Here is a 72,089-nt window from a genome sequence, read left to right as displayed (position 1 = left end):
CCATTTCACTGAAGTAAAGGTTAGATAGACTGTTAAACTTCACTGTTTGGTTTAGAAATGTTTGACTAATGAATAATTGCCATTTTTTCAGGACACTAAATCTAGGAATGTACAATTTTGCTTTGTTAATTCATATTAATTTAATATGTCCTCTGTAGAAAAAACTTTTGATTTTAATTTTTATATCCTGGTTTAAATTAACAATAAATATGTCCCTCCCCCCACTCTGAAGCATATACAAGGTATTTAAAAAGCTGTTTATTTGTCCTGAAGGCAGATTCAGTGCAACACATGCAACTGCTTTGTTGGGAATGGGCTGAGATTTTAAATGATAAAGGAGGGTCAGAATAAAGGAAAGAGTCTGTCTTAAGTGTTTATACGGTGCCAATCACTATTATATCTGGGCAGCAGATACTGGTGTGAAAAGCCCTGAGCCCCTAGTGTGACCAGTCTGGTATCCTGAGTTACTACTCTGGCATTCAGATATAGCACTCTTATTTATTTGTTTTTATTGCAGAATTGCCTAAAGTCATAGACAGGGACTAGGGCCAAATAGTGCTAGCCACTGTAGTACACATACATAACAAAAAAGATGGTGTGACAGGTTCAAGAGCGCTCCCTTGCTCAGACCCTAAAGGGTTAATGCAGCAGCCGATTAACCCTGACCTGCCAGAGGGAGCACTGGAAATATAAAAGGTTGCCTGGGAGACAGCATAGGGGAAGCAGTGAAGTGTGAGTTGCAGCTTTACCTGTAGGTCTGTATGCCTGGGGAGGCAGTTAGTTGATGCCTTTGTTTTGCTACTGCTGTTTTGGTTTTTGTGTAAGTTCCTGTAAAGGTGTCCTTGGAGAAGGGAGAACACAACTGACTGAGGGCTGTTTGACTGGGAAATCGGTGCAAAAGAGCTCACAGATGGTCTTTGCCCTCCAAAAGAGCTGAAGGAATGCCTTTTTCACTTGCAGAGAGGTTAGGCACCCTACCATGTGATTTTCCTTATGGAGCAGCATAGCGAGGCAGTGTGACCATCAGTGTGATTAAGAGTGGGGGGAGAGAGACTGGATAATTCAGTGAATTGACAATGGAATATTAAACCTTTCAACCATATCCTCAGAATCCAGACCAGCAGCAATTTAAAAGTGCTACTTCCTGAGGGTTAGTGGGCTATGCACAATGAATTTGTGGTGTTGGTCCAGTCTGTAGTAGAGTAGTTGTCCTGATCACAAGAAGCATTAGCTGGCAACCTTGTTGACAGTCTTAGCTGAGACACCAAGGATTGAATGGGGTGTGGACATTGAACTCTCTTGTCTCTGGAGATGGCTCATCTGAAATAGAGCTTGGGTACACTTATCTGGCAAGAAGGGTAATCTTGCCCTGCTCTCACCCTTGGGCCTATGATTTCCCTGCATTGTGTGATCAGGATATACAAACACTGGGCTTCCAGCTTCCCTCTGCATCAACATAAAAGGGGAAAGGAGGGCCTGTGGAGCTCTCACCTCGCCCTGTGGCAAAGAAGCCAGGATTTGGCTCTGAGTTGCCTTTTTTTACATATAATACTAACACATATAAGAACTCCTGATTTTATAGAGCACAAATAATTCACTGCAAAATTCAACTGGTAGTAAAAAATATATATATATATGTATTTTGAAGGTTCCATGCTCCCTAGAAGGCTACATCAGTAAACACCACAGGTTCAGCCACAACCCAGATCAAATTGCCAGAGTCATTGGACTTTGCCAGACTGAAGCAATGATTTATTTCAGTGGCAGCTGAAGCAGATGATAGCTGCAGAGGAGCAGCCTTAAAGTGAGGAAATGAAACCAACAATGCAGTTTAAAAAATAATTGGGAAGAATATTTTGTGGTTTGAGAAATGTTAATTACGGTGGCAATAAAAAAATATTGACTGAGGGTAGTTTTGTACTGCTCTGTGTATAATGATGAAGAGGAGGGGATATGCCAAAAATAAACCTACTGATGTGTGGAAACACTATCTCAATTTTGCCTCCCCCTCCTCTTTAAATTAGAAGAAGAGAAACTTGGGAGTAAGGCATAACTACCTCTCACCTTCCCCCCACATGAAAACCTTCCTGGTATTAAGTTATGGAATTTCCCTGAGGATAGCCATCGAACCAACTTTGCTAGAGGATGTTGCCATAAATATCCTCTAAGGTCTCAGGGTAAAAGTGCAGCTGCTGGGGGGAAGCTATGGCGGTATAAGTCCTAACCCATAGATCTGCTGCAACTGGGAATCAGGGGACTAGGAGCACAAGTACCTGCAGGCCATGTTCTAGTGCCCCTTTTAAACGTAGATAACAAACACACGCAACTGTAGGGGGCTTATGCTCTAAAACAGTGGTTCCCAAACTTGTTCCGCCGCTTGTGCGGAGAAAGCCACTGGCAGGCCGGGCCGGTTTGTTTACATGCCATGTCCACAGGTTCGGCTGATCGCGGCTCCCAGTGACCGTGGTTTGCTACTCCAGGCCAATGGGAGCTGCTGGAAGCGGTGGCCAGTACGTCCCTCGGCCTGCGCCGCTTCCAGCAGCTCCCATTGGCCTGCAGCAGCGAACCGCGGCCACTGGAAGCTGCGATCGGCCAAACTTGCGGACGTGGCAGGTAAACAAACCGGCCCGGCCCGCCAGGGGCTTTCCCTGCACAAGCGGCGGAACAAGTTTGGGAACCACTGGGATAAAGTCACATAAGACCAACTTCTAACTACAGGAGCCAAGATATGTTACTTGACTGAGGGACAAATCCTCCCCTACTCTGAATGCTTTGCACCATTGGAGCTGGAAAACCAACTTAACTTGCTACATGGAATTTTTGAGCTAGCTAGAAAGCCAGGCCCAATGCACAGCAACTATGTTGCACCTAGGACCAAGAGGTCCCCAGAATCAGCGGGGATGTTAATGTAGCATAAAACCCAATGCAGTGGGGAATCTGACTCTCAGTTTGCAACGTAACACCTTAGCCCAGGAAACTGTTTGTGGTGTGTTTTGAAATACTATAAATAACTTGTTTTATATACTTGTTTAGAAATGTGATTGTTATAATTCAGTTACAATATGGTGGCTACAACAATCGATTGAGAGCCTGGCAAAGCCTGGATTCCAGACCTAGTACAGCTACTATGCAACTTTGAACAAGTCCCTTGACCTCCTTGTGCTTAGGTCAATTTATCTGTAAAATTGAGTAGAAACAGACACTGCATTCTTTCCTCTAATATCCTTCAGCTAGTCTCTTCTGAGGTGTAACTCTCATACAAGTAAAAAGAAAAGGAGTACTTGTGGCACCTTAGAGACTAACCAATTTATTTGAGCATGAGCTTTCGTGAGCTACAGCTCACTTCATCGGATGCATACTGTGGAAACGGCAGAAGACATTATATACACAGAGACCATGAAACAATACCTCCTCCCACCCCACTCTCCTGCTGGTAATAGCTTATCTAAAGTGATCATCAAGTTGGGCCATTTCCAGCACAAATCCAGGTTTTCTCACCCTCCACCCCCCCCCCCCCCCCAAACTCACTCTCCTGCTGGTAATAGCCCATCCAAAGTGACCACTCTCTTTAAAATGTGTATGATAATCAAGGTGGGCCATTTCCAGCACAAATCCAGGTTTTCTCACCCCCCCACCCCCCTCCAAAAACCACACACACAAACTTGGGAAATGGCCCAACTTGATGATCACTTTAGATAAGCTATTACCAGCAGGAGAGTGGGGTGGGAGGAGGTATTGTTTCATGGTCTCTGTGTATATAATGTCTTCTGCCGTTTCCACAGTATGCATCCGATGAAGTGAGCTGTAGCTCACGAAAGCTCATGCTCAAATAAATTGGTTAGTCTCTAAGGTGCCACAAGTACTCCTTTTCTTTTTGCGAATACAGACTAACACGGCTGTTACTCTGAAACCTCTCATACAAGTGTGTAGGATTATATTTTCCTGGGATGGTGTCCTTACTGTGCTGTCCTAAAGGCACATCCCTGGCCAAACTGAAATACGTGGATACCATATTCAGGATTTATTTATTTACATTAGTGTCTACAGGTCCCAACTGAGATTGGGGCCCTACTGTGGTAGGTACTCTATGCCTGCGTAGTAAGAGACAATCCCCACCCTCAGGAGCTTACAATGTAAAGAGACAAAACAGACAGAGTGGGAGGGGCAAGAGAGGCATAAAGAAGAGATAACAACTTGCCCAAGTTCTCCTAGCAAATCACTTTTTCAAGCAATAGTAGAATTGAAAGAATTTAAATGAAATCAGACCATCAACAAATTGAATTAATTATTATTTATATTGCAGTTCCTGTATCCAATAAATGATCAGGGTCCCATTGTGCTAGGCACTGTACAAATAGATTAAAAAAAGAGACAGTGCCTACTCCAGAGACCCTCTTGCCTAGAACATTATTCCTCTACCCAATTCTATTACACCAATTCACAAATCCAAAATGGCAGTAGCTAGGTTGCCAGGAGAATTCTCCCATCAATCTAGTGGTGCCTTTGCTGGGGCTGGGGGCCGGGTTAGGTCGGTTTAACTGCATCGGTCTGGGGGTGTGGATTTTTCACACACCTTCTAAGAGGCATAGTTATAGTGACCTAATTTCCTAGTGTAGACCAGGTCTAACTCACGACAAATATTTAAACTCCTTCCATAAAAGGACTGAATTCCTACAAAACTGAACGATATAAAAATACAAAAAACAGCCTGTAGTTGAATCACCCTTGTATTTTGTTTAATATAGGTTTATTCAGCAAATTGGCTACCAGTGGAGTGCAGTGGTTTCCATACTACAATTTGTGGCATATTTAAAACAGATGGAGGTATCTCAGAGCCTGCTGTGTCCAAGGCCAAGAACATTTTTTCGGCAAAGATTCTGAACTTGTTGCCACATAAACAAAATGAGTGATTTAACATAGCGTCTACATATTTTGGATTGACAAAAAGTGCTGAAAAAAAAAAAGACTGAAGCCAGAGGGCAGACCCCATGAAAATAGGAACAGATTAAGACAGAGAGAGAATTGCTGGCAGCAGCTCAGCCTGAGTGTTTGTGTGGTGAGGCTCTGAGCAAGCGCTAGGCTGTACTGGTACATCTGGAAAATCTCACGAACATTTTTATCCCATAAACACAGAACCAACCTATGTACTGTAGATAAGATATTCAGATCACTTCTGCTGATTGACACGGCTGACAAAATTAAGCCTTGTGTTTTGTTGAAGTGTGTTTTGTGTATGGTATTTTTCTTTTCAGATTCAGTGAGCTGCTTGCCAGAAATTCAAACTCCGGCAAATAAGTTCCAGTTGGGGTGAGCTAGAAATAGTGGATGTGAATCTTCTTTGCCTGAAAGGCTTGCAGAGGGCTTGCTGTTATAAACTAGTCCTCTGCGTGCAGTTTGTATTTTTTGATATGTGACGTGGAGCTCTCGAACTGCTACAAGTGGAGAAGTAAATAGATTAGATAATAATCAGGACCACTACAACATAGTGGGGGCAGAGGACACTGGACAATGTAGTCTCACCATGAGAAATTTATTGTGGGACCATGGGATCATGATATCTCTAAAATATGAATGTTTCCAGGACACATGTCACTGTGTTGGCTAACTGCTGATAGAGAATCATGAGAATGAGAATCATGATCATGAGAATGATATTGTTGTATATCTCCCACAGGCCAAGTAAAGTTTGGGGTGTCACACTGATATGGTAAGCCATCTGCTCCTGAATATTATCCAGGTCATTCTGATTATGGAGAGAATCAGTGAGGGTTTACATTGCTACTACTAGAATGCTGTAAACCTATCCTGAAAGCGAAGCATGACCCTAGTGGTCTGAGCACAGGAGTAGAAACCAGAAACTTCTTAATTTTAATGATTCTGGCTCTGCCACTGAATCACTTTAGCCAAGTCCGCACTAGTGAAGTTCACAGCCATAATTCCCCACTGGTGCAGTTCGATTCAGAGTAGCAGCAATGGAACTTATAGTGTAGATAGGACTCAGACAATTTTACCGGCATATCTTCTAACTCTCAGTCTTTCCTTCATCAAAATGTGGACAGACATGGTGAGGGGAACTTTCTGATAACATAGAAATGGGCTGAAATTCCGTCTCCATTGAACTGAATGGGAGTTTCTTGAATATTATTTTATGCCAGATATGAGTTTGATGCTAACTTTGATGCATCCTCAGGTGCACCATCTGAGCCCCCATTCTCACGCTCAACAGAATGCTAGAGAATCCTTCTCTGCTGCTACATGGGTGCACAAGTTCTTTTTCCTTCTTTATACAGCTCTAGATATGAGTCAGGATTTATTCTTCAGAAAAGTAGGACAGGCTAAATTAGATGGGCTATTTGGCTTCTCTTTACTGGATACAACTCTGATATTATAGTCTGACCACTTAGTGAACTAATCAGAGGGGGATTGTGACGGGGTGTATCAGCCCTACACTGGTACAGCAGGGGTTAACCCTTCTCTCTTAGCCAAGGAGGCCTCTCCCCCCTCCCCCACTCTGCTGGGCATGCGCCAGCTGGAAGCAGGATATAAAAGCCAGCAGAGCAGCTCAGTGTGGGCTGACTGCTGGTGGGAAAGGAGGTGTGTTGCAAGCTTCTGAGGAAGAAATGCCTGCACTCCAAGATGTGGAGGCCACCTGTTGGAGATGAAACCCAACAGACCTCAGTAACCCAGGGAAGCTTTGTAGGGAAACGGTTACGGAACCGGAGTAAGGCTTGATGTGTTTTGGTTGGTGCCCTGTCAAGCTCGTGGCGGGCAACCCCACCACTGATAGGGCCCTGGGTTGGGACCCGGTGGACAGGGTGGACCCAGGTCCCCCTAACGTGGCCACCACTCACCCTGAGGTGGTGGCCCTGCTCATCAGTATTATTGACTCTGGCTGCTAGGCCACACTGTTCTGAGAGTGAGGGCCCTATCACTGACTCTGGCCAGTAGGCTGCACTGCCCTGAGAGCAAGGGTCATATTAAGGACTAAGGTCACAAAGCCGGGCAGCCCTTCAGACTCAAGCACAGGGCTGTGATACACCTCTCCCCGGCCCCCATGGGGTTACGGGGTGTATCAGCCCCATGACAGGGATAAATCATTGAAGCTCCAGGGACTTTAATGGAGCTGTACAGATTTCCACCATCTAAGAATCTAGCACATAACTTTCAGACAATAGTTTAGAATATAAGTCTGTAGATTTCACTGAAGCTTACAGATTCTGTAATTGATTTTATGCGGGGTTGTAGAAGATACTGCACTTTGCAGTATATTAGAGATTGTATTCATTGAGAAATAATTTATAACATAAAGAAGGATCATATGTTAAAGCATAAGCACAAAAGGACAGACTTATTGTTGAGCTTTTAACTTCCTTGTTGCATTTATTGATTTGAGTGCTCGATTCCTCACCTTTAAAGCTGCATTAATGCTACTGTGTGCAATGAAAATATTTTTCTGTTCATCTCTAACGCTGTCTACCTTATTAATTTACAAACCGTAGTAGAAAAGTATCCAGCTAACAAAAAGCTTCTTTATTACCTTTTATACACATTTACTAACTTTCCCAGGAGACTGCTTGATGACATCCTCATCCTATTTCAAGCCTTTTCTGTTTTGTCATATTCTCTCACTATTCTTGTCTTAACATAAATTATAAATTCTTTGGGATCAGGGACTGCATCTTTCTGAGTCTGGAAAACATCATGGACATGTATTGTGCTATATAAGCAATAAATAATAGTAATGGAGGAGCAGCAGTATAATCATGCCAGTATAAATAGAATAAAAACAATGGTCCAAGATCATCATGTAGCTCTATTGACTTCAGTAAAGTTGGATTGTCATGGTTAGAAAAATTGTATTTTTGTTTTTAATCCAGCAGATGTATTAAGAGGAAAAATATTGATGGAGAAAAGCCTGCTCAGTAGTGATTCCTACTGTATACGAAATGAAAGGAATGTTTCTTATGAAAAATGACTTCCCTGGTTCCAGCTCTACATGTTTTTTTTTTTTTTTTTTAAAAAAGGGTACTTATGTTGGCATTAACTATATTACCATCCTGTAATTTTTTATCAGTAGAGTTCTATATTATCTGTTCTGTTATCTTGCCTGGGTTTGCTGTCAGACTGACAGGCCTGTAATTACCCAGATCATCCTAATAAAATAAAATATTTAAAATATTCGCACAACTTTAGCTTTCTTCTGGAACTTCAACAATGTTCCAAGACATTGAAAAATCAACATTAATGGTCCAGAAAGCTCCTCAGTCAGCTCTTTTAAAACTCTTGGATCCAGGTTAGCTGGACTTGCTGATTTAAAAATGTTTAACTTCAGTAGCGGCTGTTTAATATCTTCCTGAAATACTAATGGAATAGAAAAAGTGTCATCCTCATCATGATATAACTACATCATCTGTCTCCTCCCCAAAAATAGAGAACAGAAAAGTTTACAGAACACTTCTACTGGACTAGCAGTTTTGCAAATAGCTTATCCATAGAGCAGAGGCAATGCAAGCTTCTCTTCATACTTTCACCAATGCTCCTGAAACCTGATTCCTGTGATGAGACTGTAGTTTAGTTTCCAGGTGTATGCAGTTCCTTGCAACTCTTCTGAGACTGTCATCCTTTTTGGCAATCTGTAGCAGTCATGGTAATGTTTTTTGGAATGGACATATCTCCAACTGGAACAGGCCTAAGACCAACAACTCATTTAACTGAAGTCACTGAAGAGTCATTAGATAATGACATTTGGTTGCTACTGGGGGGGGATTTGAATAGGCTACCTAGAGTTAAAAGCTTTATCTTCCTTTAGCACCCCCAAGCTTATTGAATTCCCCTGAACTATGGGCTTGTTTTCAATTTTGCACCATGATCCTAAAAAAAACGTAGCTCTTCATTATCAATGAGTGTAAACAATATTACAACTTAAGAAATTATTTAAATTTATGAAAGAGGGTAACTCATGTTTTGTGAAAATAAATGTGGTAATGAACACTGACATGCTTACAAATGCATCATGGTTACAGTGAAAAAGTTTACTGTTTACTAAAAGCACTGAAAAACTCTCCGGGCTTGGTTTATTTTTCTTTCTTTCTTTTTTTGTTTTCTAATCCTGTACTGGCTGGAGATGGACTTGATGACCTAATAGGCAGTTTTCAAATTCTATTATATGAATTTCAATGTGGTATTTCATATTCAATTTTGTTGTTTTTGTTGCAGCTCAACCATGGACACATGAAGACACAGCTTTCATTACAGCTGCAGTAAAGAAAATCATATTTTGAAATAAACTCTCCTTTATCTCCTCAGGTATCTTATTTTTCAGTTCAGAGCTGCACATTTAAAATGTATCTGTGTTCATAATCTCTATTTTATATACATTTGGTAAAAATTCACAGCCAGAGGAAAGAGGTACAAGATTGATTTGCTCAGGTTCTAGCCATATTCTTAACTGCAGCCATTTGAAAGTGATAAAACATCTACAAGGAAACTTTATTAGAAAATGTTTGATAAATGAAGGACCAGATTCATTGCAACCCATTTGACTTAATGGGGTTGCACATGGTTTATAGGGAATGAAACCTTTTCTTTCTGGCTTATAAAATACTGTAAATTTAAAAAATATTGGAGAAGATAGAGGTTTTAACTCATGAAATAGACAGCATTGCAAGGCAGTTGTACAAGATTGTTACATACCTCTGCTTTTTCCCACCGTATTCTACTTTTCTCTGAACAACCAAAGGCTGACAACAGAAAATAAAGGTATGGTTTCAATTTCAGATAGCCTGTTGGATAAGAGAATGAGGACTTGCTGGAAAATAGTGTGCTTTTACAGGTGATACTATATTCCTTTGATCACTTCAGTGGTACAACTAGGTTGGTTAAGGGAGGCATAGAATTGGAAGACAAGGATTGGTTAAGAGGCTTTGCAATGCTGAACTTTCTGGGGTTCAGAAGAGGTGAATTAGTCATCAACAGTGGGATATGATTGAGAACGTGTGTGTGTGTGTGTTTAAAGCCATTGGTGTTGATCTGAGTATCAGAAAAATGCTGCTGATTAGTATAACTATTAGCAATTTTATCCCCTTTGAAGTTGGTCAATTTTTCCATAAATAGGATCTTCTAGACTTTTTGTTGCAGCAGTTTTGTATTGTGTAGAAGAAGTGTTCCAATTCTGAAGCCACTTCAAATCTGGCATTGATTAAATGTTCTCCTGGCTTTCTATGTGCCCTGGAAAGATATAGTCAAAGTGAAGCACCAGAGCTAGTGCCAAGAGCTAGGTTATATAGTTAACTTGATTGTTTGCTTCAATCCTGGATATGTCAGTGTGGGGTCCAATGGGCTGAAAAGGGGGCTGTAAAGACATAACACATCTCGGGGTACTCTGCAGCTCTACTGAGTTCCTCTGGTCTTGAAGGCTGTGGCTGTCATAATTATGACATTTTGGGGAGTGTATAGCTTCTAGTAGGCCTGTCTTTCCCTTTTGTCATGCTTCTACAGATGTTTTGATCCTTAAACTGTCCCATCAAGCACTATTTTATTTCTAAAGGGAGACTTATCTGAGCAGTGTAATCTTGCAATTAAGGAGAGCTCTGATTCAGAAGAAGAGACTGACACTGAATCTGTGGGAATATCCTCTGTAGCACTAGATTTAAACATGCTGCCATAATCCCCAAGATTTGCAGACAGGACCACTGTGATTGCTGTTATATCCCTAAGGTTCTGCACCTAAGTTTGTAGCCTCGTTGTTTACTGACTTGACCAGAACATCTTTCCAATGTGAAGGGGGAATTCTGTTGTGGAAGTGGTTGAATGCTCCCTTTCTCCTGCATGGGGAGAGGAAGAGTCATATGTGGAGGTTCCTTTGCACATGAGGATCCAAAGGTCCATTAAATCTAGCCAGAACAGTTCTGCAGTTCTCTCATTATTCTGGTCTCTACTTGCTGGTAGGGGAAGTAGTCCACTTGTCTGGGATGGTATCGGACAGAAGAAAATTTCAGGCTTTTGGGAGGGGCTTGAGTAAGTGTGTTCTTCCTCCAGATGTACAAATCCATGCTGGATATAGCTTCTTTAAAATAAGTGGAGGTGTATTCAGGATGATGAATTTGTCCCACTGTGCACTTTTTGAAATGTGCCAAACCAACAACAACTTTGAATACTATGGAATGAAAAAGCTAATGGAGCTCACAGACACGTCTAGCCACTCTCATTCTGTTTACCACAATACATCCAAACCCGATATTGTACGTAGAAAGCACCGGATTCCCTGTATAACAGTTTTTCTTTAAAGTTTGCAACATAATGAAATACAACATAATAGATCATGAAGTAAAAAGTCAATTTAAATGAGACCCTCAGGATTCAGAAAAATGTTGTGTTCAAAACAAATAGCTAAATGTAATGAGCATCAACTTTAAACTTGTTTTTAAAAATCACCATGGAAGATGCTATTTTTCTACCTGTAGGAGGGGAGTGGTCAATTTCAACAAGTACATGGAATGTGGCAAGCCAATAATTTCATTTTTAGAACAGTTCCTTTCATAGTGATCCATTATTTCATTGAAGCCAATAGCTTCAAACATGGTACAATTTGCTGCTCATTTAAGTGGAAACATTATAAGAAATTATTGTGTCCAAATCTGTATCTGTGATAACAGTTGTTGTGGGCCGTAACATTGAGGAATGATGAGTGTCTATTGTGAAATAGCTTCTGTTCTTCTCTGTAACCTACAGTATGTCTCCACTGACCAGCTAGATTCTCTGACAATGCCTCTTCTTCCATGGTTTCAGAATACCAGAAGAATCTAACGATAGATGAATCATCTACCCTTGCTACTGGGAACTTCCAACAGGTAGGTGGCACAGCAACTGACAATAGCAGATAAAGTGTGCAGTACATTAGACATGGGATTTGAGGTCTCCAATTTACATCAGATGCCTTGTCGCTGATTTGCCAGATCCGCTCTTTCACATTGCTTTACTGTTAATACTGAATTTTAAGTCAATGTAACAAAATCCTCTTGAGGATTCAGTTGCTTTTTGTTGGATTTTTGTGGCTAGAGAAGTTGCATTTTTGTTTTAAATCCAGCAGCTGTATTAAGAGGAAAAATAATGATGGAGGAACGCTTGCTCAGTAGTGATTCCTACTGTATAGGAAATGAAAGGAATGTTTCTTGTGAAAAATGACTTCCCTGGTCCCAGCTCTACATGTTTGTGGGTTGTTGTTTTTTCCTAATGGTTAGAATCTGTAATCTGGAAAAACTGAAATGCATGAAGAATGAGGATATTTACATTGCATCATAGCATATGTACAGAGCTAGTCAGAGTTAACTGCATGTGGGTGGCCAAGGATAATTAAAATGCTCAGAGATTGTTTTAATCTTGAATTCAACCTCAAAGATGTATCACATCCAGTAAACTGCAGTAAAGCCCAAATAACAAACTAAAAGGTAAGACTGTAGCCAACTCAATGAAACACGGAGGCAGGCCCATGCAACTAAGCAGGGCAGCAGAGTAGGAGATTATTTTATTAGCTGGATTAAGAACTGAGCCTTAGCACTGGGTGACTTTCATCATATCGGTGCTAGTTCACCTTTAGGATTAGAAATCTGAGCAGTATAATATGTGCTCTGATTTTTAACCAGCTCTACAAGGTTGCTGTTGATCACTAGAAAAGTGGACATAGCACTCTACAAAACTAAGCAGTCCAGTGCGTACAAGCTGATGTTACCCACTGGCTCTTCAACTGCTCAGTTAGTATTACCTGTTGTCTACTCATTAGCTCAGTTGGTATTGCCCAGTGGCTTCTTTGTTTACACTGTTTAGAGTCAGAACTAGTCTTCTGAGCATATTCTTGTGTCAGACTTTTCTGTTTTGCAGATATGACCAGCACCCTCAGCCAGTACGTTCAGGCCAGGGATTTTTAAACACCAAAAGACTTTCCAACTGGTGGCTTTTACCTTTCATACTTACTCAACTGTGAGTTTGTTTCCATGAAACTTTCAATATTGCCATAAATCAATTTGTAAAAAAAACCAAAACACATGTATGCACATTGCTCTGGGAGCAATATCTCTACTGTAATAAATTACACCACCTGTAATATATTGTAATACCTCCACTGTGTGCATTATGGATACATGTGCACAAAGAGGAGTAATCCAGTGGTCTGATCACAAAGCTGGGATCCAGGAACTTAGGATTTCTAATTTTGATTTTGACACTCTGTCTCTGTCTGGCCCTGGGTAAGTCACTTAGTTTCTGTCTCCATTTCCCATCTTCAGAATGGAGACCATATCTCACAGTGGAGTCCGGTGGCACCTTAAAAATTTAAAGACTTTTTTACCCACGAAAGCTTATGTCCAAATAAATCTGTTAGTCTTTAAGGTGCCACCTGACTCCACGTTGTTTTTGTGGATACAGACTAACACGGCTACCCTCTGATACTTGACACCATATCTCACAGTGGTGCTATGAGGATTAGTAAAATGCCACCCACCTACATTTAAGGGGTGGGGTAACTTGATGGGGCTAGTGATGAAAGGAGGATAGTCCTAGCAGAAAGGGAGGGAGACTCTTGCCAAGGGTCAGTAGGTAGCTTTTCCCTCTGGGAGTTTCTGGCACCCACTGGCCAGCTGGGGGAGAGGGGCCAGCATTCCCCAGCTCCCAGGATTTAACTCAGAATAGCAGCCATGTGGAGCCTCTTCCAGCTCCACTTCAGCAGCCCACCCTACCCACCCAAACTAGGAACAGGAACACAGCCTGATAGATGCTGCAAGTCTGGCTGATCACCTATTTAGGGAGTCAGGAAGGAATATTTTTTCCCATGGGCCAATTGGCAGAGGACCAGGAAGATTTTTGCCTTCCTGGCAGCACCTTCACGCCACAGTGGGTTGAGTACGAACACACTTAGTACCTGACTGAGGTACTGGGGTGGAGTTGTTTGTTTGTTGCAACTTGTGGCCAGTTTCCAGTGTGGTTAAGAGAATAAAGTGAAGGGTTCCCAGAGATAAAAGACCTGGTATTTTGGTGATGGTCCTTGGGCTCATGGGATAGGATGAGATCTTGTGGCCTTCACGCACTGAGGTCAGACCTTTTGGCCCTTGTAGTCTGAAGTCCCCACCCTTCTGCACCCTCTGTCTCCTTCACAAGGAGGAAGGTGCTAGGACACCGAGAGAGCTGAATTCTGGAGGGTAGGCTGAGGATAGGGTTATATGGTAAGGAGCCCTGTAACCCTTGTGCTAGTTATGGGTTATATGGTAAGGAGCTCTGTAACCCCCGCAGTGGAACCAATTCAGTGCCTGGTATAGGACAATATGGATGATGGGTGGATAGAGCCCCTCCCCTGTGTTTAAAGTTTAGTAAAAGTTGCAGCCTGCCACTTAATTCCATGCATGTCTGTCCTCATTTCACCACTGTGTCCATCAATGGCTGTAAAATGTTTTAAAGATAAAAAGTTACATAATTGCTAAGTGTCAAGACAACGTAGCATAATTTGGATACTGTTTTCCAAATGTACCTGTTAGGCATTTTATTTTTAATTTTACCCCTGGATAAAATTGTTTATGATCACTGGTTTATATATGGTATGTCATTTTGCTGCTTTATATGAAGTAGAACTCTAGCCCCCTAACAAATAATACCTTTTGCTAGATTGTTCACTGAAGGGCAACTCCTGGGAGCTACTTAAAGTGCAGGACATTAGGGGAAATTTGGTGTTTCCACTGCATGGGATGGCGTCAAACAATGAAAAGTTCATGCCGAAGGATTTCACACTACTGTGTGAGTCTCACAGCTTTGTATTTCACACTGCATACTGGGTGTAAGCTAAGAGAGGGGGTAGCAAATGACTTCACACACAAAGTAGATTCTCAAGGCAAAATCCCTCTGTATAGTGCGGACCAGCGGTTCATGTGCACTATTCCTTCACCATATCCTGCAGTATGTGATTGCATCTACACTGGCAATGTTAGAATCTGTAATACCAAACGGGTTCAGCTTCACAGGTGGAAAGTGATTTATTACTATTACTAGTCATAGCGCCTAGGATCCCCCATCATGGACCAGGACCCCATTGTGCTCTGTGCTTTACAAATACAGAACAAAAAGATAGTCCCTGCCTCAAAGAGCTTACAGTAATACTAGTGAAGACCTGAAGCTTTGACACTCAGATTTATGGTAAATATGACTGAGGGTGTGCTGGGAGACTTTGTTTTGTGAAGGTTGTGAATGAAGGGTATATGCTGTAGTGAGGGGCTCTGTGTGCTTCTGGTTATTGTGAGTGGTGGTTGTATTGTGTGGGTGGTTTTGAATTTGACCTGGGAATTGGGCAAAATAATCCACTACCTGTGCAGTCTCCCTTGTACAAGCAACGGAATTGTTGCATGCAGATTAGCTGTCCTGTAAGGGTGGTGGTGATTGAGTTACCTCTGATATCACAGTGGTCCTAGGACTCTTGGCATAGCATAGATACATACCTTACTGTAACTGTTCACTGTATGGGTGTAATTCGTAAATCAGTCACATGGCTGAACTTAAAAATCAGATGTTGAGAGATAGCAAATCCTGGTGATAATTGAACCTGATATTCTGAACAAAAAGAGCTATCAGCCATGCTTGTAGGTGTTTCCGTCACCTCCAACTGACTCAACAGACATTCTAGGCTTCAGAATGACATTCCTGGAATCTTATTATATAGACAGACACTAGACCGGACTTGACATTTCTATCTCCATGTTATTTAACCCTATTCTGAGCAGGGTTGTATAAAACATGGTAGTAATAATGCCTGAGCCTTTTCTACCTAGAGTTTGCACTGATGCCATTGGGAAATGTGTTCTGAAATTGTCTGTATAGGCAACTGCGTGCTGTTTCCAGTATGGAAAATATTCCATTAAATATAATTCAAATAACTATATTCAATACTGGAAAAGAGAATAACAGCTTGTGATGGTGGGCTTCCCATTCGTGAATGTGTATGCTTTTTAAAAAATCATAAAACATGTCTGACTTGTCTAGGCAGCCTTCCAAAATTACATTTTCTCAGCATTTTTTTTGGTCCAGTGCTGATCTGAAAAATCAAGATGTTCTGTAGTACAGATCTTGGAAAAGGGTTCACAGCTTGAGTAAGCAGCTGGTGTGACCAAAGTACAGTCATATGCTGAGTCTGTACAGGCAATTTCAGAACACATTCGCAATGGTACCAGTGGAAACTCTAAGTGAACCTTTATGCCCATTCAGTCCTTGATCTCTCTGCATTGGCTGACAAGTAGTTTGTCTCTCTGCAATACTCAGTGTCAATGAGGATGCTGCAGTTTGCAAAAACCAGAAGAAATTCTACACAGGGTATTTTCATTTAAGGACTCTCAATTATGGAGGTCAGATCAAACTAATCTGCTCCGTTCCATACATATTCATTTGGAAAGGCCTTTCTCCAGTCAAGAATACAAGGAGCACAGGCACTCTTTCTAGACTTCACCCAACTCATGATCCCTAGAAACATGTTTTTTTAAAGGAGGAGCAGAGAAGATTCCACATACTAGGACTGATGTGGCGCATTTTTTAATCCTGTATTAGGCACTGTATGCCCCAGTGATGGGTTCTAAAGCATGATGTATATCTGGATTTTGTATTGTTTGTTACGGCCATCTAGCCGCTAGAGACAGGAATGAAGCTGTCACCTCATTGAACAATAGTCTTTTGGAATGTCTCTCTAAGTCTTGTAGTTCTGACCTTGAATAGATTCCCACCAACAACTTAGAGTTGTCTATACATTGCATATAGCTAACTGTGCAATGTGAAAAATCCACATGTTAATGTATCTTTATATATATATATTTTTACAATTCACTATCAGTGTAGTAATTTATAGTCTGGAACCAAGGAAGCCACTCTGCACAAAATAAACCCCTTTAAAATCTGAACATTAAATTACCTGTTTTTTCTGCATATATTTTGCAAATGAGACTGCCTGTGTATTGTGGGTAGATTCCCCCCCCCCCCAACCAATAAAAACATTTTTTTTTTAAAAGTGCAGCATAAATTTAGGGACAAGTTCTTCTAAAAGATTAACCAGAAAGACCCCAAATTTACAACTTTTGCAGTATCGAGACTTGTTTACAGAGAGGCCAGCAGGTGTTAAAAATATCCCGTACTTGATGAGAGCTTCTCTTTAGCATGGAGGGACTCAAGAGGGAGACATTTTAAAATATAATTTAAGGCAAACTTTTCTAAAAAACACTGGTAAAATTAAAGTTTCTTCTAAAGAAGGAGCCATAATTTACCCAAGATAAATTCCCCAAAATACAGAAGGATCAGAAACCCCAATTAGGGATTTGGTATGGTAGAGCTTTATCATCTTGAGATCCAAAAGTTTAATAAAGAGACTTCAGGGGAGTCCCATGTAGATGTGCAATATCTTTATTTTTTTACTTAACTGTAATATGTGCTTATTTGGAAACTGTCCTTTTAGCTGAAGGTAGCTAGTAGGATCAAGAAACATCTTTATAAAACTACAGAATATTGCCTTCACTTTTCACTTCTATCTGGAATAATACCAGCTCTGAATAACTATTGTTTTAATTTAAGATCTTTTGGGACTAGAAAACTAGATCTCCTATTGCAAATTAATTGCAGGCTTGCAAATTCTTGACTGTAAACCTTTCCCTACATTGTAAGCAGTATCTTCAAATAGCAAAGTAAAACGATATTAGCAAAGGGATGGCTGTATAGGTTCTTTCAACTCTAGCAATTGGGTTTGGCTGACAGCCGTGGCATCTGTAACCAGATGTCATAGATTCATAGACTCCAAGGCCAGAAAGGATTACTATGATTCTCTAGTCACTTCCTGTATAACACAGGCTAAAGGACATCCCCAAAATAATTCCCTAAAAATTGCCAGTGATGGAGAATGTGCCACAACCCTTGGTAAATTGCTTCAGTGGTTAATTACCCTCACTGGTGTGTGTGTGTGTGTGTGGTTTTTTTAAAAGCTTTATTCCAGTCTAAGTTTGTCTAGCTTCCACTTCCAGCCATTGAATCTTTTTATACCTTTCTCTGGTAGAGTGAAGAGCCTGTGATCAAATATTTGTTCCTCATGTAGTACTTAATGGACTGTGATCAAATCACCCCTTAACCTTCTCTTTGTTAGACTCAAGCAGTTTAATATATTTAGCTTATCACTATAAACTTAAAGCATGTTTTCCAATCTTTTAATTGTTCTTGTGGCTCTTCTGTTGGGACATCATATGCTATGGGGCATAGTGGGGTGGCTCTTCTGTTGGGACATCATATGCTATGGGGCATAGTGGGGAGAGTTGCCCAAAATCTGGGAAAACTAACCACCACCCTGTGGCACACCTGAGAGGCAAAACTTTGTCACGCCTGAGCATTGAGTCAGTGTATAACTGTGTATAACAGTATATAACAGTGTATTTATAACAAAATAAAACTTTTATTAAGAGGAGATGGGACACAACATTAAGTTTGGAGAACATTGCAACAATGACTCAAGTATTCAAACAATAAGTAAAACACCTGCTCCACAGTATCTTGGGCAGGGGCCAGGCCAATTCGGGGTCCCTTGAAAAATCTCCCCCCACCACAGCCCTGGGGCTGGAGGAGCTCTTGCTCCCCACCACAGCTGGAGCAGGGGTACAGAGCTTTTCCGGTCGTGGGGCTGCAGCTGAGGAGGAGAAAGGAGTGAGTGGGGGGAAGGGTATGGGGGGAGTGGGGGCAGGGCCATGGGGAAGGAGTGGGGCTGTGGGGGAAGGAGAGGAATGGGTGAGGGGCTCTGGACTTGGAGCTTCTGCCAAGGTCGAGAGCTCTGCCACGGTCCCCGTGGGGGCTGAGAGCTCAACCCCAGCTGGGGCCAAGCTCTCTTCCCCCCCTCTGTTGCCCTGACCAAGCTCTGATCCTGGGCCACAGGCTGGCTGAGACCAGAGACTGTGGGTGTGGTCTCGGCCAGAAGAGGTGAGGCAGGAGGCTAGCCTCCCCAAGATTCACCCACCGCCCATGGAGCCAGGGGACTAGATTCTGGGTCTTCCATCTCCCAGGTGAGAGCTCTGACTACCAAGTTATGGATTTATTCTTGTGCTTGCTGTCTTTCTTTCTGGCCCAATGTTGAAGCTGTTCTGCTGTGGATAAATAATGAAAGAATCATCAGGCGAGAGGGAAGGATGAGCTTCTTGCTAAAAATGGCATAGGTACCTAACACCAAGAGAGGGTTTGCAGCTGAAAATTCCAAGAGGAGAGAGGTGCTTGCCTGGACTTAGGTACCCATCTCCAAGAGAAGGGTAGGACCACGAACATAACTCACATTGGCTAGTTTAGGTGAGGTGCCACCTAGTGTCCTGGCTTTTGTGAATCCCATTCTGAGGCACCTCTCTCTCCCCATTCATAATATTCGGCACCTAGGCAGTGAACTCAGGCTTTGCGAATCCCAGTAATTTTCTAAGTGCCTAAAAGCCATTCTGAATCTAGACCAGTGTTTCTTATATTGTTTAATTAAGAAACTAAGGTTTGTAATGGGGTCTCCAAAACCCACACAGGGCTAGGACTCAAAGAGGTTAATGGCCAAGCTTAGAAAGATGGGATGCATTTGGCTCCTGTTAGAAATGTCATGCATTCACCTGGATGGAATAATCAGGAGGGGAAATACTGATAAAGGGGAAGAAGCAGCCTTTAGAAAGTTGAAGGCCTTGATAAAGGAAAGGCTCTTTTTTTGGCGGGGGGAGGAGTAATCCTGGAGAAAATTGGATTCTACAGGCCTGAGAGCTATAACCTGATCAGAAGAGAGGAGGAGCAGTGGGGCTTCCCTAGGTGATGTTCAGGCCACAGGCTGCTCATCCACTTAGCGAGTGGAAAGACTGGCCAGATTTCCCCAAGATGAAGCATATCCTGGGGACTCATCGTACAGTGTGTCTCCCACCCCGAGCTGTGTTCACAAACTGAAAGTCTGGTGAATGGGAGAAATTCTTCAGACCTCCATAAGGAAAACCTGGGGAAGAACTCAAGTCGGATGGGGTTTATTGTCTTTCTGGAACTGACAATGGTCTGTACCTGGCATGGGGTTCGGCCCTTGACCTGAATCTTTGGATTACTGGTTTGATAAAAGAGGGTTTTCCTCGAGCCCTACCCTGGGTCTGTTTTTCCTTCTGTTTCCTGTTATTTCCAGTCATCCCTTTCTCAGTGTGACTACTGTGTGAGGCCTAAAGAAATATAAAATGGCCAGAATAAGTGCTAGAGGCATTTAGTTAATTTAAAATAAAGAATAAAAATTAATGTTTAATATACAGAGTTAAAAAGAGTGAGATAATATGAAACAATTGAGAACTTTTTTGAAATTATTGATGTTCATGAAAAAAATACTCAGAATATCATAAAAACCTTTTATAACTAAACAAATTTCAGCTTGTGGTATATAGACATAATGGAAAAATGTCTCAGCATTTAAAACTTGCATTGTGGATGAAGCCCCCAAGATTGGACAACATGACAATGAATCCACAAGGGCAGGAAATGAATAGTTAGCACATGAAATGGAGGTGTCATGATCCAGATCTGTCCATCCATCTCACCACTAATGGAATATTTCTTGGTGTGTTTTAGTGCTCCCACTCTTGGGCACAGCTAAATTAGGAAACGCAAAAGCACAAGAAAATGAAAGAATAAGAGTTTGTTAAATATTCTGAAGCTTCAGTTCAAGAATGTGTGGTGGTTTGGGTTGGTTCTTATTTTATCCAAACTATTTGACCCTTCCCTGGACACAAATGGCTACTTTCTCCAGGAAAGAGTATTCATATCTTATAACTTTCCATTGTCTTTTTTTATATATAAAAAACGTTGGGGCAGGAGGGAAGAAAGAGTGGAAAGGAGGGAAATTAAATACAATTCCTCTAAGTTTAAATAGTGTTAAGGTTTTATCACAAACCAGCAAGAGCTGAGAAATTTTGGTTTTACAATTGACTGTCCTTAATTCATGTTTTCTGAAGCTTTCCAGTCTCTCTCCTGTTGGTAGTGCTAAAGTCTGTATATGAAATTATCTTTCTAACTAGCAAGAAGGAATGTGAATTAAGTTTCTCTACTTTAACCTAAGAGGTTCTCTTCCAAATAAACCCTACAAAACAAGTCTAACCAAAACCCCATTCTTTCTGGATCTTGTTAATGCATTCTGGTGGCCTTGGATTGATTTCTAATTCTTCTCTCATTCTCTCCTTACCAAAATCCCACAAAATTTAGTAAATTTGGCAGTCCTAGAGCATTCTTAACTGAAATGAAGATGAATGAGCATAAAAAACAAACTTTTTCTCACTTCCACAGTGGGGAGGAGAAAGGGTGAATCCTTTTTGAAACACATTTTTAAAAAGTTAGTTCTCCAGCAGCAGAAGGGAAATTGACTGCAATGTAACAATCTGTGAACATCATTAGACTTCGTACAGTTACCTTCATAAAAGGACTTTTTCAGTCCTTTATAAAAACAAAGGGGCTGATTTCTCTCCTCATTTACCTCTGAATAAATCAAGAGCAATATTATTAAGATCAACAGAATACAGCAGTGTTACTGAGAGCAGAATCTGGCCCATGAAACTTAAGACTGCTGCTGTACTCGGGATGGACAAACTGAAGAATAAATTTTCTGAATAGCACAGATATCCCCTGTGTTTGGCAAGGTAAATATTTCTAAATACGTTCATGCAGATACATATTCTGCTGTCTACTTCTTCTATCCAAGAGGGCCTCAGGAATTGCCTGTTACCACTGGCCCTTTAAATGGTACTCTGGTCATTATGCTCTGAATGCACTGGGGAATTGAGAAGCTTGCTAAAGTTCTGGTTTTGTAGATTGTACCTGAAGCTCTATTCTTATTCTTCATCAAAATCTTCATCCCTCACCCGTGTGCACCAATTTTTCCTCCACCATAGGCTGCCAATGGCATTGTTGCCAACCCCATGCTACATTCTTCTGGTGCTGTAGAACCCTTGCAGTTTCTGTTACTGTCCAACATCTGGAGGTGGTGTTTTCAGAAGTCATATCATGGTTCATAGTTATCTGTGGTGGATGCACTGCAGATAGGGAGTATTTATATCATGTTTCACATGCAACCAGTATTTCAGAGACATGTTAGCCAAGGGCTAAGTCATTCCTTCTGCAGCAGCAGGGATAAAAACACAGTGGATCCCTGTCTGAAGGTAGGAGTGCTGCTTCAGCTGCTTTCCCCCTAGAACCCTGCTCTTGCTTCCCCCCTAGGACCCTGGTAGCTTCATTGTGGGCAGGAGCAGGCTGTGACCCTGGAACTGGGGCTGGAGAGGGGAAACGGGTACTCTCTGCATGTTCTCCCCAGAAAAGCATGTGGTGTCCACTTTTCCATGATGTGGAGTCCCTACTAAGGAGGGAGTCCATGGAAAGCAGCCAATTTAGAAGTTGTGCTGGATCCATGCTGCCAGGGAGTTGGGAAGGGACATGGAGAGCTGTGAGAGTGTGGCAGTATGTGGTCTTTGCTGGTGTTGCACAACCTTAGAGCTGAGTGGAAATCCAAGGTCAGTGGCTTTGAGAACTAAATATCCGTTTATGTGGGGTATGTGGGATACCCCCTAAGGGAATGATACTGAGGAAAAACTGCAACGGAAACTTTATGGAACTTCTTATTCCCTACATAGATTCCCCCCCCCCCACCCGAGTAAGGGGATCTGAGCACAACTAGATGTTATTTTGTACCACTAAGAGTTAGTGCTTGCTGGAGCTGGTTCAGTAGCTTTCATCTGTACTTTATATTGACTTCTATTTTTCTAACTACTGAATGTACATGTAAGAAAAACAACTAGCATGTCTAGTTTCTCTGAATGTACACAAACAGAACATACACACAGATACTGTTTACATGTTTATATATGGGCTCACTCTGCAGAATTTAATCTCATAAAGTTTAGGGCCAACTGGAAAATTACAAATCCAGGTTCAGATTTTAACACTCACAAAACTTGAGTGCTTGAAACCAGGGTTCTGGTTTTTCCCTTCGCTAATTTCCACTCGCTATTGATCAGAATTGATTTTGCAGAAAAATATGAATTTCTTTGTTTGTACAACTCTTTGAATATAAAACACTATGTAATTGATAGTATTACTATTATATTCTGTTTCCATAGCATGTAATCATTTGCAAAAGGGTTTACTCACAAGACTTGCCTTTAAATGTTGCATAATTAATTGTTAGGGGTGAGAGAACATCCTGGTGTTTTGGCTTTGCAAAACCTCTAGTGTTTTTTTTATTTTTTTAGTTTTGAGTTTCAAATTCTGTTAAACTTTTGAGTTTTGCCAGACACTTTTTCTCTTAAATTAAACCAGAGTTTTTAAAGGAAAATGTAATTGCTTCCTCACCCCATGTATTTGTAGCTAAACGGAATCTTGTGTTATGCAAACAATAGCGATTCTTGCCTGAAAGTAATTTGTGCCTTGCTTGTAGAACTAACCAGGGACATGAAATAAAGACCTGTGGCAGCTCAGGATTTGCACTTGAAATCCTGAATAGACTGAGCTGAGTGGAACTGAAACCTCAAATGATTATTTTTCTGTCATAACTTCAAGTTCTAAATATAGAACGCTCTATTATTAAGAGGGTCCTAAACTTGACAAAACAAGTTCTCCACTCCCCACTTTATATTTTGACTGTTATACAGAAACAGTGATGATAGATTTGATTGTCCATGGTAATGTTTGTAGTCCTCCACCCATAAGCTGATATCAGCTAACGTAATTTCAGGACTGATGAATAAATGTGACGACTGATGCTTGTTACCTGCTTCTACACTGGTAAACTACAACAGTACTGAAAAATTTGATGCATTCTGTCTTACTCTGCCTTTGGACATGGTATGGAATGTTCCAGGTTGGCAAATTAGCTTCACATTCACCATAGTACCAGTAGAGGTACACAACAGGGAAAGCACTGAGATGCCATGTGGCTATAAAAAATGATCGGCCCTCCTAATAAGTCATTAGATAATCCTATTTGTGGAGTCATGAAGTGAGAGGCCGTGATCGCCCTAAAACCCAACTAGCTGCTTGAAAAGACTGTGGTTCCTAAATGACTTCTTTAGCTATTTGCAGTGTAATATTTCTTCAGACACATGTTGTAGTACTGTACAAAGACCTTGGTTATGTAGAGTTCTCTATCTTCCTTGAATATTTTCCCTCTTCCTTTCTAGGTCCAGAACTATCTCTAAAGAATCATTGCTGCAGTAAAGGAAATGATTAAAATTCCTCAGAGAAAGGTAAATATTGGTTTTAAATGTAGGATCAGAATGAATTTAGATTTTACAACCTACAGGACTCATCATCCAACACTCTCCATAGTAGCATTTCAGTTCCCCAGAAAGAATATTTGTCAGTAGAAATATATTATTTTGCCAGGAAATAACTGATTTTGAGTTATTAGATTCCAGCTGTAGCTGAGGCAGGGAGGACAGGAAGCATTCACAGTTCACTGTAAATTTACCACAAGATTTTCCTAATCCTCCATTTCCAAAGGTAATGTAAATGATGGATTGCAGAAACTGAACTACAGGTGCAAAGATGTGGGGCCCTCCATTAAACAGTGTTTTGGTTTTTTTTTTCTCTCCTGCTGGTCAGCTGAGCTCACTGTGAGCACAGGAATTTCATTCTAACCTCCCACAGCTCAGTTGGAAAGAATCATTTGCACAGTTATATTTTGAAATAGTTTTGTCTAGTTTCATATTAACCCTACTAAATAAGATGCATGTTAGATATTAATTCAAGCTGGGGGGTATGTTCTCTTCTTGTTGAGTGCACATAACTTCACTCATTACTAAACAAAGTCTGGCCTAGACCAAAATCATAGATCAAAACGCCTCTGAGCTCAGGGAAGTTCAGATCCAAACTTTGTGTTCATATACTCATTGAGAGAACACTAGACTTCAAATATATATATATATATATATATATATATATATATATATATATATAATAGAAAATTCAAACTGGAAAAAATTAGTCTTCAGCAGGGGTGGGCAAACTTTTTTTTTGGCCCGAGGGCCACGTTGGGATTGCAAAATTTTATGGAGGGCCAGGTAGGGAAGGCTATGCCTCTCCAGACAGCCTGGACCCCGCCCCCTCCCACTTCCCACCCCCAACTGACCCCCGCAGAAATCCCGACCCATCCAACCCCCCTCCTTGTCCCCTGACCGCCCCCTCCCGGGACCCCTGCCCCTAATCGCCCCCCGGGACCCCAGCCCCTATCCAACCCTCCCCGGTCCTCATCTCCTGACTGCCCCCCCCGAACCTCCGCCCCATCCAACCACCCCCTGCTCCCTGTCCCCTGACTTCCCCCTGGGACCCCCTACCCGTTACTCAGAGCAGCAGGAACTCGCGGCCACGCCGGCGTCAGTTCGGCCAGAGCGCTGGTGGCATAGTGCGCTGAGGCTGTGGGGGAGGGGGGAACAGAAGGGGAAGGGCCGGGGGCTAGCCTCCCGGGCCGGGGGCTAGCTTCCCTGGCCGGGAGCTCAAGGGCTGGGTCGGACGGTCCTGCGGGTCGGATGTGGCCCGTGGGCCATAGTTTGCCCACCTCTGGTCTACAGTGTATTAATTCCTGGAGCTGGCTGAAAATTTTTCATCAAAAATTTTTTTTTTCAACAGAATAGTAGGTTTTTGACTAAACAAAACTTTCCAAGTGTCTGCTTTCAGCCCAAAGAGGGGAAAAACCCCATTTTGAAATGCTGCTGCAATGACTCATGGGAGTTGTAGTTCAGGTGCCTCAGACCTCTATTCTTCTCTGTTGGTTGGGTTTCTCAGGCAGTCTTTATCTCCAATTTTTGTTTTTCTGTGGGGAAAAAAACACATTCCCTGACCAGCGGCCATTCATGTCTAATTTACCAGTTCAAATTCCACCCTGGTCAGCAGTAACTGAAAGATGTTAATATCTAATAGTTGTCAGGTGACTTTTGTGCAATGAGTTTGTTGATCCAGTTAGAACTGGACAATTGCTATCCTGAACACCCTTCTCTACACAATTAATACTTGATAGCAGTTTTAGCAGAGAAGCCTGGGACTGAATGGACCATGGAGACTGAACTAACTTCTCATCTAACTTCTCATCTTCTCATCCTCAGCCCGCTAGGTCAGGGATGAGGTATATTAGTGGAACAATGTGAAGGGGTGTTCACTGCTGCTGCCCGTGCTGTGTATGATCTATGGAGAAATAGACACCTTCATTCTTCAGGTTCTGACAAATCAGCACTTTTAAAATGAGTTATTACACTCACAGAAAAAGTTTTAAATAAATAGTGATGACTGTTGGCAAACATCCTGCTGCTCAGGTCTGTCGAAAACTTTGACAAAATGAGCTGGAGCCTTCTGAGTTAAAGAAGTAAGCCCTAGCTGTGAGAAAATAACAGGCTGCAGAGTGGCTGCGACAAATACTGAAGACAGTCGTGCTGACCACACAAACTAGATCTTTGTATTACTCAAGGCAATGGAAAGTCCAGCCCATTGTTCTTTTCATGGTATAGTAATGAAGTTACATCACTTGCAAAACCTGATGAGAAAGTGAGAAACAATGGGATGCACCCATTTTTGGAAGGCTGTGCTCGTCTTTGCTAAAGGGAAATAGATTATGTGAGGGCAAACTTTCCTTTAGTCACTTTATTTCCATATTAGATGGTCTTTCAGAGCCAGTGTTGTCCTCATGATTTTTTGAACACTTGGAAGGTGTCAGTTTTTATCTTCCATATTATCTTATGTCTTAGAATCATAGAACTGGAAGGGACCTCATGAGGTCATCTAGTCCAGTCCCCTGCACTCAAGGCAGGACTAAGTATTATCTAGACCATCTCTGACAGGTTTGTCCAACCTGCTCTTAAAAATCCCCAAAGATGGAGATTCCACCACCTCCCTAAGCAATTTATTCTGGTGCTTAACCACTTTGACAGGAAGTTTTTCCTAATGGCCAACCTAAACTGACCTTGTTGCAATTTAAGCCCATTGCTTCTTGTCTGATTCTCAGAGGTTAAGAACAATTTTTCTCCCTCTTCCTTGTAACAGCATGTTATGTACTTGAAAACTGTTATCGTATCCCCTCTCAGTCTTCTGTTCTCCAGACTAAACAAACCCAATTTTTTCAATCTTCTCTCATAGGTCATGTTTTCTAGACCTTTAATCATTTTTGTTGCTCTTCTCTGGACTTTCTGCAATTTGTCCATATCTTTCCTGAAATGTGGCGGCGCCCAGAACTGGACCCAATACTCCAGCTGAGGCCTAATCAGTGTGGAGTGGAGCAGAAGAATTACTTCTTGTGTCTTGCTTACAATATTCCTGCTAATACATCCCAGAAGGATGTTTGCTTTTTTTGCGACAGCGTTACACTGTTGACTCATATTTAGCTTGTGATCCACTATGACCCCCAAATCCCTTTCTGCAGTACTCCTTCCTGGCACTCATTTCCCATTTTCTATGTGTGCAACTGATTGTTCCTTCCTAAGTGGAGTACTTTGCATTTGTTCTTATTGAATGTCATCCTATTTACTTCAGACCATTTCTCCAGTTTGTCCAGATCATTTTGAATTTTAATCCTGTCTTCCAAAGCACTTGCAACTCCTCCCAGCTTGGTATTATCTGCAAACTTTATAAGTGTACTCTCTATGCCATTATCTAAATCATTGATGAAGATATTGAACAGAACCGGGCCCAGAACAGATCCCTGTGGGACCCCACTCATTATGTCCTTCCAGCATGACTGTGAACCACTGATAATTACTCTTTGAGAACGATTTTCCAACCAGTTATGCATCCAACTTGTAGTAGCTCCATCTAGGTTGTATTTTCGTAGTTTATGAGAAGATCATGCGAGAGAGTATCAAAAACCTTACTAAAGTCAAGATATACCACATCTACCGCTTCCCCCCATCTCAAGGCTTGTTACCCTGTCAAAGAAAGCTGTCAGGCTGGTTTGACACGATTTGTTCTTGACAAGTCCATAATAAGGTTATTTATCACCTTATTATCTTCTAGGTGTTTGCAAATTGATTGCTTAATTATTTGCTCCATTATCTTTCCGGGTACAGAAGTTAAGCTGACTAGTCTGTAATTCCCTAGGTTGTCCTTATTTCCCTTTTTATAGATGGGCACAAAATTTGCCCTTTTCCAGTTTTCTGGAATGTCTCCCGTCTTCCATGACTTTTCAAAGATAATTGCTGATATCTCAGATAGGATGCATTTCATCAGGCCCTGGTGATTTGAAGACATCTTAGTGAAGTGACTTGTGTAGTGTTTGTCTTAGCTGTAATTAGTACATGGATTTACTCCTTTTTGAATGAGAAGAACAGCTGGATCTTTTTTTCTTAAGGAAATAACATGCTATTAGAGGTAAGAGATGCATCTCCAATATAATCTTCATGAAATAATATTTTCTTCCTGGGCAGCAAAATTCATGCTAAAATATTTGCACTTGAAAAGCAAGAGGAAAATAAAGTAAGGAACCTAAGGCTCTCCAGCTTTTCTTGGAGCTTGTGGAGGGGTGTGATTTTTTTTTTTTTTAATTGCAGTTCAACTACCTCATTTATCCAATTCAGTTCTGCAATATTTTCCACTTCCTTTAGCTGAAAATCATTAATATTAATCCTCAGCTCAATTTACTGTATACCCAAAAATTCAATGTGAATGAAAGAATCTGGATCTCCATAACTCACACATCCTTCCCAGTCTGCATATGAGATGGGTGGGGTTTTTTTATGCCACCTTTCAGTTTATTTTTGTTAGAGGCACTAATTCCTAAAAAAAAAAAAAAAGTGACTTTAGGGCTAATAAATGGTACCAGATCAAAAGCACTACAGGCTGGCATTCTGTGTTTATCCACATATAGGTATGCACATCGGCGATGCAAGCTTCTATCTTCTCCTCAACCCTTATTGAGATGGACAGTTTCTAGGGGTGAGTTCATTTCCCATGCTCAGTCAGTCTTCTTGGTCTCTTTGTCGAGACTGCCAACAAAGATGCTAATTGTGATAAGAATACCTGTGTACTAGAAGTTACGTTAAGTTACTCATTTCTCATAACTCTTTTCTCCAAGGATCTCAAAGCACTTAATCATGTTTTTATCAATGGCATGATTTTATAGATGAGGGAGCAGAGGCAAACATCTTGTGAGTTGCCTAAAGTGGAAATGCAAAATTGGGAATGGACTTCCAATCCCTGTTGTGCTCCCTAGGCAACTTCATCGCTTAAACAACCCTTACATAGTAACAATTTCAGTTACTTCTAACCTGGACTGGATTGACCTAGAAATGATAGACTCTGTACCCTGTTACCCTTCTGCTGAGTTACTTATATCAAGGAAACATAAAGTTGAGACCTCTGAGTTGCCATTATTTGTGCTGCTTAAATTCCTTGGCCTAGCAGGTGCGGTATAACAACATGGCTGTTAATTTCCTCCATGATACTGTTTTTGTGACTGAGGCATTAGACTAGGAGACCCAAGATTGATTTCCCAGCTCTTACTGAGTTTGCGTGATTTGAGCCAGATTCCTTAATCTCCCTGTGCCTCAGATCCTCATCTCTAAAACAGGAAAAATAACTTATTTTCTCTGGGTAAATTCTTATATCTGTGACTATCAGATGGTCTCATAAAGCTGTTGCAAAGAAGTAGTCCCATATTACTATCTGTATTATATAAAGTCAGTGCTACTTATCAGATGTCAGAATGATAGTGATACCACTTAATGGTATTAATCGTTAAAAAAATGTTTTTAAGTCAAAGTGTAGTTTGGAGTTCTGCCAATTTTGCTTATTTTTGGAGCAGAGCAATAGACTTCTGTAATTATTTTAATATTCTGAAACTTTCCCTACTTTTCTTTACTTATATTCGCATCCCTAAGAAGCAACCACTGGAAGGACAGGAGGAGGCTAGGAGGGGACATATAGTATTCCCTTGAAGTTTTTGACTATCCCACTGATATCCACTTCAGACTGGTTTCAGGAATCTTGTATTTTCACTTCTGGTCTCCCCACATCACCTCCTTCAAATAATTTTGAAGCTGCACCTCTGCCAGGAAAGGGTCCCTTTCTGATTCTTCAAATAGCCAACAATATTGAGACATGTGTAGCTGGGAATGTATGCCAACGTTCATACCAACATTATCCGGTAGGTGGCACCAACACACAGTTAAAATTAAAGGAAAACATTCCCTGAACTTTACTATGTAAGATAGGTCATTTTAGAAGCAGTATTTTCATAAGGGGCTCTTCAGTACACAGAGTCCAGTGTGCAGACTGTTTTGTTTAGGACTCCAGTTGGCAGTGCCAGTGAAAGTCCAAAGATTCTAACTTTGGAGCTGCTGCCTGAAGATTGTCTGTACTGAGATCAATAACTCCCCACCCCCCTTTCCCATTGTCTGTCCTGGGTAATAGTATTTAAGGTTGACTGGTGTTGGCAAACTCTGGAAAAACAATTTGGGTTGTACATTCAGAATGCACAAGAACCTGAATTAATTTGAAAATATTTCTTCTTTCAAAATTTCCAATGAAAATCCACCAAATGTAATTTAAAATGATGATCTAAATATTAATTGAATAAAAATAAACATAAAATACTCTCCCTTTCATCCAGCCCCCCAAATAACCAACAAGAAACAAATGTAACTAATCAGCTCATCAATCCACTCACTACAGGAGCATGTCTCCTGCCTCCAAAGCATTTCTACTTTCCCATGGGTTCACAGATGTCTTCCCTTTATACCATATCTACTCCTGCCCATTATGGGCTTTTGTCATTTTTTGTTGTATTCTTTCTCTGACTTATGGCTTGATCCTGGCAGGTGCCAAGCACATCAGCTTATGAGAGGCCATCAGCCCTTAGCTCCTACTGATGTTAATGGAAGTTGAGGGAGTTCAGGATCAAACCAGTTCATTTTAAGTTCCAAGGAGCATGAGTAGGGATTTCTTTTTCTTGTGGAGTTCCATGTGCAGCTATGGTTTTACATCAATATGTATTAATAAAAGTAATGGTATTCATCTAAAGCTAAATATGGCTGGTATTTCTATTAGTGTTTACTGTTTTTCTTTGCCTTTTAATTCCCCAGGCCTTGAAATGCTATTTGATTCAGGGATTTTGTTTTTAAAATTAGAACTGGTCGCCTGTGGTATTTCCACCATCTTGGATTTGAAATACCATGGGAACACTAGATCTGTGTTTCTGCTGTGTAAATGAATCCCTAAGGCAATAGAAAATCTTCTGAAAAATGTAAATGCAAATATTTGAAATACAATTATTAGACCCTGCCTCCCCCTAAAAGCAACATGCAACTTTTTATTGAAATGATTTTTTTCTTTTTAAATGCAATTTTTCTTTAGCAATATACCAGAAAATAGAGTGTGGTCATTGGAGGTTTTTGGGGCAAGAAAACCTGCGATTTAAGTTTTAAAAATGTTTCCTAAGCACACCCAGAAGTTACAAGAGCCAGACTGAATTTGCAAATGGATGAAGTTCCATTATAATTGCAGTACTTCAATAACAAATTTTATGCTGATTATGTGGCTCAGGATTTGAGATGCTGGGATGCCCCCATGGAAATATTGATACCTCCAAACTTGGATGTACTTGACTGACCCTGGGGAGAAGCCCACTTAGAAAACAAATATTCAGATCCTATGATGAGGTCCATTGAAATGCCTACAAATAAAAGAAAATGGAGATATTTGGCAATAGCCCTTTCACTTTACAGTATCAACAATGGTGTATCTCTTGCTATCATTCCGAGAGAGAGAGATGTGACTGCACATATTACATTGGACGTTCTAAGGGCCAATCCTGCTCTTATTGAAGATCATGCCAGTTTTTTCAAATGCTTCTAGAGAGAGTGGGCTTAGACCCTAGCACTTCTGGGAATTGCACCACAGTAGGACAGTGAATGGGCATTGCACATAGATAAATACTGGATACTGAAATACCTGCACATCCTTAGCTCAGGATTAGAAGAAACAATCACTTGTGACATGTCTGTATACACCCCACAAGAAGTCTGTGCCAGACAGAGCTAGGAATACAACAGATCTCAGACCTAGTCCTGTTCCTTACATCTAAGACCATCTTTGTTTTCCCTGATGAAATCCGTTTTGGTAGACTCAGCAGCTAGGTCAATGCGTTCCACTTTCCCAGCATCATTATGTGTTAGTTTATAAGCTCGTCTGAGCCGGGGCAGTACCTTTAATGTGTAAAGCTTACATGCTGCAAACATTAAAGTGTTTGTAAAGGTTCTAGTGCAATTGGGCCATGATCATGAGTAAGGCCTCTTGGGGACTAGTGCAATACAAATACCCATCACCATTGTATTGGTCACTGAATTGGCCAGGAGACTGAACTATCCTCTTGGTTATAGTGATGGTTCTTCCAGAGCAAAGTTGAAGCACATTATTAGATATGGGGAAATCTCTCACTACCACTACAGGACAGAGGCTTTCTCCAGGGCTGTTGAGCCAGCATATTTTCCCAGCTCTAAATGAAATTCATTTTAAACATTACTTGTCATACCAAAGCTGACAGTTTAAAGACACCATCATGAAGAGAGCTGCCTCTCACGGTTCCATTAAATAACCCAAACCTTGTATTTATTTTATGGATTTATTCCTATTGAGCCATGTAATCTTCTGCACAATAGTGTTATTGTAATAGCATCCAAAATGTGCTATGTGCTGTGCAGACATGAGTAAATATGGTACCTGCCCCGAGGAGTTTATAAGCTAGCAATTGTTAGACTGCATATGAAATTTTGTCTTCCAAGGGGAGTTGCTAAAATCCTCAGTCAATCAAATGATCTGATTGTTTTGGACAGACGTTGCTGGATGAATTGTAATCAATGAGATAAAGTCACAGCTTTCCATGGGGGGAAAATGTGGTGTTGAAAAGGAGGCAAGTGTGAGACATAGAGCATATAGCATGTAACACTCACAGCACCTGGGCATTGATAGGGATAGTCTATTTTTTTCCCCTCTTGGCATTGTACATTTGTTTTGAAAAATATGCCAGAAGGTGGGAATAAATTTTGCCCCTTCTCCACAAGTGCTGTAGGCCCTCTTGCGTGAGACCCAGTATGATTCTGCTGTGTGTACACGTAGGGACAAAGATCTGGGTGACCTGCAGAAGCCACAGGGGAGGCATACTACTGAAGTGTTGGAGAGGGAACAAGATCTAGTTATTTGATATAGGGAGTTGGAGTCAAGAACACTTGGGTTCTTGATGCTCTATTATGTACATTGGGCAAGTCATTTGGTCTTGCTTCTGATTTTACACCTACTTTACAGCATTGTAACTCTACTACTGACTTCAGTGAGTTACTCCTGGTATACACTAGAGAAATTGGAATCATAATCAAGTGCTCTGTATCTCTTTCTCCATGTGCAAAATTGGAATGTTAATACTAGAAGTAGGCTTGGAGTCATGTCTGAATACGCCAAACTCAAGGAATGAATCTAAACTTTGTAGCACAGATGTAACTCTAATTAGGACTCACTTCCTTTTATCACGTGGGTGTTGTGGTTGGTATTAATTAATCTTTCCCAGACTTTTTGAGGCTGTAAATTTCTATATACCAGAAGTATTGTACTAGCTAAAATGAACTGTTACCCCAAGGCACCTCCAATCAACATCATTCCTTTTTGAACTGGTTTTATGGAACTGCTGTGAAAACAAGTTGTTTTCTGTGAGTGTCTCAGATGCAAAAAGCAGCAGGATTGGCATCCATACATGCCATGCCAGGGATTGTGGCCTTTTCAATAACTAGGTTACATTGTGTTTGTAGTTTTAGAAGTTAATATATAGAATAAATGATAGACCCTGAAGTACAAAGACCTATAAATACTATACATTGAGAGTTCTAATGACATCAAAATTAGCTACAAGAGCAAAGTTCAAGGTCTTTTTGTTGTCACCAGAACCTCATGATTATAGTCTTGTTCACAGTCTCTTCCTGTTTCATATGTTTAATTTTTTTTTATATAATACATGGATCTGGTTAGCAATTTTAGTGAAAAACAGTTTTCTAACAGAGAAATATTGTGTTACAACTAAAATTCTAACTATATTGTCTGTTTTTATAGAGAGGCTTAACTAATGGTAATTGGAATCAAGTGTACTTGACTGAATATGACAGTTCTGTCTACAAGGAATTAGTGTCTCAGCACAGTCCCTTTACGTTTAATACTCTCAGAAACAAAAAAATTAGAGAAGGAAAGACCTGCTAAATCCTGTATTCTAGCCCACTTCCAGTGTAGAATGTTTCTTATAGCACATTTTCTAGTGCCCTTTCCTATCTTACTGTCAATGTAAAGAGAGAGCATTTTTATGGGATACATCCCAAGTAGTTGACCAAATTTCAATACAACTGAGTCCAAACCCTTATTCCTGACTTGGCCTAGAACCTGAACCCCAAATTATAGTCTGTGTCTAATCTGGTGCCATCTATGAACACTATCTCTTTGGCCAATTTCTACTGCATTTATGGACATGAGGAGAGTAATTGTTGGTCAGCTATAATGGTCTGAGTTTCAGATCAGTAGCTGAATGACAGGCACATGCCAACACTGCAAACAAACCAAAATTTAGGCATGAAAGCAAATGATCAAGCCTAGCTTCTGCATTGCATATTTGAGATAATGTGGACACACTTAAAAGTTCATCCTGGCTTTAAAGATAGTACTGGTTCTAGTGGTGTATTCTCCATTGAAGTACATGAAACATGGTTGGAATCAGTAATACTTCTAATACTGGAATGAACTTTTTAAATGTGCCCACTGTAAAATCTGTTTTACCCTAACAAATGTAAGAACCACACCCCATATTTTCCAATCTTGTAAACATCAATTCCATGTTTATTTTAACTTTACACTCTCCTTGTAATACCTGCTGCTTTGTGCCCTGAGTGACTCATGATTTTGAAAGACAGAGGAACCTGCCTAATGCTATATGCACATTTAAAAGAAACAAACCCACATGATTTTAGCAGTCAGATTTATAAAAAACAGCAGCTTGAGTGTAATTATCGCCTCTTGTCCTTTGCCTTCTGTGTTTCAACTTATGTGAGATGGGAGACTCGAAAGAAGAATTGTACTGAGGACCAAAGCTGTGAGTGCCCCTGTCAAAACAGGTTAAGAATTTGAGATGTGAAATGGAACATAAGAGCTACAGTTCAGAGTCTGCCAAAGAATTGCTGTTTTGTCTCTTTCATTAGGCTCAAAACTGCCATTGTGAGTCCTGCAGGTATCCATTCTCTTCCATGATATTGGGAACTGAGACTAGTGGCGATCATGCCTAATGAGACTGGGTGGATTTAGAAGGGAGAGGTGATATCATTTTAACAGAGAAGTGGAAAACCACCAGTTGCATGGGAGCTAGAAGTGTTCCAGTATTTTAAATCTTTCTTCTTCTTATTTATCTTACCGTGGCACCTCGAGGCCCCAACCCAAATCAAGGCCCCATTGTTCAAACATGTAGACCTTGCTCTGAAGAGCTTACAATCAACGGTTTATGCAGTAGGTAAACAGGGATGGGCAGGGAATGTTAATGCTAAATAAAGGATGGCTGGACAGGCTCAGTTGAGTTCTGATATTTAACTATTCATGCTGTATAAACAGGCCTAGTTCAAATGACTTTTTATGGGACAGATCTGTCCCTTCCCTCTATAGGTGTATATGGCCTAAAAGGCATCAGAATTGGTCAGGCTCTACTGGGAAGGAGAGGCAGAATATGTGGGGACTGTGGAGTGAGTCTGGATTATGCTTTGTAGGAGTCTATCCATGGCACCGCACAAGGGATGTATTTGTGGCATAGCTGCAGTGATATTGGGGTAACATCCATTGATTTCAACAAGTTATGCTGAATTTACACTGGTGTGAGAGGAGATTCAGGTCCAGCATAATTAAAAGCCTGCCTTAGATATGGCACATTTGCTGCTATTTATTACAGTTCAGAAAAGTTGGGAATTATGTTGGTTAATTACAAAAAAAGATAGACAATAGCCCTTTTCACTGGGTGCTAAGGAGGGCTAATATTCAGTCTGTATTACTTAGTGACAACTTAATGGAGCTAAAAAGATTATGCAGCAAGTCCAGCTGTGGATAACTTTTGAGTGCTGCACACAGTTATAGGTTTGTGTCTTGCTATCTTATCCATAACTATAATATTTACTAAACACATAGGTGAGATCACTTATCTGTATATGTAAAAGGCAGTTTATAATAGCTATAAGAAATGCACTTCATGGTGATAACTTATTGAGTGAATAGACCACAAGGCCTTCGGCCTTTTGCCTGTATCATGCTACCCAAGGTTTGCTTTAAAGATGGGCCCATACAAGAATCATTCAGCTGATTCCCTTGTGTGAAGAACTGGGAAAGGTGTGTGTGGGGGGGTGGCTTTATTTAGGGCCATTGTTTTATCTTTCCTGCCTGATTTCTTGTAACTACTTGTTCGATCTAGTTATCCACTCAGGGAGGGTAATATCCCAGAGGTACACTGAGGGGTACATCTCTGTGATATTACCCTTCCTGAATGGTTAGCTGGATCAAATGGGTAGTTAAAATAAATCAGGCAGGAAAGGTTAAACAATGGCCTGGATAAGGAACGTTCCTTCAAACAATAGGATCTGCCCTTCTCTGGCTCTGTGGACCCTTTGGAAAAATAATTCATACTTTGGTTTGGGTAAGCTGCTTCTGTGGTCACTGCACACTGTTCCTGTCCACAAGCTCCTGAATGAGAACTCTTGTGGGTGCCGAGGCCACTGGGCCTGCTAAGCAAAGAGGTTGGCAACCAGGAGCAGTGTAACCAGAGACCCAGACGGAGAGTGGTTGGATTGCTAGATCCCACCCCAAAGTGAGGTGGAGTCAGGGGCCTGACAGGGTCTACTTGTGAGCCTCAGAAAGGGCAGCCCACCCAAGCATTGTGATATCCTGTCTGAAACAATCACTTGTTTGAGATAAAATGGAACCTAGATGTGTAATAATCCCTGGTTTTTCAAAACGAAATCCACACTGAGGTTTGGTAAACCAAAGCCACCCTCCGTTTTGCCCATCTTTATTTGGAATGGCCAATAAAATGCAATAAGCCAAAATCAGAACCATTTTCGAGCAACTGCTTCACCTTTCCCTAGGCCACAGTGATTTGAATGAAATGAAACCTGAATCCACAACCACCCCAGCTTTGGGTTTGGTTTTGTAAAACCCAAACCCAACCCAAATCACTATTAAAATCACTGCCAAGAAGGCACTGCTTTTGTGTTTTTCTTGCATAAGTACTGCTGCACTACACAGTACCAATTTCAGCAATTTGTCTTACAACAGTATATTTAGAATGTGTGCTGTTACTCTGATGGGGAGAAAAAGTTCATCCTACTGTTGGCAAGTGTCATCATAGCCAAAGATTTAGCTCAAGAGTACAAGCTGAAGTGTAACATACTTGTATTTCAAATCATGGTACTGAAATTAAATGCATCCATGATTTATGATAAACATTCCCTGAGGAAATAGTAACTACAAGTACACATGTCACAAAGCGATACTGTAACAGGATATCTTCCTCCGCTAGGTAGAAGAGCATTGTTAACCACTAGACCACATGGCTGTGAATTAATCTTTGTAAAGATTCTAATACCTTACCCATGATATGGTACCGTATCTATTCTATCTGAATGAGAAAAGAGGTGGACACCACTTTTCTCACCTTTCTTAGAAGAGCTCTCTTCTTGAAACTGTGTTGCAAGCATAGTTTTATCTCATTTTTGGAGGGATTACAGAGGATGAGTTTCTTTAATCTTGGGTTGAGTTGTAGTTTTGTTAAAATGAACTGCTTTGATCCATTAGCCCAGGTACTTAACTGGTACAAGTCACAATGGAAGTCTTTCTGTGGAATCGGAATGAATTGTAACTCATTTCTTAGAGACGGGTTTCAGAGTAGCAGCCGTGTTAGTCTGTATTCGCAAAAAGAACAGGAGTACTTGTGGCACCTTAGAGACTGACAAATTTATTTGAGCATAAGCTTTCGTGAGCTACAGCTCACTTCATCGGATGCATTCAGAATTCTCTCCAAATGAAAGCATATATCCATTCTATCTTGCAAAACTCATCTAGGATTATTAGAAAGATTCCTAATAGTAGAAATTTCTTCCAAGGTTAACAGAGCTTGTCTTGTTTCCTGTCCGTTAGCCCCTCACTTCTAGGAGGCCCCCTCCACCGTTTCTGAATTAAGCCTTTGCACATTAGACAGTAATCTCTGATGTGGAATTTTGTCAAGTATTTTCTGAAAATCCAAGTATACAATGTTCACAGCATTCCCTATGTTTGTACTGGCAGCAGCATGCTCAAACAATTCCAACAAGTAAATGAGGCGTGACCTTCCCTTCCTGAAACCACGTTGGCTATCCTTAATTCAAGTTGTGGTTTTCCGACCATTCCTCCATTTGATCTTTTAAAACCATTTCCAAGACTTTCCCCACAACCAATGCGAAACTGCAATAATTAGTCTATAATTTCCTGGTGTGCTGTATCTATACATTCTAAAAATGGCCTTGTGTTGGCTACATGCCATGCTTCCATGAGTTCTTTTCAGTTGTCTGTTAAAAACCTTCAGTTCCTACCAGGGTTTCTGCAGCACTAACTTTTATTAGGCAGTGAGCTACTTGTGTCTTATCAGTCATACAAGTCTGAGAACTGTGCAGTGAAATGTTAAGGAGAAAGCAAAGACAAAATGCTTAGATAATAAATGCATTTTCATTGCAGAATACAAGAATTAATATCAAACAGGTGCTGAAAAATCCTGAATATTGTGATGAAAATTTACATCCATTCAGAGCTGGATGAAACATCCAAAGTTTTGCTTCCTAGATTATTGAGGTTCAACCAATTCTTGGTCCTGGTGAAATCTATGGGAGTCTTACTGTAACAGGTACAGAATTTGCCCAGTTGAAACTACAGATTTCAACAAAAAATTCACAAATTAAGCCCTAGAAGAAAGTGTCCTTTTGATTCCTACTTCTTTCCCCCTTTATTCAGTAGAAATATTGCACAAGCGTGGCAGAGCTCATAGGTCCAAGCCTATAGCAAATTCAAGAAACAATGCGCATTTTGGAGGAAGATCCACTTAGCTGGTAGAAAAGGAGGCATGTGGAAGTAAACAAATAATCATTTTTGGCATAGCAGTCATTCAGCGATGGACAGGAGTGTGGGGACACATCTTTGTCTCTTCATTAATCCAGCCATTATGTTTCCTTTTACCAGTTCTCTCTGCAAAAGAGTGACTAAGCACAGAATATGAGTGACACACTTTTAGGTTTCATCTTTGTATACTGAAGACACAGAAGTGCTTTCCTTCAAAACTGGCCTCTAAGTCATTACTTCAGTAATACTAAATACCATCATTTTTCCTTTGCTGTCATTCTTATTAGCCTGTTGCAGTAAATTTCAAGGACAGAGTAAAAGTCATTCATCCTGAAGAGGTGTATCCTCCTCAGATTGCTGTGTAGTTACCAGTTCTGGCCAAGGGATGGTCATTGATATAATATCAGATATATATGTAAGAAGAGGACATGGCAAACGGAAAAGCATATAGGTGAATAGTGGTTAAAAGTTTTGACTTGTCTTCATCTGTAGACAAGGTGTCTAGCAGCAGCTTTGCTGCCTAATAATTCAGGAAGACAGCACTTTCTTTGTTTTATACTCTGCTACAGGTTTTATTTGCAACCATCAGAGCTAATATATATAGTACTTTGTATATATGAAATTGTTGTGATCAAAGATTGCTTTTGTTTCAGTATACAATGTCTACGGACATTATACACTATAGAGTGCTGATTTCTTCACCTTTTCAGCTCAGTGAGCAATAGTAATTTCCATTGTCCAATGGCCTTTTTCTTTTTCTAGCACTGGCATTGTAGTATACTGATATTTTTTAAATCAGTGGGCCAGCTGATCTGACTCTGGCTGCTTTAGAGACTGAATAATGGCTATTAGATTTGAACAATTTTCTGATTTGTAGAAATAGGCTTTGGTATAGACACAAAGGGCCTGTCAAGTTAAAGAAAGAGAGTCACTTATAAAAACAGGTGAAATGAAGGTTGCTCACAGCAGTGCTAACCCTTCTGGAAAGTGAGACTTGAAAATCAGGGAATGCTCAGTTATGGTGCCGCCACATATTCTATAAAAAATACTTTAGCTTTAAGAGAAACTACAAGACAGAAATTTAAGAAAACCAGGAAATGCACAGTTAAGGTAAAGCTTCCCGCAAAACATACCAAGACAACCTTAATTCTGCCCCTTCATTGTGTCATGAGCAGAGCTGGGAAAAAAATTTAGTTCAAAACTTTTTTTTGGCAAAAATACATATTTGGTGACAATGAAACGTTTTACGTCTCATGTGAATTTCACTAAATTGTTCGTGTGGAAAGCCATACAGCAAAAACAAACCAGAAAGTTGAAATGAAACATTTTGACTTTTCTGTTTGAAAGGACTTCTTGTTTAGAAACTACCTCCAATTCTATCTGTTAGGATATAGATATTCAGGCCTGTCTGTAAAGGCCTACACTCAAAGAATGTAGGTGTATTCTTATCACTTGGCTAGTGATAGAGGTATAAAAGAAAGAATCAAAATCACTGTCTGCTGGTGTAAGGGCCTTCTCTTACTGTGACAGTCTGAGGCCCTGTTCTTAGGCTAAGGCCTTTGGCTAAGCAGCAGAGGCAGCCATAAGCTGAGAAGCAAACAGTCACATCCTCACATTCCAAACTAGACACACTGAAATAAGGTGCTATTCAGCTGTTAGGAATACAATCCTGTCCTGATAGTTCCTATCACCTCCAGAGAAAGGGAAGTGCCTAGAAAATGTAAAAGGAAACTTAGTTTGATAGCATCCTGTCTGGCAAGAACTCACTTATCAATAGCTGGGATGTGAAATCCTCACTTCTGTATTGTCTTGTCATTATAGTTCCCACTTTGCTATTGTTTGTCTGTATAATCTCTGTCTGGTTCTGTGATTGTTCCTGTCTGCTATATAATTAATTTTGCTGGGTGTAAACTAATTAAGATGGTGGGATATAATTGGTTACATAATCATGTTACAATATGTTAGGATTGGTTAGTTAAATTTCAGGAAAATGATTGGTTAAGGTATAGCTAAGCAGAACTCAAGTTTTACTATATAATCTGTAGTCAATGAGGAAGTGACTGGGTGTGGGTGGGGGTGGGCATGTGGGTGCGTGAGATGGGAACAGGGAATGGGGGTAAGAAAATTGGAATCATGTTTTGCTAAAGGGGGAAATGGGAACAGGGAATGGGAGTAAGGAAGTTGGAATCATGTTTGGCTAAGGGTAGGAATGGGAACAGGGACACAGGTGTAAGGCTCTGTGGTGTCAGAGCTGGGAAAGAGGATACTAAGGAAGGAAACTGGAATCATGCTTGCTGGAAGTTCACCCCAATAAACATCGAATTGTTTGCACCTTTGGACTTCGGGTATTGTTGCTGTCTGTTCATGCGAGAAGGACCAGGGAAGTAAGTGGGTGAAGGAATAAGCCCCCTAACATTATCTTTAAAAAATTCCACCTTCTTTAAAATCAAAGTAAAATATTTAATTTTGGGGACTTCTTGGTTTGCCAATAATTTAGTTTTAGATTTGACCTGAAACAACTTTTTTTTTTAACTGAAAATTTATTTGCACAGCTCTAGTCATGATGGACTCCTCTTCAGAGTACCTTATCCCTCCATAACAAACATAGCCATAATAGCAATGTCTCTTACAATAGGGTCCAGTATATTACAAAGTACAAACAGTATGAAGCAAGTGCTTCAAGTAGCCACTTTCTATATGTTTGGGCACATCATGCTCAGGAACAGTATTCAAAAAATAAGATCCCGTGTACTCACAGTTACTGCTCCATAATCTTACGTTTTTGGCTTCAGAAGGGTATCTTTGGAAATATGTATAATGACTTTACTTTCTGGAAGAATACCAGTAGTGGACAATCTCTGAAATTCAGCTTTCACAGGGAAATAGGTCTCCAGATCTGGTTGTCAGTCTGCCTAGAACAAATGTGTTTTTGCAAGTCTTGATCAAGAGGAGGGGACACATGACCTAAGGTGACTGATAAACAGCATGAGAATTTGGCTGAACTCTATCTACATGACACAGTTGCTGCAGTTGAAAACAACAGATGAGAGAGAGTCCTTGGGCCAAATCATGAAATTGTAGGGCAGACCTAGTACAGGCTGAACTCCAACAGAAGTCAGGAAGAGATTTGTCTGAGCAAGAACTGCAGGATTTAATCTCTTAAGAGAGATCTTGGGTTCAGAGGAGTTTTATACCTGAGGACTCTCCCATTATTGTGCTACTAACTGCATGTTGGTAGTATGATGTTTTACAATAGAAAAATAATTAGAACAGAGCTTTGTATATCACATTCTGTGATCAACTGTTGTTTTTTACTTGCAATGAAACAGGAACTGAAGAAAAGCAAAACGCATAGGGAAAATAGCTAATATTTTGGAAAAGTAGAAAATCTTTCTTCTTATTTTTGTGATGGATTAAATTAAAACTCATAGTTGTGCATATGATATGTGCTGGCCTTTCGCTATTGCAAGTTTTCATGTTGCTTGACCCTGTATGAGCTAGCTGGTTGTTTTTTGTTTTGTTTTTGAGCATCAAATTACAATCACTATTCTGAGAGTAGTAGTATAAAGTTTTTTCTAAGTTATTTTTTGAAGGGCTGAATTTGTCTCCTTTTGGCCTATGGATATAGGTGCTAGGCTGTTCCTTTCTATGACTTCTTTTTTTCATTTTACAGTAATAGTAACTTAGTTCTTTTTTAACTGATGCAGAGAGCCCTCTCCTCAGTAACCACACTGGGAATTTTGCCAGAGCAAGGATGTTACAATGAGGACTAGATTTTGTAAAGTCAGAATATGAAAGGGTTTATGTTATGCACTATATATCCTAATGCTGAGTACTTCTTCCCACCCTCTTTTATTCATTTCTCTCTTCTCCTCTCCTGATGCAGTGCTGTAATAGCCCAGTACACAACCTAATAAAATATTGGAATGTAGAATAACAAGCGGCAGATTTGCTATTAAAAAGACATTTGGCATTTTTAAAATGTGTTCAGTATTTTGGATGTCTGGACAGAGTTGATGGCACATTACTATATAGTCCTCTAAAAGTATGTAAAAAGCTTCCTGGCATGTAATATGGTCATGAAATGTGGTCTAGCTTTTAAATTAAGAGATGTGTTTAGCAAAAGAGTTAACTCATCCTAATACTGAGAGAAAAAATATGTGATCCAGATTAGAAATGTGCTGAAACTAGACACTAGCTGAAAACATCTCTGTCCTAATGATGTTTCATACACACTGGGTACGAGAGGTGACCAGACTGAATCCTGCACAATCCCACATTAAAACCACCTGGGAGGAAGAGCACAAATGTTTGTTACTGATCTTTAATCTCTTAGAGAACGAAATAATTCTACTGAAACTGATTTTTCCATCAAGTTTTGAATGACTTTTTTGGTGAATATACTATTTGTTCTGAGGATGTACCTTCTATGACTCTATCTGTCTTGAGCAAAAGATAACAACCCTGTAGTCTTATTATGGGTACATTGGGCAGATCAGAACTGTAGGGCCAAATTCATGGCACTGCACTAGGGTGGCTTAGGGTAGGATTTGACTTGTACTATCCAAGTACAGTTTACTTCATAACTTTTTATCTTAACTTGAAATTTCTAGGTCTCAAAAGAAAGCTATTATGATGCCAGGACTACTGCTCATATGGAATTTACGTGGTTGTCATTGGCTCCTGCTCCTTCTGTAAAAGGTGGTAAAATAAACAGGGAAGTGTAACGGAGGGTGGACTTCATTATTCCATAAACTTCCAGGATTTAAGGCATGATTATGTACGTGTTAACCTGAGCATCACAACAACATAAACAACAGTACAGGCAACTAACAGTAAACCATTGTCAAGATTATTTTTGCCAATTACACTATTAACTGTGGAATTTCAGGCACATGTTTGGATTACCTACCCATTTCAATACTTTCCTGTTGCTGATCTTTTCTAGCAGCAGTTTTTCCAGTTACAAGAATTGCTGGTACTATGCCTGGAGACACTCAGCCTTTAGTTCAGGTAGGAAAAGATTCTGTAAGATAGTTTACATAGCCATATCCTCAGAGGGGCCTGCTGCATAGCGTACCGTTTTAAGGTTTAGCAGGGCACATACCACAGATATCGGATGTAGACCATCTCAAGGGTCTCTCCAGCTGTTTAACTCTTGACATAAACTGTTCCTTCCAGCTCGAGCAGAAAAAATACACATTTGCTTGCCAAAGCTGTGCAAACACATTCAGCTAAATAAAGCTAATCAATTATGTAAAAGACGAGACATTTTAGAAGCAAGAGGTAGAGGAAGGGAAAGGGGCCAGGTTTATTTTTTTCTGTGATCATTTTTGATTAACTGTACATGTGCAATGGAAAAGCAGCTGTTGAGACTGGTATTGTAGTGATGCAAAAACAGGGAATGGCTTTTCCTTTCTTGTTTTGAGAAGTACTGAGATTGTTTGAGATTGTACTCTCAGTGCTGAAATACAAGTAAAATATTTCCAGGAGCACATGCTTTCTCTGTCTGAAGATGGAAGTAGAATTATGGTAGCTTTTTAGTAAGTGGAAATAGTGCTTAGCATTTACATAGCACTTTGAATGGACAAAGTGCTGTTGAAACATTAGATAATGATATTACACTTATAATGAAAATATTAGTGGAAGCATTCTGCTTGTGGGTATACCAATTGTAGTTACACCACTAGACCTACGAGTTGTCACAGTATTCTGGACAGGATCAGGCAGCTCCTTGCTGGGGCTCCCCAGAAGTAATTAACTTGTTTTACATAAATTAAAAATGGGATTATTGGATCCACCAGCAGCCTTCTCTGCTATAGAAGTGAGCCCATCTGCTTACATTGCCAACATTTAAACAACTCTGTCAAGGGGAAGGTCTTCAGATGATGTGGGAGCTCCTCTGCTGGAGGACTTTTTGTGCATACTGTGAATTTAAAGGTTTCAGAGTAGCAACTGTGTTAGTCTGTATTCGCAAAAAGAAAAGGAGTACTAGTGGCTAGTCTCCAAGGTGCCACTAGTACTCCTTTTCTTTTTGTGAATTTAAAATTATTTTTTAGTCTTTTTTGTCCAGTTATCTAACTACTGTATAGAATCCAGTGTAATATAACACAAGTTCTCAAAATACCTACACTTTCTCACCCACTTAACAGAATTGTGCTGGGGAAGTACTATAAAATAAAAGAACATAAGTAGATTTAAATCACTTAACTTATAAATAGTGTCTCTCTTCTTGTTTAATTCCTTTATTCACATTTTCTGTTCTTCCATATCTGACATAGTCTGTTAATCTCTATTTTTATTATTTTTACTGTTTTCTTATATTCACTCCTTTTTTCTTTGAAGAACAATGTCGTCTTCCTCCTCATTCTTTCTCTTTCATATTCACTCCATCCTATTATTGCCTTCTATCTCTTCTATGTTGTGTTGTCTTTTACCTGTTGCTTCTCTTCTCTTCTTTCTGCCCACTTTGCTGATAGTACTGTCATCTTTATCTCATCACTTATTACTGCCTATATTTCATTGCCTCTCCAAAGTTCTCCCTATCTTTTTTCCATCACACTTAACACTTTATCAGCACTAATTAATTACCACAAAGAAACGCTGAGTATTATTAATCCCACTAGATAGGAAAATTAAGCCAGCAAGGCTTGACTAAGAACACAGGGTAGATGTTGGGCAGGGAGAGAATACAGGAGCCCTAACTCTTAGTCCATTAGACCATGCTGCCTCTCTCACCATCCAGAAATTACATGAATAGCTCAGCAGAGGAGTTGGCATATTGGAAGGCTGCCACCTGTTGGCAGGAGGGAGCTTGCAGAGGGCCTTGTGTCATCGGAAGATGCTTGAATAGCAATCTTCTCCCCTCTTCTCTCAAACTACTGATTTTTTTCTGCGATTACACCCAAAAATGGAGTAATCCTTAGGTGTGGATTGTGTGGGCCTCAAAGGCCAGCAGTGGGTATCATGTAGGGGCACCTTGACTAACCTGGACAAATCACCATGTCAGATGTTATGTTTGAAACAAACAGGGATCGTTTTGTTTTTTAAGTGAAAGGTGAGATTAACCTTGACATTTGAAGAGAGGCAGAAGGCAATATACATGTGTGTGCATATGGGGGCTGCTATTTTTGCAGCCCCCAAAGGCTACTCTGGCAACAGTATAGTTCATTATATTTAAGTTGGTTTAATGTTAAGAACGTGCAGAACAAAGTATCAGGAAGTTAACTTTTTTTCTTTTGTTGGTTTTCCCCTTTTCATTATATTTGTTTCCTTGACTAGTCATGGCTCAGCTCAAAGTGTATGCATGAAGACCCACAAGTGTTGTTCATGTGGTAATTTCTCTGCCTGTATGAGTAAGTGGAAAATGGAATGGCCCCTGTTTCAAGTCAAGTTTATTAAAAAACAACAGAGTAATAATAGGTGGGAAATGCTTTCTCTACTATGGATTCCACTATTTATTGAGATTTAAAGTCCTCATACAGTGCTATGCATGCACAGATAAATTAAACGCACGGCACCAAATACCGGTATATTGGCTATTCTAGTGTTGGAAACCCAAAGTAGGACATTAATGTTATTTTGGTTTCCTTCCACTAGGTATCATAGTCTCTGATTTTTTGGTCCTGTAGCCTGAACAGAATCTATTACAAAGGTTGAACCACTGATTTCACAGTCTGGTTTATCTTTGGTTGATGTACTACACAAAACTTCGGAAATGAAATCAGATTCTTTGCAGCTTGGGGGTGAGGGGAAGGAATACGGTACACTCACTTCCATACCTGAAAGACAATAGGGTGGCAACATTGTAGTGTGTGTGTTTTCTCATATCCTCGGCATGTGGCTATAGCTCGCTGAAGTGGAATATCTACTAACAAATTATAGTATGTCTTTGTGTTTAGTAGACACACCTGGGACCCTATGTCCATGAGAATGGAGAACACTGATGCTGCTTAGTATATGAACACAAGACATTGGTGTGGCTGGTTCTTTACATTCTAGACTGTGCTTCGAGAGTTCCTGAAGAAAACCTTTAACTGCCCACAGATTTGGTGGGACAAAGTCTATCAAACCATCTGCTCCTCATTTGTGGAATCCCCTTAAAATGGAATTATGGGGGTTCAGACTGTTATTCCTCTCTCCCCTCTTTTAAAACAAAAATCGAGGTTGAAAAATTCTTATTTTTTTTAACTTAGCTCTGCATTTAATGGTTTTGGTGCTAGAGCCATGCACTCCAGTGTTATTTTTATCTGCTGGTTTGTTTTCCTTGTGATGCTTTAAATGAAAAGTGCTATAGAAGCAGACTGTGGTAGGTGGTAATAAATTAGAGTCTCACAAAGTAGGACATTGTTTAACTGGAGTGAACGGATCTAAACTCCAAGGTTGTCTGCTGTAATAAGGGATAGTTAGGAGATATGTTTAGGGTTATGACATTATACACAATTTTCACTTGGCTCAGTCCTGTTTCCATGGCACTGAGTATATTTCATTAATTACTAGTTTGTTACCGTGGATACTGTATTTCTGGTATTTTTTACATTATTAATGTCCTGAAGTATAAAGAAGCGTTGAATGACTTGATTTTTCAAGCAACCTTCATTGGCTATTAGAAAATATGGTAACACAAATCGTACTTTTGATCAGCTCACAGTTGATTTTAAACAAGATCTATTAATTTAACTGAGTTTAAAATAAATAAATATTTCAATACACTGAGATCTTGACTCCAGATCCTGGTCAGGGGCTTTGCCGAGTAAAGACGGTGTAGCAATTGTAATACCACATAGCTCTTAGAACTTCTTTATTTTGCCTTTGGATAAATTTAAGCGTAGAGCCAGGTAGACAATTTGAGTGGAATGGAAATCCAGACCTGCTCAAGTCAGCAGCAGTTGTGTCTACAGAGCACAGCACTAACAGTGTGAGTCTGGTTTGGCTTATTGCATCAGGGTCAATGAGATGGACGGGATGCTTCCCTGTGTGCTAGCCTCAGAAAAGCCCATGACTCAGGACTTCATCATGCAGTCTTAGGGACACATTTCCAGAGCCTGGGGAGGAGTTTGGATATACTGAACTTTGTTGTTCACACCTGAGATTCCTTAGGTTTGCTTGTGCCTATTTTAGTGTTATGCAGTGGATTTGGTAGGGGGTATTCTCCAATCACCGAGTGAATTCTCAAAATTATTTGTCTCCATTTTCTGTCCCACCCCTTATTAATATTATCGTTAGACCTGATCCTGTAAAGTGCTAAGTGCCTCCTCAGAGGTGTTGTGTGCTCTGAACTTCTGCTGCAACCAATAGGTATGAGAGCACTTGTACCTCCCAGGAGATGTGCTTAGTCATTTACAGAATCAGGCAATTTATGACTTGCTTGGTTCCTATTAGTTTCTGGACTGGGCTATTCTCGTATCTCTTCTGATAGCTTAATCTTCCATTTATGCTGCTTTTTATTTCAGTACCAGTACTGTAGTATAGATACATTCAAATAGCCTGACCACAAAAGGTAAGTACCCTCAACTGCTACAGAAAGCAGAACCTTAGTCAGGTCATGTCTATAGTACAATGCTGTAGAGTTCTCCCGTCAGCATAATAAAATCACCTCTCTGGGAGGCAGAAGCTATGTTGGCTGGAGAAGCTCTCCCACCGACATAGCGCTGTGCACACAAGTGCTTATATTGGTGTAATTTATATTGCTCAAGGGGGTGGAATATTCACACCCCGAGTGACATAAGTTTTGCTGACATAGACCGTAGTGTAGACATAACCGCAGTGACTATAGTGGGAGTTGCAGGATCTCAGTTCCTCTGACGATCAAGAGGGACAACTAGCAGGAGATCAAACTGAATTTTAATATATACTTCAGTGTACGAAGGTTATAATTTGAGAGCAGTCTTGATTTGCTCAATATCTTGCTGTGTATACAAGGAAAATCCTACATGTCAGTCTCTACCTGGAATATATTCTATTGTTAAACAAGCAAATAGCGCAATCAACTTCAAGAGAAGGCTTGATTTGGTTTGGCCAAAGATCGAGAGAATGAGTGAGTGGGGTTTCTAGTTTTATCCAAATCCATACACCCATCCTCATTTCTAGGCCCTACAGTGATGCACTCTCTCTAGATCAGCGTTTATGTCATTGGCAGTTACCCACCTTTTCCTGGACTTAAATTTCCACTTCTGTCAGTTCCTTAACCTTTATGAGCTGAAATATTCCTCCACCCCACATGAAACCCTCACATATATATTCCTGAAATGACAAAATAACACTTCTCACCTCCATATTCTTTATAGTTTGAAATAGATCATTTAGGTGATAAAACTGAGTGTTCAAAGCACACCTGGAATTAGAAGAAAGTGATAAAAGTGGTACAAAACTATGCCAATACTAATCTGTTAATGACATTAATCTAATTAATTTAAAATTTCATCAGAGAAAACAAAAAGCATTGCGGTCCCTGCAAGAAACTGAAGAAAAGGAAATTGTAGAGTTTAAGATTAAGACCTTCTACCTTGCCACTGGCTCTGCACAGATGAAGGGATGTATCCATGCAGACCCAGCTGCCTAACTCTGTTGCTGAAATAAAAAAACAACCACCACCATCCTCTCTCTCTTCCCAAAGCAAGCGCAATTTTCTCTGTGTTCTGCTTTTTTTTTTCTGTTGGATGGGAAGTGTCCTACTATAATGTATTTGAATTACCTTTAAGGGTATGTCTACACTGCAGTTAAAAACCTGGCGCTGGTCCATGCCATCTGATTCAGGCTTGAGCTGTGGGGTTCATAGAATCATAGATTATCAGGGTTGGAAGGGACCTCAGGAAGTCATCTAGTCCAACCGCCTGCTCAAAGCAGGACCAATCCCCAACTAAATCATCCCAGCCAGGGCTTTGTCAAGCCTGACCTTAAAAACTTCTAAGGAAGGAAATTCCACCACCTCCCTAGGTAACGCATTCCAGTGTTTCACCACCCTCCTAGTGAAAAAGTTTTTCCTAATATCCAACCTAAACCTCCCCCACTGCAACTTGAGACCATTACTCCTTGTTCTGTCGTCTGCTACCACTGAGAACAGTCTAGATCCATCCTCTTTGGAACCCCCTTTCAGGTAATTGAAAGCCGCTATCAAATCCCCCCTCATTCTTCTCTTCCGCAGACTAAACAATCCCAGTTCCCTCAGCCTCTCCTCATAATCATGTGTACCAGTCCCCTAATCATTTTTGTTGCCCTCTGCTGGACTCTTTCCAATTTTTCCACATCCTTCTTGTAGTGTGGGGCCCAAAACTGGACACAGTACTCCAGATGAGGCCTCACCAATGTCGAATAGAGGGGAACGATCACGTCCCTCAATCTGCTGGCAATGCCCCTACTTATACATCCCAAAATGCCATTGGCCTTCTTGGCAACAAGGACACACTGTTGACTCATATCCAGCTTCTCATCCACCGTAACCCCTAGGTCCTTTTTTGCAGAACTGCTGCCTCGCCACTCGGTCCCTAGTTTGTAGTAGTGCATGGAATTCTTCCGTCCTAAGTGCAGGACTCTGCACTTGTCCTTGTTGAACCTCATCAGATTTCTTTTGGCCCAATCCTCCAATTTGTCTAGGTCCCTCTGTATCCTATCCCTACCCTCCAGCGTACCTACCTCTCCTCCTAGTTTAGTGTCATCTGCAAACTTGCTGAGGGTGTAATCCACGCCATCCTCCAGATCATTAATGAAGATATTGAACAAAACCGGCCTCAGGACCAACCCTTGGGGCACTCCGCTTGATACTGGCTGCCAAGTAGACATGGAGCCATTGATCACTACCTATTGAGTCCGACGATCTAGCCAGCTCTCTATCCACCTTATCCATTGATCCAGCCCATACTTCTTTAACTTGCTGGCAAGAATACTGTGGGAGACCGTGTCAAAAGCTTTGCTAAAGTCAAGGAATAACATGTCCACTGCTTTCCCCTCATCCACAGAGCCAGTTATCTCATCATAGAAGGCAATTAGATTAGTCAGGCATTACTTGCTCTTGGTGAATCCATGCTGACTGTTCCTGATCATTTTCCTCTCCTCTAAGTGCTTCAGAATTGATTCCTTGAGGACCTGCTCCATGATTTTTCCAGGGACTGAGGTGAGGGTTGTTTAATCGCAGTGTAGACTTCCAGGCTTGGGTTGCACGCCAAGCTCTGGGACCCTCCCACCATGTAGAGTCCTAGAGCCCAGGCTCCACCCCAAGCCTGGAAGTCTACACTGCAGTTAAACAGCTCTGCAGCCTGAGCCCCGTGAGGCCGAGTCAGCTGGCACAGTCAGCCGTGCATGTCTAATTGCACTGTAGACATACGCTAAGGTTCCTCTTATTTCAGCCGCACCTGTCTTGAGTGCTTCTTCTAACTACAAATTGTTTCAGTCAAGAAGGAGTGGATGCTTTGGAGGTTGGCTCTTTTGACTACTTTGGAACCTATCAATATTGCTCCTAAGATGGCTGGAGGTATGGCCAAACTTTTTGAAAGTTTAATGTGAGATAATTAGTTGCTACAAAGAGTTTTATAAAGTACTAAGGGCTGACCAGACTTCCATAAAATTCAGTGTTTTAGATGGGTGCTTAGTGACTCAGCTGATTGTTGACAGCCCTAGTAAAACTTCTGTTAAAGGAACAGTTTAATTTTATTTTCACAAAAATGATCTAAAATTCAAAACAGACAGTTATAAAAGTAAACCATACTATTTGAGTCTGATGAAAATAAGACTGAGTACTCTGTCATCTGCATGCTGCTGATGCCTCAGTCTGGAGCATCTCACTCTCTCTGGCCTTGTGTACATTGGAAAATTAAACAGTTAAATAGGTGTAGTTATACAGGTATAATTTCCCATGTGGATACTCTTACTCCAGAATAAGAATGGCTTTTTTGATTTAGCTTAAACCCCTTCCCAGGTGACCCAGCCCCTTTAAAATTTAGTTTAAAACACTTGTTCTGGTATATCCACATGGGATAAACAACTATATCAGTTTACGTTCACACCGTGTAGACAAGGCCTAACTCTGAAGCCTCATATATGTGTTGAGCAGGAGGGAGTGATGGGAGAGAGCATTCTGGTATCCCAAATGAGTGGTTAGCATTGATGGATTCCAAAGAAATCACCATCCACTTTTCCTTGGCTGAAGAAAGTCATTCCAAAGTGGGCATTTGAAGAACAGAAAGAACAAAGGGGAGTTGACGTGTGAAATGGTGCTGTTGTCCTTGGAAAAACCCCTATAATTGTATCATACATACACACATGTATACGTATGTAGATGTTAATATATATTCTTTGCAAAAAAAAAAAAAGCATAAACAGATAATAAAGTTGAGAAATACAGCACTATAAAGTTGAGAAATTAGGGTGACCAGATGTCCCGATTTTATAGGGACAGTCCTAATATTCTATAGGCTCCTATTACCCCCGACGCTCTGTTCTGATTTTTCACACTTGCTGTCTGGTGGCCCTATGAGAAATGCAGAATTAGGGTTGAAACCTCAATAATAACTCTATTTCCTTGTGATTATGCCTCAGCATGAAGTCAATCTATCAATATTTGTTTTAATTATCTGCCAATTAATACAATGGAAACTGTAATGTCTTACACAGCTTTATACACAACAAGTTGATGTAACAGACTCCCATTGTCAGCTGCCCTGGGGCTGCTTTGTACCACACTGGTACATGATCCTAAAGTTGGCCCAGGCAGCCATAGAATGATCACCCCCACCCCACCACCATCAGAGGAACCTCTGGTAACACAGAGCCAGAATAACAGCTTCTATGCCATCTCCTTTCTGAGTGGCAGTGTGGGGGCAGCATAGAGAATTCCCTAAACCTTGGTGATTTCTGGTTGCCAAAGAAGCCCTTTTGGAGCATTGGCAGCTGACGTAAATTACAGCAGCCCTCAAACTGTTATAATTTACACTGAGGGACTGGCCCAGTGCACCACTGGCCCAGAATCAAAGAAGCACAGAGATGACTTCATGGCTCCCTTTTGGTTCAATGGTGCAACCCAACAACAGGGCCACAGTCTTTAGGGTTGACTAAACTTGTACATCTCAGTGAGATCTATAAAACAAGCCGTGTTTGTGGAAAATCCTTTTGGTAGTTTTAAAGTTATAAATGTTCAAATCAGCAACTTTTATTTGATTTTTTTTAAAGAGGGCTTTTTCTAAGGCAACTGCATTTCATTTTAACTGCATAGCAGTTCATATTTCTCCCACTATTAAATAATGAAAGCTACTACAACTGAATGGCATTGGACAGAACGTGAATGTTAATAAGCTTTTTACAGTTTGGGATCTCTCTCTCTCTCTTTTTTTTTTTTTTTTTTAAAATGGAAAGATACATTTTTTTCATTCCACTGTTTTGGCTAGTGTCTTGGCAGCTTCCACCACACACTTCAGGCACACCAGGTGACTGAATTTAACTGTGACATACATGGCAATAGTGATGATCACAGGGTCCCACAAGAGAGACAGCTGCAGCACATTTCATGCAGTTTAAATTTCTGAGCAGCAGACTGGAAAGAGTTGTGAGCTACTCCATATCCCTGGTGTGTGGGCCTATGTATTCTTAAGATATTATCTAGCTATTACACAGTATTTTGTGTTAGTTCCAGTGGTTTTTGGTCTGAAGACATCCAGCTTGGAGAGAGAAGGGAAGTTATCCTTTCAGATGGGGTAACATAGGTCATACAGTACAATAGCGATGTGTATTATATATAATATAAGAGGCCTGGAATCTCAATTTCCTACAATGGTGTGGGATAGAACATCTCTCAACTCTGTTTACTAGGTTTATACAGTTTGTCTCATAGCTTTAGTGTTAGTTCAATGTAATCTTTCTTTAGCAGGGCAAGTCGGAGCTTGCTTCACTCATTGCATATGTTACTGTGAGTGGACTAGGTTTCAACAGTAATCACTTTTGAATAGTCATGTGGTCCATGGAAGATTTTTAAATGAGCACAGTCTGTTGCTGAGACAGAACCCTCATTATTTAGAAAAAGATGTCTAATCCTTCCCTTCTCTGCTGCCCATTGAGTGTTCCTTCTTGACAGGTGCTTCCACTTCACAATGGTTCCTGTCTCAGAATGGCATTAATCTTAGTGCCTTTGGTTATTCCACCAAAGATTCCAGCAAATCACAGCTGACCAATTCAGCCACACAATTCTATTCAAGTGCCCAAACAGCGACTCCAGAACAGTTAAAACTTGGAATTTTGTGGTCCTTTCTTTTTCTCAATTGTTCTCTCCCCTTCCCCCTCGGCTTTGAGGCTGATGAGCTGGCAACATGAGGGCAAATGAGTGACTCCAGTTGGGTGCAATGGGGCTTTATTAGAAAGACTGACCCCAGCTGTTAGGAGTACTGGAACAAATTTTATTGTGGGGGTGCTAATGATGGAAACCAGGTGTTTGGTGTTTGTTATTACTACTTCAAATCAGGGGCTGTGGCAGCACTAATTCCAGCTATGGTTGTGAAGCAGGGAGAGCCCTTCTTAAACAGAGCTTGTAATGGACTAGATGAAGGAAGATGAGAGAGTGAGAAACAAGGGGGGGTTCCCCTCTGGGAAGTGTCTGCCAAGATCCGGGTGAGGTATTCATAGGGAGTAGAATAGGCTTCTGAGTGGGGAGCATTAAGATAGGGCCTACAAAGAGCAAGGAGATCCTCAGAGGTAAACTGCTTCAGTCCCTGGCAATAGGAAGCAGTGGGGGAATCCTGCTGGGGAAGAAGCTGTTTAAGAGAATCTTTGAAGGGGCCAGAAAGCAGAGGATTTTAGTCAAGCCTGAGAGGGCAGAAGAACTATAAATATGGACATTTGTTGTGAATTTCACATGGGACCTTCACTTACCCCCAAAGGGGAGTGAACTGTTACTTGACTTGGCTGGAGGGCTGAGCTGTAGAAGACCCAAACAGAGAGTCAGGAGAAGATGCTGGCTGGGACTGGCCATTTGGGGCCAAGGAAATGGCCACCAGGCGAGAGCAAGAGGCAAAGTCCCCTGCAACGCTGTGCCCAAGCCCGAGGTGGTGCCCTATTAGTAAGGATATCCATGCTTGGAAATATCCAGTCATATAAAGTAGCTGACACAGCCATGCTTCTCTGGATATGCCAGCAGCTGTGGGATCTTTTCTATTCAAGATGGTTTCAGACTGCAAAAGATTATTTAGATTTGGCTGAGAATATGAAAAATCACGTGTCCCACTGTGTTTATGATGGTTGATTCTTCAGTGCCAGTATCAAATCAGTACGCTAGGATTATCTCAAGTCAGCCCTGCTGTAGGGAGAGGTTTTGTTTTATTTCTTCTGTGGCCGTTTTTGTACAGGAAAAACATAAGTACTAAAGCACTTTTTCTGAAACTTAAAAGTAGGTTGGCTTTCAAACTTGTGTTTTTCATACAAGTAGTTGACTGCAAAGTGACCTATGGACTCACTTTGTAAAGTACCTTGGACTCTGAGAACTGGATAAGCTCGTTCTACCAAAATGGAAATATTTTCAGGGCTACAGTAAGGACAGAAGAACCAAATTTGAGGATACAAGCTGTGCCCTCAGTGGTTTCTGCTTTCAGTGGAAGAAATTCTGTACTGTAGAGTATTTAATTTTGCTTATCCTGTATGTATATGATTTACCTTATATGAGAACTACAGTGTGTGTGTGTGCATATTAAAATTTTTAAATTCAGGGTTCTTTTGCCTTTTCCCTACTCTGAGTCACCCTCACCAGAAGTAGTCAGCTGTCATACGTTGAAGGGAAAGATTACCTCTGGAAGGACAAACTAGCAGAGTGCAACCTGATTTTACAAACAATAGTTGTAATAATATCCACAATCTTGGAAGGAGAGGAAAATCAAAGGGAGGCTGGAAAGGAGAGATCACTGCACATATGAGGGTGAAAAGGTTAAGAAAATGGAAGGGGGGAATAACAGAAGAAAAGGGAACACTAGGAAGAAGTGGAAGAAAGGAAGCTGAGAGGAAAAAGTAAACAAATTATTCAAGAAAAGTATATTGGACAGGTTAAGGCAAAGAGAATGAGAAGATTAGGGAAGAGAGGACAAAAGACTGGGAAAGGAAAGGCAGTAACAAGGGGAGGTAGGTGCATTCAATTTAGTTCCCATTTTGGCTGCTCTCACATGACAGAATAGTATATCACCCCTCTGAATGTGGACTTACTGGTTAAGCGTAGTCCAGGTGTATTACATGATATGGTTGAGCTGAAGGACATTTCATCAAAGCACATGGATTCAGATGGGATTAATGGTGGTAAAAGATGCAACCTATTCCACCCACATAAAACTTAAGAAATAGAGGGGTAGAGTGTAGAGGAGTAATATCTACCATTTACCTGCTGGGACATTTGTGTGGTGCATTTGATTGATCCACTGGATGTGTGTAAATGTGGATCCTACAGCCGTTCTGGCCCACCGCTTCTTAGCTTTCCATCTCAGGCTATCTGGGGCCTGGGCAGAAACACTTCCAATGGTGTGTAGGGGGTGGCCAGGGCCCCCTGCAAGATGCTCCAATGCTGGTTCCCCACCCATCCCTACAAAGTGGTGGAAAGGGCCTTGTGCTGTTTTTTTTTTTTTTTTTTGGTCACAGATTTGTATCGCTTCAAGGTACTGGCATAGGTGTAGTTTGGGAGGGTTGGGGGCATTGCCCCCCCCCCCCAACTGCAAGTCTCAGGCAGGTGTGGAATTTGTCATCTCTCTCCCCAACCCCCACACACAGTCCCATTGGTCTGACTGGAGCTGTCCCATCCCCAAATACAGCGATCAAACTACACCTATACCACACTGGAAAGACCCCAGCATAGGCAGAATGCAAGGCTATGTTATTTAGGCCTTTGCCAGTGAGACTACTGATGTACATAAAGTTAAGCGCGTACTTAATTGCTTTGCTGGATCAGGGCCTCAGATTACATCTCTTGAGAGCAATTTATCCTACAGGAAAGAAGACATTTGAAAACACATGGAAATCATTTCTGGTTTGTATTAATGGATCTGCTATTAATATATGAAAATGTAATACTACGATAGTTGTTGGAAAGCCAACTAGTGAAGGTTCACCTTGGAGTCAGGCTTCCACCATCAGATCAAATATTCTAACTGGTGTTTTGTTGGCTCTGTTTGTGCATGTTTAGTTCTATTGTATCTCCTACAGAAAAGTCCTATATAATTTAATAGAAACCTATAGAGAAACTATAGTCATTCTGAATTCTCTTACAGCATTTAAAAAATTCCTTCTATAATATTTTAGTGATCTAAAAAATCTTCTTAAAGGATATCATTCTATAGTTTTTAGTGTAGTTATTGTAGAATCATATTGCTGTAATCATTGTTAAATTCTCTAAGATTTTTTTTTTCTTCCATAAGGAATTTTTTGAGTGGGCTTAAGAGCTAGCTAATAGTTGTGTTCTCTGGGTCATACTGGGCTCTGGCCATGCTTTTAGAAGTTGGGGGTGGTGATTACACAGAGCTATCTGAGTTCTGTGCTCTGTTTAAAAATCTACTAGACAATATTTAAAAAAAAAAATCTGTGACCTACATTCACCTGTGAAATACAACTCAGCTTTGCATATTGAGGCACACAGGATGCTGTTGCAGCAATTAGCCACAGCCCTGTTCTGGGGCAGTACAAGAGTGCTCCTTTCCTGTGAGGCAGGCACAATATCTCCTGGAACTGTGGCAGGCACATGGGAGTGCAGCCACTGTTGCACTCTTGGAGAAGGTGCAGTGTTCAATCCCATCTGTGCCTGTGCTGAACAATGCATGGTCAAGAACCTCTCCATCCTTCTGGGAGAGGTTGACATCCGCGGAGGTGTTTTCCCTCTGGTGTCCTAATGCTGTGTATTTGGGAGTACAAAGAGTATGGGGCAAGAATGTGGAAACCGACTCCTTGCGTCCTCTGTTCTGAGCACCAATGCACAATCTGTCTGATCTGTTTAGTTTGCAATTCTAATCAGGCCTCCAAAGCTCTGCAGCATCCAGGCATTGTTATTGACATAGAATTGTTTCTCTTTTGACCTGTTTACCCAAGTTACTCCAGAGTGTTACAATGTTTCCCAGTGAAATTGTTGATTTTAAGTGTGCAGGGTTACATGCAGTGTATGAATGCCAAGTAGCGTGTGCCAAGGGTAATGCCCAGTTCTTCTGGTAATTGTTGGATGTTGATCTTCTGCCCTACACTCACCTGTTTGGAATTTAGTTTAAAATAATCCTTTTCAAAATTCCTCTTGCAATGTAGTCTTAAATTCTCAGCGCTTGTTTTGTGAAATGGCAGGAAAGAAAACCTTTCAGCTGAGCTGGCAGCCCCACATGTGTCCTGAGAAAAAGAGAACACCACTGGTAATAACAGACTTGGTATGATCACCGTTTTTAAAGGGAAAAGGAGGAACCATTTTTCAGCTGAAAGGAACCATATATATGTAATTACCATTCCAGCTGTAAATAAATATATCCCAGCAGTGGTTAGAAGAGGGTGTCTCATTTTACAAACCATATGTTTTTGCATCAACTGTCTCCTCTCTAGAGGATCATATAAACATATAGTTGGCCTTTGAGTTCAATAATCACCTGTAAATTTGACAGCATGGAGTCCATATTTCCTCTGTTTCAATAACTTCCAGATCATTTACAGTTTACAGGTCAAAAACTGACTTTTCTGATTGACTGCCCTACAAACTCAGGGAGGGACTGAAACTATGTTCTTTCTGTGTGTCATCATGTCATTAAATTATAAATATTGTGCATAGGCTGATAGTTCTGTTGATGATGTGTGAGTCAGAACTATCCAGCTCGCTATCCCATAGCTGCATTGGCTTTGCATGGCTAACAGGTGTAAAACTTTTGACTCAAGATGCAAAGGGAGCAGATAGTTGCATAAAATCCAGTAAGTGCCATTTTCACTAGAGATGGAGACCAAATCAAATCAAAGCGCTCAAACTTTGGAATGTTCCAAATAATGATCTGTAGCTGAATTGTTCAGCTTGTGCTCAACTCTAATTTTAGACATAGGAAGTACTCCAATATCTGTCTGAATAGTCACATTTTAAAAATTCATTTACTTTGCCCATTTGCATACTTGTTGTATTTCCTTTACATGAGTATTCTAACAAATAAGATTATTGCCATGCATATTGGTGAATATTAGTTGCAAACTCAAAATTCACTTTCAATCACAAGTATGTGAAGCTTATTCTAAGGGTTACACTCATCCAAGAAGAGCTCTGTGGAGCTCAAAAGCTTCTCTCTTTCACCAACAGGAGTTGGTCTAATAAAAGATATTCCCTCATCAACCTCATGTCTCTGCTCATCCAATCAGGCAGTCATGTGACCTACACATCTAATCAAACCTAACCAACAACATTTGTCTAATATTGAATGTTCATAACAGATTGAGAATTGCCAGAAATTTTGTCAGCGAATAATTTCAAACAATAAATACAGTCAAGAAAATCCTGGTTTATGGCTTTTTGTTTGTGAATTGTTAACGCACAAAATATTTGTTAAAAATTCTTCATTCAACTCCATCTAGTTTGTACACAGTTACCTTTTCTATGTGACAAAGTTTGTGCCCTGAAATCCGCAGCTAGGGAATCCCTGCGGAGTTATGTGAATAATGTGACACTGGCAGAGAAGAGATTTCTGCCCCCCTTTTCAGCAGTTGCAGTGGCATCTTAAGGCCCTGTGAGCCGAGCTCCTAAGGAGGAAGAAGAAGAAAAAAAAAGTGGATCCCCGCTTGGCCATTTAAGAGGTTGTATGGATTCAAAGTTTCTTTGTATTGGTTCTGTGAAAAAAGAGGGTTTTGTGCTCAGTCCTCCATTATTACCAGTAAACACAAGATGCAGTTAGAGGCCATGCTGTTGATTTTACAGCATTCCTGTCTCTGACATAGTTTAGAGCCGCTTTGGATTTCCAGATGCAAGGGTCCACCTATAATCATTGCATGATCGGGGATTTATTTCATTGGCATTGTGCAATGTGGGGGTTACCTGAGGAATGGACTATCATCCTACTGTAGAAAACCCTGTCAGGGCTTGTTCATACTATAGCTAAACCATGATTTAAACTAAACCACTTTTGTGGGTAGCACTTTTTCTGTGCTCCAGATTGGGCCTATCATAAAGGGTTTGTTTCCTTCAATTATTTCAGTGTGGACACAAATCACGTTAATCACTTTGAAACTGTGCTTCTTTTCTTAATGTGGATTAAAAATTGTAGTGATAGCAGACAAAGTCTGACTGTTCTGAAATTCATTTCAGGAAGCAGTCTAAGCAAATGCCTGCCCCATAACTTATGTACCCTTCCTAGACCAGCTACAGCATCTATTACCCAAGCCTAATTCCACTTGAAATCAGTGGTCTTTCCACTGATAGGTTTCTTGAGAACAGGAATCTCAGCAAACCGAGTCTTGTCAATGCTTATGAGATAATGCACCAGCATGACCATTTAATATCCAGATTCATACATAGTGGTGAAATACTGTCAAATCTATTAAATAAGCACAGCTGCCAAAAAAATCTTAAGTAGTTACGTTACTACTTTGAGTTTAACCAACTGCCCATTGGCTGTCTAAATGAAAGAACTGTTTTTCTGTGTTTCCTCCTGGCTGATATTGCAACTGAAAGAGGGAAGAATTCCAAGTACAATATATCTTTGAGAGTGAACCCTCAACAGGAATACATTTATTTTATAAAACCCATTGAAATAACTACACTAATTTATCAGAGAACAAATACACATCCCAAATGGAGTGCTACTTCTTGTGCCAAAAACATCTGAAGCGAGACCTTGTGCACGAGGGTCACCATAGAAGACGGTTGCTTTGCCCAGCGTTTTGTAGCAGATACAGCCTGTGATGCTCCATGGTGGTATACTATTTGAATAATAAATAGGTGCCCAGGCACGAGGACTTTGTCTTTAGAGCCCTAGCTTCCCCTAACCAGTGCCACCTCCTTAGATGACTTATCCAGGTTTTATCTTGTATTAATGTGTTGTAAAGTAGTGCTATACTTTGATATAACCACTTTCTTTGATTCTTAAATGTTTTGTAAGTGAACCCTCTCATTGTGCTACTACCTTGTAGAAAAAGATCCAAACACATGCATGCTGCAAATAAACCCTGGATGATTAAATTGATGCTTCATATAGATGTGTGTGTGCACTGCTCTTTAAAAGTGTATTAATTACCCAGACTCCATGAACATCATCAAGTTTACAAAAATTTCATTGGATTTAGGTAACAATTTTGGCTCCTGGAATTTTGTTTTTATTATTTTGCATGACTTGTACGATTTGTAAATATTTTCATGTCTTATAAATAATATTTGAAAAGGAACCAAAGGGAAATGTTGCCTATCCCTACACATATTGAAACGAGCTGAAACATCTTCTAGACTAGATAGATCACTTGCCTGATCCTGTTTGGTAAGTCTTAAGCTTTCTCTCAGCCTCTTGAGATGGAAGGCAGGAAAATCTAGGGAATAGAGCCTGGACTAGGAATCGGGATGTCTGTGTCCTATTCCCACTGACTTACTGTGTGACTTTGAGCAAGTCACTTAACCTTTTTGTACCTCAGTTCCACATCTGTAAAATGTGGCTAATAATGCTTATGCAGCACTGAAAGGTAACTTGATATGTGTATTATGTTAAAGAAACAGATGAGTTATTATTCGAGTATCTGTTTACATCCATAGATTGTAAAGGGCTTCATAGATGCGTAAGTACCATTATCCCCATTTTACAGAAACTAAGGCATGACCTGTTATCCAAGGTCATACAAGTCACTGGCAAAATCAAGTCTAGAACCCAAGTTTTCTGGATTTCAGCCACCTGGATCATTCTACTGGGTTAGAACTGTTTCGTTGTTACCTTCCTCTAGTCACTCGCGAAAATTCTGGATCCACTGACGTCAACTGTAAACTCCTATTAAGTTCAATGGGCTCAGGATTTGACATTTAAAACCTTGTCTAGAATTGGCAAAAATGTCTTTAAAAATCTTGTTAACTAACACAAGTTGAAACTTAGCAGAATTTAACATCTTTAAAAACATGTTAGCTGGTCTTGCTAAATCAAGGACCTAGGCTGCCCTGGGGCCTACCACTTACAGTTAGCATGGTTTAAAGATGTTAAATTGTCTATGTGAGGTGCTAAGTGGTGTTTCAAATTGAATTAGCTAAAACAATTTAAAAAAAATATCCTTTTCCCTACTCTGGGCTTCACCTAGTACACTACTTAGAAGGAGATCCCTGATGAAAAGTGCTTTTAGTAGAGCATTATTAGTAGAGCATCCAGGAGGATCCCAAAGCACGAGTTGTGTGCTCCATTTCTTTAAAAAGAAAACCAGGGCTATGTGGCCAGGAGCTTTTATAATGCATCATGTTGGAGCTTTGAATTAATACTGGTATTATGCTACTGTTGCTCTTTTGGTCTGTTGTTTGTATTGCAGTAGGAGCCCCAGTCATGGATTATCATCCTTTTGTGCTAGATGCTGAACAAGCACAGAACAAATAGATGGTAGCAAGACTCAGTGCAATGAGCTGGAACAGAAGTAGTAGTAACAGGCAGTGTAAGCCAGCTGCTGACTGAGAAGGTAAGGACGAAACTTTCTCTATGAGTAGAAGCGGCAAAGAGTCCTGTGGCACCTTATAGACTAACAGACGTATTGGAGCATAAGCTTTCGTGGATGAATACCCACTTCGTCAGATGCATGTGAAGTGGGTATTCACCCACGAAAGCTTATGCTCCAATACTTCTGTTAGTCTATAAGGTGCCTCAGGACTCTTTGCTGCTTTTACAGATCCAGACTAACATGGCTACTCCTCTGATATTCTATGAGTAGGTTATTCCAGTATGGGGTTTCTTGTCCTTTCCTCTGATGCATCTTTTAACTGACCACTGTTGGAGTCCAGATTCTGTTTGGCAAGTCTTAGGCTTTCCCTCAGCCTCTTGAGGTGGCTGCATGGTAGCAGGAGAAAAATCTTAGGTCATGTCTACATTCAAGCAGGAGGTGTAAATTTCAGCTTGAAGTGTGGATGTACCCTTAGGGATGTTGTCATTTCTCCATATGCACTGAGCACCCATCTCAATATCTCCTCTTTTCACAGAGGTGAAAGCAATAGAAATTGAAAAAGGAACAGGATTAAAAGAATTATGGAGAGTAAATTAGGAGACAGTTTAAAAAGAAAATGAAAAGGCAATGTCTTCAACTTTAAAAAGAAAAGGAGCAAGGGCAAGTCTGCAAGAGAACTACTGCTGCTCTACCTATATGCTCCTTGATTATTTTTCCCTTCTACAGAAAACTCTTGCTTTTCTTTTTGTTTTTTATCTTTATTTTTCCTTTCCTTTTTATACAGTGGAAACCCTAAATAATTTAATTTTTAGTTTGGTATGAGATCCGTGCTCTAATCGAGTGTACCTAAATGGTTTTTGTAGATTATCCAAAAGTCCATTCAAGGCCACTACCTCCCAATATAAAAGACCTAGGGGAACTGCTGGGTTGAATGGCAGACTTTGAAGGAAGTAGTTATGTTGAATGACTTTGCTTTTTTTTTTGCTGCTTTTTTTTTTTTTTTGCTGCTCGTTCAGTAATATATTGTCTAATTTTTTTAAGTAATAGACACTTAAAGTAGTGAAATCCCTCAATATCTCTAACTTGCAAAACACATTATGGAAAAGAAGTTGGTGGACATAAATATATTATAAACCATTGGTTTGGCCTCAAAACCCCAGCATCAGAACTGTCTTTTCAGGTGTCTGTGAACTTGAAAAAGTATGTGTTCTGTAAGCCATGGCACGTAAATGAGCACAAGTGTTCTATTTATCTCTACTTATGTTAGCAATTAAGATAAGTTTTTAGTATAAACACTGAAGAGCCAACACAGCTGGAATCTGTGCTGGCTCACGTAATCAACAGAATGTTATCAAAGGGTCTGAATACACTGCAATTAAAGACCCGTGGCTGGACCGTGTCAACTGACTCACACTTGTGGGGCTCAGGCTATGGGACTGTTCAGTTGTGATGTAGACATTTAGGCTTGGGCTCCAGTTTGAGACCAAACGTCTACACCACAATTAAATAGCCCTGTAGCCTGAGCCCCACAAGCGTGAGTCAGCTGACCTAGGTCAGCCATGGTGGTTTAATTGTAGTGTAGAAATACCCAAAGTTACTGTAAGCTTTTTGCCCTGTACAGAGTAATAGTCCCTACTTCAAAGCACAATGGAGCCCTGAGCTTAGTTGATCACTAGGAATTACCATAATGAACATAAATAATAACTTGCAAAATCTTTGAGTGATGAATGTGTACAAGCAAGGAAGAACCCAACCTGACACTCAGATCTTGGGTTGTGGGCTTGATGTGACTGTTCTTTGGGTGGGTGCCCAGAGTGGGCTGTGTGAGAGTATGCTTCCTACTGCACTTCTAAAGAAGCAGTAAGACAGCCACAAGAGGGGACTGGAGAAGGTTAGAAACAGAATCTTTACAGTAAAACAGAGAGACAGGCTACATTTAGGGATAATATTGCTTCCCAATTCTAATAAAGTTCCTTAAGTTTCTTTTTCAGTATTGGGGAAAATGACTCTTTCTGTGATTATTGTTGTCACCTGACATAGGTAGGGCACAGCTGTAGTTTCTACTATCTCACTGTGTGAGGCTATCTAAAGGAGGGGGATGCAGTTGGGTTTATGGGAGGTGCACACTGCATCTTCAAGTTTGGTGTTCACTTGAGGCATCATGCCTGCCAGAGGGACAATGCTCCCATCAGTATGCAACACATGACCCCTGTGTTGGCCCCTGTGATAGAAAAAAGGAACCTGAAACTCTAGTAAAGTCATCATCAAGAGATTAATTGGGTTACTCAGAGTATCGTAGGTGGAGCCATGCTCCATGGTGCTCTTACTTCCTGTTTAGTTAGTGTGTCTCTTCCCCACCACCACATGTTGGAAAGCTAATAACTGTTAAAGGTTTCAGAGTAGCAGCCGTGTTAGTCTGTATTCGCAAAAAGAAAAGGAGTACTTGTGGCACCTTAGAGACTAACCAATTTATTTGAGCATAAGTGTTCGTGAGCCACAGCTCACTTCATCGGATGCATAAAGTGGGAAGTATAGTGAGGAGATTTTATATACACACAGACATGAAAAAATACACATTGTAAGGAGAGTGATCACTTAAGATGAGCTATTACCAGCAGGAGAGTGGGGTGGGGGGAGAGAAAACCTTTTGAAGTGATAATCAAGGTGGGCTATTTCCAGCACATTTTCAGGAGTTAACAAGAACATCTGAGGAACAGTGGAGGGGGGGAGGAATAAACAAGGGGAAATAGTTTTACTTAGTATAATGACTCAACCACTCCCAGTCTCTATTCAAGCCTAAGTTAATTGTATCCAATTTGCAAATTAATTCCAATTCAGCAGTCTCTCGTTGGAGTCTGTTTTCGAAGTTTTTTTGTTGAAGGATAGTCACTTTGAGATCAGAAATCGAGTGACCAGAGAGATTGAAGTGTTCTCCGACTGGTTTATGAATGTTATAATTCTTGACATCTGATTTGTGTCCATTTATTCTTTTACGTAGAGACTGTCCAGTTTGCCCAATGTACATGGCAGAGGGGCATTGCTGGCACATGATTACATATATCACATTGGTAGATGTGCAGGTGAACGAGCCTCTGATAGTGTGGCTGATGTGATTAGGCCCTATGATGGTGTCCCCTGAATAGATATGTGGGCACAGTTGGCAACGGGCTTTGTTGCAAGGATAGGTTTCTGGGTTAGTGGTTCTGTTGTGTGGTGTGTGGTTTCTGGTGAGTATTTGCTTCAGGTTGTGGGGCTGTCTGTAGGCAAGGACTGGCCTGTCTCACAAGATTTGTGAGAGTGTTGGGTCATCCTTCAGGATAGGTTGTAGATCCTTAATAATGCATTGGAGGGATTTTAGTTGGGGGCTGAAGGTGATGGCTGGTGGCGTTCTGTTATTTTCTTTGTTAGGCCTGTCCTGTAGTAGGTGACTTCTAGGTACTCTTCTGGCTCTGTCAATCTGTTTCTTCACTTCAGCAGGTGGGTATTGTAGTTGTAAGAATGCTTGATAGAGATCTTGTAGGTGTTTGTCTCTGTCTGAGGGATTGGAGCAAATGCGGTTGTATCGTAGAGCTTGGCTGCCATCTTGCCCAGCTCATTGGGGATGGAACACAGCTAGAAGCATAAATCTTTAGGGTTTACTCTCAAGAGCCATGCTCTAAACCTGAGAACTTGTTGATACGCGCACTTTGATTGCAGCAAGCCAGGGTGTAAATTTACCCCACCCCAGCCTACCACACACTGTCCATGTGGACTATACTGCCACCCACTAAAGTTCCCTAGTGCACTTTGATCTACCCACTTTGAAATGGGAATAGATTTAAGTGCACTCCAGAAATTTTAGTGTGTAGCAGCAAGGACCATACGGACACTTAGTGCACGGCACAATGATGCAGGATAGATTCACACCCCAACTGGCTGTGAACTAAGTGTTCATATAGACAAACCCTGAGAGCTGCACTAGATGCACATCCTTCATGGATTAAGCACTGAGGAAGACATGTCCCCAATGGGTCACCTAAGCACTGTTAAGCAAGACAAGCTGAGAAATATTCAGCTAGCCATTTAAAAAAGATCATTCTTAAGTTTTGTGTGTAATAAATTTTTACCCATGCACTGTCCCTTCTGCTGAGAGCTCTTCAGAACCCTTTTCTGAGCATGCACAATCTGCTGAGAGAATATCTAAGTATCAGCTCCGAAAACTCCCCCTCCCACTTTGATCCTTTTCTGGGTTGTTTGTTGGAACTAAGTCCCAGTTGTGACCTTGTCTATTACACTGAGACACTTTCTCTATTTGTGCATCATCTCAGGGTCTTTTCCTGTTAAATTGTGGTTCATTGGCAGGTGAAAGTCACACACTCAATTCCAGTTTATCTAGGAAAAGCTTTCACTGCTACCCCCTCCATATCAGAAGTGCATGCTTTCTCTCTCTCTCAAGCAGGTATTTCCTGCAAAACTATCTGGAAAGAGCTTAGGGTTTCCTCTATCTCTTCATCTCTCCTATCCAATTTCATTTTTATTTCTTTTTCTGTAGCAGCTTGTCAGAGTGGAAACATGAGAGAGCGTTGGAGGTGTGCGTAGAAACATCTTTCTTATTTAAGTTAACTGCTCCTGCAAAAAAGAATGTGCACCCACTTCCTAATAGGGGCTGAGATGTGGGATGAAATGTGATCCTTCCCCTTGGAGATGTTGCAGACACTGATGTTTACAGCTCTAGGGGAAAAAAGGGTAAAGCTGGAATTTTCCAGCAAAATTGTTTTTTTAATTAGAAAATGCTGATTCATCAAAACTGAACCTGCTCATGGGAAAGGGTCAGTTTTTGATGAATCTCCCAAATTGAATTTCTTTTCATAACAATGTTTTGAGATTATCAAAATGATCCCTTTTGATACTTTTGAAACAGTTTCATTTTTCAGTTTGCAATGACTTTGTTTTCAAAATTTTAGTTTAATTTTTATACTAAAACATAAAGTTTTTGAAAAAGCTGAGATCATAACAAAACTGTTTGAAATTATCTAAATGAAACATTTTGATTAACCCAATGTTTTCTTTGGATTATCCATTTGTGAAAAATTTTCAGTGTTTCAATTTGTATGCCAATTCCAGATGGGAAAAACTTTTGAAATATAGAAAATGCTCCTGGGATGAGAAAACTGCTTCCCACTCAGCTCTAAATAACTGGTTTGAGTTAAGCTTCAGATATCCGCTCCTAAGAATCCAAGTCTAGAGCAATGAAATCTTTGGTCTTCTGCTTTGCTGCATGATGATGCATCACCTGTGTGATTGTATACAAATTTGGTTTAGGTATTGTTGCCTGTGCAGGATTATTTATCTGTTGGTTTGCAGGGCTTTACATATGTACACATCCTCATTTGCAGGTAAGTAAGTTACAGGATGGAAGGAAGCCTAAAATAGTGATTGATTTATTTATTTGGTCAGCTTGTATCCCCTGTTTCTATTGTCCATTCAGTTCTGTGGTAGGTTAAAAAGAGAACATATACAGCTATCCGATATTTAACATGTAAATGAAGTATCTGGTAGAGAATGGAGTAGAACTAAGGAGATAAGAGTGTTAGTCTACAGACCTAGGTACAATATTGTTAAATAAGTGAGTGACAGTTAATGAATTACATAATTGTTAAACCTTAGCAAACCTATTTTAAATATCAATCACATAACTAGCCTCTTCTGACTAATTGTGTATATTGAAGACACTGAAAGTATTTCTAACTCTTCTGTTGAGATTTCATTTACTAACAGCCAGAAGTTCCAGAATAGAGAGGCGTTCTTAGTGTGGTGACATGGGACAAAAGCAATTTTTTATCGTTTTTGCTCAGATCAGGCAGCAGCTTTTCCAGTTGCTTTGTACTATTACGCTCACCTTTCTTCATGAAAGACTTTGAGCGCTTTTTCATTTTGATATATTCTCTAAGGTCTCTGTGCATTTAACACCTTTTTTCAAAGGCTGAATCGTGGTTTTGTTCCATATACTGAATGTTTATATTTGGTTACATTGCTTAGTTTAAGTTTTAATGTTAGACAAGTTTGAGTGTTTTTCTCTTTCTTAGAACCATGTACTGCCCTTGAACTGTGTGCAGAATTCCTGTAATGGGAGCTGACATCAACAGGAACTTGGCAAATAAATAGAGGGCAATATATAGCCTTTAGCACGTTTGAACCTGTAGTCTACCAATAGCCAAAAAGATCAGTGTACACATCTGTTTTGTGGATATTAAGAGCATTTTAACCTGGAGTCTGCCCAAACCAATCATGATTTTATAAGCTTGATGAGAAGTTGATTTTCGTCTGTAGCTGCTTTTTTTCGAAGACCTTGCCAAGATTAGTTTCAAAAGGATATCCTTTTGGGCTATGCATAATAGGGCTCTTTTAAAACCAACATATACAATTATCTAACTATTCCTAGAGACCTGTTTCATTGCTCTACTCTATCTGGCTGCCCTTGATCTCCTTATCCCTTAAACTATATACAGTGATTCCTCGGAAACAAAGCAGCTATTTTGTAAGTTATAGAGCCATAACACTCAATCTGCCATGGAAACTTTGAAATTGTTTATAGAATATTTACTAGCATGGGGCTCATGCTGCAGAGTTCTGGATGTGGATCCATATCCAAGCTTCGAGTTGAGTTCTGGGGGTTTCGTGCAAGCTCATCTTTAGTATTTTCATTTTTTTTAAAGTGTTGAATTTTGTCCTATACTTGACACTTATATGAAGAGGAGTACACTAAGATTAGCCATGCTCCCCCGAGAGAATGACTAAAGTAATTGGTAGGATAGTGGGAGAGAGCTTGCACTGCAGCTGCTTGTACACAGTATGACCTACGAATAAATAGCCAACTTCAATTTTTGTCACTAACTATCCTTCTATCACCCCAACCATGCTTTCCTTAAAACTCTTTTTATAAGCAGAAGAAGAGAGATTATTCTTGTCTTGTCTGATTAGGAGGATATTATATACTTACATTAATGCTCTGAAATCATCACTGTACATTTTCCAATAGAACTGCAACCCTATCCTATAAAACTTGGAACTGAATTACAGCCTCACAGCACTTCTACTGGAACTCCCAGGCAGGTGTACCTGCTGTGTATCCCCATTGCATTTTGTGTTTTTCTTGGATACGTTGTTCTCGCTTGGAACTATCACAGCATATGAGGTTGACATTTATAACAAAAACAAAACAGAACCGTTCCATTAATTTTTTTGTAGTGTTATACAGACAAGTTGTAGCAATAATAACCCTAATAGAAGGGATTGCATAATGTAGATTACAAATTAATCCTGTGGTATGAGATGGATAGGTTGAGCACTATAGTTAATAGTAAGAGAGCCATTTTAAGCAACCACAGTATTGGTCCGTTATATTGTCAACATCTAACTGTGGTCTGGGAGTGTACGTAGCAGAAGAACCTTCTTACCATGTATAAGCTGTTTTTCATTGAAAATGACATTGCTGAGCTTTCTGTGACATTTGCAAATCAACTAACAAAACAAGGAGAAACCAACACCATCTTTAAGTAAAAATAAGCCCGTCTCCTCGTGGTTCAGTGTTATAATCCTCATCCCATCTGTCATGGAGTCACCGGGCCAATGCTCTGGAACTACTCCATACGAAGCCAGCCAGGACTCTGGGGGAGCATGCCTCCTCTCTTGAGCGTATCTCCAGGGCAAGAAGCTTACACAGCTTCAACCTTCCTGGGACTGACCTCGGAGCATTCAGCATCCCCTTCCACACCGTGCACTTCCTGCAGCAAGTCCGCCCAGGCGGAGCTCCTGGGGAAGTCAGAGGGTCCTGCACCCCAACTCCTCAGTCAGCAGTGACTATCAGCCAGCATGTAGAACAGAAGGATTTATTAGTTGATGGGACCACAGCGTAGAACAAAGCTTGTTATCACAGAAATCAGTGACTTTCAGCCAACTCCATCTTGGGAAGTCCTGGGCCAGGCGTCCTGGACTCCCCCTCTTCCAGTCCCCCCAAGAAGACTGCCCAGATTCCAGGAACTCAACCTCCGACACCCCCATTACTTCTCCTCCTTGTCTTTGTCTCGCTTCCTGGGCAAAGAGTCACCTGGTTGTATCCCCCTCCTGGGTCTCAGGTTACGAAGGGCACCAGTCATAGCATATGTGGAGGCAGCTGGAGCAGCCTCACCTGCCCCAGAGGTCTCAGCCAAAGTCACACACCCCTATTCCCAGCATTGAGGTATTGATGCCGCACACTGGGAAACTGAGGCGTGCACACAGCATTCATGCAAAACAGTAAAACTCACATAGGCTCAATGGTAAGACTCACATACAACATAACAAGGGAAAATCCGCACTTTGTCACACCATCCTCCACTATCGATTTTTGTGTATTGTCTTTCCCTGCTGTGTCTAATTTAGGCCCCAGTTTTGAAATGGTGCTTAAATATGATATGTGCATAATATAATCTGTGTGTGTCTGTCTTTGCAGGACTGAGGCTTTAGATTGTAAACTCTTTGAGGCACAGATCTGTTCATTTTATTTGTTTGGAAAGTTTTACTCCTGTTACAGGAGTGGTCTATAAAAGAGATGTCTTTGTGTGTGTTAATAGTTAACAGATACGGTGCCAATAGATGGTGCTCAATAAGATATAGCATTATTCCTAAATGCAGGGCTGCTGGCCTGTTTCCCTCTTGTTATCTTAAGTGTCTTAATTATCCTCTATTTTTGTCTTTTTATTAGCTCATCCAAGCCTTTGTATATTGTTTAATTTTAGGGAACAAAAGTGTATGTGTGAGAGAGAGAGCCCCTGGCAATGGCACAGCCTGTAAAGTCCACACTAGGAAGGTGCCAAAAATAAGTTCCCCAGGTTTAAATAGCCCTAAACATTGTCTTGTTAAGATATTCATGAAAGTGTGTTCTGGGTTTAAAGGTTCTGAGAAACTAGAAATTGGTTGTCAAACTTCTGCTTATCAAAAGTGTTTTGTTTAAAGTAGATTGTAATATCTCTGTGAGACGGTGGGTGGGGTAGTGGGACATTGCACTCCATAATGTTTTACAGAAATATGCTTATGAGTGTAAATATGCTGTAACTGGAATATGCTTTATGCACAAGGCCTTTTGTAAGGTATCATTACAAACCTTATCTACTGAGTGTGTTCATCCTATTTGTATGTATGTATCATTCTTGTATCTGATACTGGTACTATTGTAGTTATTCAAAGTGTGGGCCACTGATGATGGTTTAGACTAGAATCTTCATGGCTCCCATTGACTGGGACAATTGGTTGTAAATGGCTCTGTTTACTTGCAAGCCTTCCTGTGTTCATGTAAGCCAGCCCAGGAAGAATGGTGGAATTCATCTTAAATCTGGTGCTTTTCCATTTAGAAGGAGGGGTGGGGATTC

At 40.6% G+C, this 72,089-nt stretch overlaps 1 long non-coding RNA gene across 1 annotated transcript; it reads right to left on the bottom strand.

The window, feature by feature from the left end:
• Positions 1-18,479: 18,479 nt before the first annotated feature.
• Positions 18,480-42,061, bottom strand: LOC144265868 (uncharacterized). Its single transcript, XR_013346381.1, has 3 exons — positions 41,898-42,061; positions 20,056-20,204; positions 18,480-19,130 (listed from the first exon to the last, which is right to left on the bottom strand). It is a non-coding gene; the product is annotated as an uncharacterized LOC144265868 (long non-coding RNA).
• Positions 42,062-72,089: the final 30,028 nt, after the last annotated feature.

This window comes from Eretmochelys imbricata, chromosome 6 (assembly GCF_965152235.1).
Source record: "Eretmochelys imbricata isolate rEreImb1 chromosome 6, rEreImb1.hap1, whole genome shotgun sequence".
Taxonomy (NCBI): Eukaryota; Metazoa; Chordata; order Testudines; family Cheloniidae; genus Eretmochelys; species Eretmochelys imbricata.
The sequence above is the reverse complement of the archived record's forward strand: the minus strand, read 5'-3'. Positions and strand labels throughout refer to the sequence as shown.